This window comes from Ptychodera flava, chromosome 18 (assembly GCF_041260155.1).
Source record: "Ptychodera flava strain L36383 chromosome 18, AS_Pfla_20210202, whole genome shotgun sequence".
In the NCBI taxonomy this organism is placed as follows: Eukaryota; Metazoa; Hemichordata; class Enteropneusta; family Ptychoderidae; genus Ptychodera; species Ptychodera flava.
The window spans coordinates 6,575,051-6,647,139 of record NC_091945.1 but is presented as its reverse complement, the minus strand read 5'-3'; the positions used below and the strand labels follow the sequence as shown (position 1 = coordinate 6,647,139).

Genomic DNA, 72,089 nt, shown 5'->3' with positions numbered 1-72,089 from the left:
GTATGATTATTCGCGTTATTATTTCTATATAATACTTATATTAATTATTAATATAATTGCGTGAGTGGGGAACGCCACATACCTTCTGCGTAGGGACAGACCATTAGATCTTGGGAGGGGGTGGTCAAAAACAGAAGAAAACATTTCAGAGCAGAACGTTAGGAAAAAATCTTCAAACTAGTTTGCAAAATTAAAAAAAATAAATAAGAGTACAAATGCATAAAAAAATCTGCAAAAGTCTTTAAAATATTGAATGTTTTTTAGATTTTACCGACATGAGGCAGCTTTCCGCATTTTAAGTACATCCTCCAGGCACATTTTTAATTTTATTGTATACAATTAGAGTGACTGTATCCATTTTACTGGAAGTTGTGATCATCTTATTTTTTCAGGACTTTTGTATTCTGATCACTTGAAAATTTTAAAATTATAGAGTCTGTTTTCTACTTGTTTCATGCGTACAAACCAAGCAGGTACACTAGGTAAAACATTGACTCTATGGTATGGTTGTCAAGACAGAAAGTTATATTTGCATTTTAAGATCAAGGTGAACAGATGCAGGCCACATCAGGTTCATTTTTTTCACAGCATTTTATTGCAATGATGAATGCAAGAATGGGTAAACAAGATAAATGTACGTCTGTCGCTATGTTTTCGTTTTCAAAAAATATAATCTTATTGAAATCAGTGAACTGTAATAAAAGTTATGGAACACTGTCTCAGATTTCTTTTCCTTTGATTTTTTTATACGAAAAAAGTCTGAGAAAACACTCCCCAAGTGCCACTAAATAACACCATTTCAATCTCCGTTTTTCAAAAGCTCCAACGGCAGGTCGTCGCTTGTGGTGCTTTGCACCACTTCTTTGCCCTCTTGTAAGAAAATCCTGGGGAGAACACTGATTTCTCTATAGCAAATACTGAATGAATCTGCATGAATAATCGTTTGTGTGTAGTAAATGCTGAATGACAATTACCTGAAAAAATTAGTCCACCTCAAAGAAGAGCATGATTTAAACAAATCTTAAGGGACTTATGTAGCAAATTTCAAAGAAATTGGACAAGCCCTTTCATATGGCATAGATTGCCCTAAAAAGACAAATATTGAAATTTCACCACATCTATACACATCAAATCAATTTGGAGATGCTACTACAGAGAAATAGATGTTTTGATCAAAAAAGGGCAACATTTCGCGAAATCTGTCAGCAATATAAATCACTAGGCCATGTGCATGTTGGCGTTACAGCACGTAATCTTATTTGCGCTAGTGATATGGATGTACATTGTATCTTCAGACACCGTCGAAGTAAAAAAATCATAAAATGAAAATTTAATCATAAAAAAATTAGCACAGCTATTCTCGTTTGTAAAAAAAATACAAATTTGAAAAAAAATTAGAAATTTACAATTGTAATAAAAAAATTTCACAATTTCATTGTGACCATTCCCTCCCAAGATCTAATGGTCCGTCCCTTAGTTATACACGATTTTATGTTTTGCAACGTCCTAGTAATTTACGCTATTTTTAGTTTCTAGAAAAAAACATCAACTGAGTCTCAACGGCCCAGATTCTGTCATATTGTAAAGAAAAATTCTGTAATTTTGCGAGGGAAAAATTATATAACAAAACGATTATATACTGAAGACGTGAAAGAAATGTTTAAAGTATATCGTAAGATCTTGACTGACAGCTTGAATCCCTAGTACGGCCAACATAGTAGCTCACAAGCAATGTTTTTAACCGGGACAAATAGCGGTGTGAGTGTTGCCAAATGATTGGACTTGGTACAAGTCTGGGATTTGTGAATGTTTGAATGGAGTGAACGAAATGATTTGTATTTTGCTTTCATGTGAAACGCGCGCGTGAGTGGAGTGGACGCGATGAGTCGGGTGAACGCTATACAGGGGAGTTTCAACCGGAATCATGCAGAAACTAACTCACTATACTGCGCAGACTCAAAGGTAACGCATTCAATCGGCGCAAAAACATGGCCTGCGCTACCAAATTCCGAATAGGTTTGTACGAAATAGGAGAGACACAAGAGAAACTATAAAATTATAAATGATTTTATTTTTTAAAAATTCACCGACTTGAACCAAGTCTACCAAATGATCAATGGGTTGCAATTAAGGTATTAAAGTATAAGTCATTTGTTCTCCTAAGAAAATTGTGTCCAGTTATTCAATTTATTTAGAGATAAAGCTTATAAAAACCTGACCCTTTAAGTAAAGGACAAAGAACCCTTGACATAAATACAGTTCTGTATTGGAAAGATATCATGAAAAAATAAATGTATGATTTTCGTGCAACCCCCTATGGTGACACATGTAACCTCCACAAATGTAATAATCTCCACAAATGTAATATCAACCACAATTGTAATAAAATCAACCACAAATGTAATAAAATAGTCAACCATAAATGTAACGACCTGCAACCACAAATGTAATAAACAAATTAACCATAAATGTAATAAAACTCAACCATAAATGTAATAAACTTGAACTTGCATATGTGATCATTTGTTTATCAATGCCCTGAGTAAATAATAACTTTAATAAGTAATGTAATTGCATACTTTCCTGAAACTATAGGTTTTCTTTCCGAAACACAGAATAGAATACTTTGAGAACGCTCTCAGAAAACGGCGAGGTACTGATCAAACCGTTAGATAATGGAAGTGGAACAGCAGTTCTAGACACTGATAATTACATAATAAGGAAGCGTCAAAATAACTCGTCAACCAGTGATACCACACAAAGTTTATGACAGATGACTCAGAACAAATAACAGAGAAATATAAAACCTTATAACAGAAACTTACGACACAAAACATGTTGACGAGAACATATATTTTAATCTAGTAAAAAACAATAAGAACAATACCTTGAACATAGTAGAACAAAATTATACATCCTGGCATCCCTAGTGAAGGAACAAACTTCAAGTGGGACAACATAGGAATACAGACAATCTATCGATTATTCCACACAATGTATCCACTGAAGACGAATTTGAGGCAATTGATTAAGAAAGTACGGCAATTTTCGAAAAAACGGCGTTAAAGGATCGTAGTGTTATACAGTCTTCCCCACTCTCATGCTGGAGTAGAGACTGCACTGACATTCATATTACAGCTGTGTCTCGCCGTGGCCAATCAGTTCTATACACAAAACAGTGAAACGTAAAATAAACTTTCAAATATACGTACAAACACACTAAAACGCAAACAATCAAGATATGAATAATGTGTGGAGTGGCTTTCCTTATTACATAGATCAATATTTAAGGGCTAATTCCTCAATTGCAACGACAAAATAGATTTATTACATTTATGGTTGATAAGTATTACATTTATGGGTGTTTTTTTTATTACATTTATGGTTACCATTTATTACATTTGTGGTAGATTTTTGTTACATTTATGGGCGATATTACATTTATGGGTGCATTTTATTACCATTGTGGTTGATATTACATTTGTGGAGATTATTACATTTGTGGAGGTTACAGCACATGTGCGCAGCCAATCCACACATGAGATTGTTTGCACTTTTGTGGAGCCGTATACTCCTTTGTAAAGTTCTAAAACCTATTCAATATTTTTGTGTCAAGCTGCTACCCCTTTTGTGCATTATAAATGCACTGGCGTACATTTTTATGTGTAAGGGAATGGATAGAATTAACAGAAGGAATGCTGCATGCTGATGCGCTTTGGGGGAGGGTTATCATTTTTCATGCAACAGTCTAAGGAGGGCGATTTCATTTTGTGCACGAATCAGAGGGAGGGTAACCTATTGTGTATAAAGAAATCGAGTAGATCAACAAATACAAAATGTTAATGAACAGACAAGGAATTTGAAGTATATGGGGGAAATTATGAAATATCCAGAAAAATGGACAGATATAGATATGGTAGTGTAGTTTTGACTATATTTGTGCTGTTAAACACATCCTCTTAAAACACAAAGTATAACACATATTTTTTAAACAAAACCGTCGAAAATAAATAGAACGATCAATCATGTATATGCAAGAGGCAATTATACTTTGTTTTGAACAAAAATAAAACTTGTTTTGAAGTTGTTACATATTGCAGTGAAGAAATATTTTGTTTGAAATGTCATATGAAAAACAATCAAAAAGGCATGTCTTAGTTTTAAAAAAATACAAGAAAGTTCTGAATCAGTTCTATCACTGCTGTGGCAATTATTAAAAAAGCTAATGATGATAAGTTCTGAATCTGTCTCAATTACACCAATCAGCGAACAAGAAAAAATAATAAATAGTACTAAATCAGTCTCTATTACACCAATCAGCGAACAAAAAATAAAATAAATAGTATTAAATAAGTCTCTATTGCACCAATCAAAAAGCGATATTAATAATTACACGCCAATTTTTATTTTGCCCTCCCTCTTTACAATTCTAGAGAAGCATGTGTACAGTAGCTTTTTTAACTTTTTGCATGTTAATCATTTGATTGTTAAGTCCTGATGTGGTTTAAGAGAACATCGGTCATGTCATACTTCTCTAATCAAACTGACGGATCACCTTCTCTCGAATATTGATTCCGGGCTCTTTAATGGGTTATTGTTTTTGGATCTACATAAAGCTGTTGAACCGGTTGATCATGATATACTTATAGATAAACTCGCTATTTATAGTATTTCTGGGTCATCTCTCCGTAGTTGTCTGGCAGACAGAACTTAGCTTGTTCAGTCGGAGGTCCTTGCAATTGTAAGTGGCGTCCCTCAAAGTCTATCCTCGGCCTCATACTTTTTTTATTTTCATCAACGACCCCCCCCCCCTTGACTTTATATGGATGAGTTAGATATGTTCGCTGACGACCAGACTTTGTGTGTTTCAGGTAATAATGTCGATCGAATTATTTGTCGTATGAACGATTATGTTGTCCTAATCTCATCGTGGGTTCTTATAATGCTATAATGAACACGATTGGAACAAATTTGGAACAATTGGATCTTTATCTTTTTCAATTTCTCAAAACTGTCAGTTGCCTTATCACTGAATGTTGCGATATTACAAATTACTCATAAAAAGTGTGTAACTTGAATGCAATGCGGATAAGCATACATTTGCAGATTAAATCGATATTACTTCACCATCCAATTATCCAAAAATACTAAAGTCTTCTAGTCGTGTTAATAGCAGTCAACACGGAAGAAACTAAAAGTACAGTCATTGCTTCTTGTAAAAAATAGACATATTACTAACAATTGAGGTCTCTATTTGTGTCACAATACACAAAACAATGATGTCTAATGTCTGTTCTCCTGTGCTCTCAGGCGTCGAAATTGATTCTACTTTAAGGTGGGATGTTCACGTTGATAACCTATGTAAGAAACTTTCTATAAGTATTGTTCCCTCACGAACTATCTTTCTGACTTAACACTGGTTGCAAAGCGACCTACGTATAGTCCACTTTACTGCGTTATTGACATTTATATCATTGACACCCCCTTAACTGACTGACGTTTTTCATCGAATTTCATCGAACACCCGCAATGCCAGTCATGGTTATTTGTATCTTCCAAAGTTCAAGACTGCCACAGGTCAAAAGTCTTTCTCTTTCCGTGCTGCCAGTACTCGGAATACAATTCCCCCTGCGATTAGAAACAGCTCGACTTTGTCGATTTTTAAAGATTAAATTGGTATTTTTTTAAAATTCCAATATGGCCGCCACACCACGTGACTGATCCATATGGGTTTTTTTCGCAAACTTTAAAGTACTTACACCAAAGATAATACAAGCGAAATTTCTAATGAAATGGTATGTTGGTTCTGGAGGAGACGATTTTTAAAGACTAAATTTGGATTTTCGCAAAATCCAATAAGGCGACCAAGATCGTATGACCGCTCAAGATTGCATATGCCGATTTCAACGACCAGACGTCATACTTGCTATACAAAAAAAATTAAAATTGACCAGACCCTTTAGTCATTAGGAGAAACCATTTTTTGAGTTTTGTAAAATTCAATATGGCCGCCAGGTAATGTGACCAATCAAAATCTGTAGGGTCAGGTGCACGACTACTCATATTGAGCATATATTCAACTCCTGCAAAAACAAAAGGGGCCCAGCCAATTTGCTTGGGACCCTAATAATAACGATGAAGAACAAGAACATAATTCGTGACAAGCGAGCTAGCTCAGACCAGCCCACCGGTGCTCATATTCTTTTCGCTGAATGTGGATTTTGACCCTGATTTTTTTATTCGAAAACGAGTTTAACATACATATAAGAGGGATTGCTATGGATATACTCTGGTAGGTCCGTCTTGCACATATTTGTTTGTTGGTTGTGTTAAAGAGGACATGTTGCGAACTTATACTAAATTCTTGCATATCTTTAACGTTACATCGATGACAGCTTTGATGAAGCTTCATAGAACCTGACAACTTCACCAACTTCGTATTAAATTATCATCCTGTGATTGAATCTCTTCCTCCTTTTCTGGTATGTCTAACTCTAGAAGTTTGTAAATTGTTGTCATGGCACCTACTGCCCGCGTTACCTGTGCCTGTATAGACACTGGCTTTGAGTCTCAGATGACCAAGTGAGTATTACAGTTTAGCTTCCCCTGCAACTCGGTAGACTGATAAAATGTAACCAGTTATGCTTATATACTTTAAAATTTCTTTACAGGATTTGTAAGGGGTGAAAGTGACATGGGCACCATTTTTATCTGTGTTAATTTCACTTTATGTTGCAACTGAGTTTAAGTGTATGTGCACGCTAAAAAATACCTGGTGCGAAATTGCTAATGTCTAGTATAGCATCGTGAAAGCCAGTGACAATATTGCGAATACTGAGGACAACATGTTGTGTGCCTAGAACAACACTGTAAATACATAGGAAAATATGTGGAATACCAAGGACAATAAATTAAATGTACAAGACAAAATGGTAATACTCAATCGGGTAATAAGTTTTTTGTTTCTACGGTGGTCGCGGGAAGACACATTGTTCAAATTTCTCTGTTCATTACGGAGAAGATAAAAAAACAAGCTTTCCTAAATGGAAAAAAAACCAATTCATATTTACGTTTCCTTACCCTAAAAAGTGGTGTTGAAGTTAATTCTGATCGTATCGTGCGTATTCAATCTTACTCACTTACCGTCTCGTCTTCTTTTGATGATAATTCTTCCGAAACGAATCTTACCCAGAAGAAGGAAGCAGGAAACAGGGACTACCATCTCAACAGCGGCCAAATAAAGTGTAGGTTGAGTAACAAAGACACAATATTCCTATAAAGGAGATATCATGTGACACTTGTTGAAATTTCCCTACTTATAGGAAGTGCAGTTCGTAATGTCAGTCAACTTGTAACTCTATAGATTGGTTCTCAAAAATCAATTTGAATCTTTTTGAACCAATCAGCTGATATTTTTCACAAAAATGTCATATGAAGGATGCTGCATTCAATGCCTATAAAACCAGTGTTTGTGTCAAGGTTTAGTAACAAGGACACAATATTCTGAAGGAGATATGATGAGACACTTGTTGGCTTTTGAAATTTCCCTACTTACAGGAAGTGCAGTTCTTAATGTGAGTTGTATCTCTAAGGATTTGTTCTCAAGAACCAATTTCGATATTTTTTTATTATATTTTTCACAACATTGTCATATGAAAGGCGCCATTAAAGTGCCATTAAAACACGTGTTTGTGTGCAGATGCGGTGACTCAAAGCCATATATGATATTTTACATCTAATGAAATCATATTCCAGGCGATAAGGCTAAACGGTTTTGGGAAGTAGCAGAATATAGAGCATATAGCTTTGGAGAATATGTGGAACACCAAGGAAATGAAGAGCCAAGTAATATTTATCTATACCTGAGCAGACCTGTTTGCTTCAGCGAAATCAACAAGCAGATTTTTACATCAGTCATAGTACATTTTAACGGTGAGTGTTTTCTCGGGTTACTGATCCACCAAAAAACCCAATTGTTGTTATTCAGTCTTTTTCAGTAGGAATTATGACTCACTGTAGGTAAACCGAGGGTTGACCTGCAATAAGTCTGCCAACTCTAGGTCTTCATGACTAAAAGCATTCATAAGTACAACCCTTTGCTCGACACTCATACAGACAGTAGAATATTCGAAGTCTAGAATTGCAGGTGTACAAGTCACATCGGATGTCAACTTAATATCATGCCTACATGAATTTTGATTTTGATGCCTTTACTTAAAATAAAATTGTCATATCTCACAATGGTGAGCCGAGGTCCTAGGTTTACTGTTCAAAATACACTGTGAATAAAATCTACGGGGATTTTGCATGACGGCGATATTGTCGTAAATCAGTTTGATGGTGTACAGACCAAGCTTTCCAGAAATTTCTTTGTACTATAACAAACAAAATAATAACTTAACATACATACATACATACATACATACATACATACATACATACATACAGACATACAGACATACATACGAGACCCATAATAGATGAGAGTGTCTTAAATGTATACAGCCTACATTTTATATTCATCTAACGTAACTTACACGTTTAACGATAAAATACTTTTCATTTGCGCGGTTCCTGAAATATATGACTGTCTGTGTTAAACGAAAACCTGTGATCCTTAACATAGGCTTTGGATTTAGTCAGAGTTTAAAGTGATCGTTAAGATATAGAAGATACTGTCTGGATAAATAGGATGAGTTATTTATGATTTGTCTAATTCTAATATTATTCCGTATCAATTTGGCTGACAATTTTTTTAGTGGAGTTTCACAAGAAATAAGAAACGAATTTTGTCTTAACGTTGAAATGCTGAACAACAAAGCAACACCGATTCGCAATTAATCAAGGAATTAAACTATATTCAATAGTTTCATAACATTCCTATTTTGGTCCTAGAGTAGCCAGTTCAGTTAAAAAGGCCAAAATGCAGATGACAGAGGAATATCTTGTTTTTATGTGAATTTCTACAGATTTGTAGGCAAATGAGACACTGTTTGTCTGTTTTACTACAGGCGGATTTTATTACACGTACATTCTGACCTGCGCAGTTGCCAAACAGTACATCCCCCATTTACAATTCCCTTTACACTGCATTGTCTAGTCACGCATTGAGGCATAGCAAGTCTAATTAACTGAACAAATATCTTTTATTAAGACTGATCGCTGGATCATATTGATATTTCAAAAGAATTTCAACGAAGAAATGGAAGAAGCTGACAAAAACATAAAAGAAATCGTGAAAGTCGCCATGTAAGTCACCAAAAGACGCATTAAGAACTCAGAAGGCGCGACAGCGCCATTCGTATTACTGCTTGATGTAGCAATTGTTATAGACGTAATGGGAAAAGTACCGCACGACAGATAGGAAAAAAGTATTTTCCTCTCAGTGGAGTTTGTGCAAATTTTGAAGATGCTCCAAAATGTCAGTGTGAATATTGCATCTATGAGACAATCACTATGTGCAAGAGCATATGCATTTCTCAATTTCATGCAATTGGCTGACGGCGATATCTATGGTGGGATGAAGATACACGTACATGCGGGAAGAGCCCCAGTCGTGCTGACAAACAAATGAGGTGGTAAAATACAGTATCTTGTCACCATGAAAGGGACGAATTGAAATCGTTCAGCTTTGGGCACGCTGAACCTACATTAATTTAAACAACATTGTTTTATTCACAATTCTCAGGCTAGCTGGGTAATTGTGTGAGTTTCAATCGTCGAATCAGGACGAGACATATTTGTGTAATTTGAAAAGTACATATACCAGTATTCTGCGCATTTTTTATGCAGTAACGGTAGATACGCAGAACGGACAGAGCGCAAATGACACGCAGATTGCCATAGAAAAGTTTACAATTTTTTCCCACATTTTATTAATTAAGGTTGGTCAATCTGTACGGCGCTCAGCTTGTCCCCGTATCTATTCATTTCGGGAAAAGCGAAGATAAATCAAAATAAACAAAAAATAATAGTAAAACATTTGGAACGCTCTGCTTAGCATCGAGCACTCTAATTTCCCACGAAGACATCTGTATACTTCGAGGATATATATATATATATAAGTTTATATAAGGAAAGATTTGGCAGTTTTAGGTTTTAGCGCAGCTCGTGTAAAAAACATGCTTTGACGTATAGGTACAGAGCTAGTTCATGAGAGACAGAGAGGTTTCTATATGGGAGATATTGTCTATATAAAAGAGAAAGAGCATATAAACGGAGGATAATATAGAAAGACAGCGTTAACTTTAGACAACATATTGGGAGAGGCTGACAAGGACACAGAGATGTAGAAATGGCCATAGCAGTGCCTTTCAAAGTTTGCAAATCCATGTTCTAGGACTTAGTGGATTTTTAACAAGATCGTGATATCTGGGGCGTGAGCTATCCTGCTGCTGTACGATGTATCATGTAAACGACTCCTATTGAAAATCTCAAATTAGCAGCCTACGGTTACCAAATGGGCTTTGGTCGTCTACTCACTATTGACATACGATCAACATTTCGGCATTATTAAAATTAGAATGTTACTCTGAGACAGACTTTTGGGTCGACTTCAATTTTTTTCCTTTACTTTTCGGGTTCGCAACTTCTGTCGACTTATTTGGAAACCCGTGTAGTAAAATATTTTTCATTTTCTTCTTTTTAATGAAAATTAAAAAAAAACTTTTGGCGATCCAGCTGAAACAGGATACAGCGGCCATTTTAATCGAAACTATCAGTAAATTTTGAGAAATTTGCGTTGAATCGAAAACCTTACATGACCCATTATTTTCATTGTAGATTATTGAAAGAAATACTGTGAACTTTCCTCGAGAAAAGTTTGAACAAAACTTAGAAAGCTTCTATTTCCAAGCGCGCATTATCTCAACCCCTCAAGCCTGAGAGTGCCAAAGTCAACTTTCGTCATCTTTATAAAATATAACATATACATTTCTTTATAAATCAAGATAATTTAGGGAGATTTTCTCTGATATTTTTATCAAAAACTTTGGGCAATAAAAAGTTGTCCATTTGGTCGAAAATAATAAAACAATGCAGAAAAATTCTTATAGAATAACAATCTATTAGGCCGTAGGCTATAGGGGCGTCTACGTGCACCTCCCCCACTGGATACCAAACCTGTATTTTTTCAGAAGCCTCGGAATCCTCAGAATAAGAAATGGAATTTTAACAGAAAAAATATGGGTACTCAATAGCTGTTACGGTCATGTTTTGTAGGGTATCGCAAAATCACGATATTGCGACCCACATGTATTTTTGTCAAATCTGTTACGTTGTAATTCATCTCCTGGGCTTAATTTTTAACATGACCAATCGTATTGGGTATCATTAGAAAGGTAATTTATTCTCCTTTAGAATGATACATTGCAATATGCACTATCTTCTATTCTTTACATGAAAGAGGACCAAAACTTACCCCATAACCCAAAGTTTTATGTCGCAAATTACTGTCGAAAATAATCTTAAATTCTACCAATTATTTACCTAGACGTAATACAAAGGAAAATGCTTTGTATTAAATTTGTTTTATTTGCTACAGTTGCATGTTAGACACTAAAATTAAACTACAGCATCCCAAAACAGTTTTCAATATATTTCCTAATAACAAACCCTGGGTGTCAAAAGACCTAAAGTCGACTCTTAACAAAAAGAAAAGATTATTTTTTCCACAGTACACCAGTTGAGAAAAAGAATGCAAACAGGAAAGATATAAATGCGAACAGACAGGGTAAGCTAAACTATAGGGGCAAAATTGAATCCAGATTCAGTTTAGGTAATCTTCGAGCAGCATGGCATGGTATTAAAAACATGGCAGCAGTCAACAGGGCCTTCGACAATAATAGGTCAAAGGTCAGTATTCAAGGTATCGATCATGATGACAGACGCGTTTAATTAAATTCTCCATTCGTTTTGAAAAGTTTGACTTCTCTTTTCGTATTACCAGCATAAAAGAGTCTTTGTCACCTGAATATTCCCTCGTCATTGCTCAAGAAATGGTTTCTAAAACCTTAAAATCGCTAAACTCCAATGAAAGCCCAGGCCCAGATGGCATTTGTGGACGCACCCTGAAGATCTGTGCTAATCAGCTTAGTGGGGTCTTTCAACACCTTTTCCAGATCTCTCTTGACACTGTTACTATTCCAACCATCTTGAAACACTCTAACCAAATCCCAGCTCCCAAGAAAACAACCCTAAATAGTTAAATGATTTTGTCCCGTTGCGTTTAGAAAACACTAGAAAAATTATAAATTCATTATTGTTTCGAAGATAGAACACAAACCCGACCCTCTTCAGTTTGCGTATCGTCCTGGAAAAGGGTAAAAAGATGCTAAGCTTTTCATTTTAAACACGTTGTATAAACATCTAGAAAAGCCAGGTGCACATGCTAGAGTACTCTTTGCAGATTTTTCAAGTGCTTTTAATACTATTCAACCGCTTATCCCCGCAGAAAAATTTCTGTTGAATTTTGACATTGGTCACCAATTTGTGCTCTGGATTATTGATTTTCTTACCAATATATCACAAACAGTGTCTGTCAATGATCGCATGTCACGTTCCAGTTGATACACACTTCAACTTGGTCTCCTCAGGGCTGTGTCCTTTCTCCTCTTCTCAATATCCTTTACATCGATGGCTGTAGATGTACGCACAAGGTTAATCATCATAATTGCGGATAAGAGTGCGCTACTTTCACTTTTAATGGAGTCCGAGTATGATCTTGGGCCCCGCTCTCAATGACTTTGTTTACTAGAGTGTGGCCAATCTTATTTGAACTTGAACATCACGAAAACAAAAGAAATGGTCATTGACTTCAGGAGATGTGGAGACAGGAGGGAGAAGACCATCATACAGAATCAAGAAGTGGAAATTGTTTTGACTTATACTTATCTTGGTTCTATTTTTGATGATAAATTAAATGTGAATATAGCACTGATGCCATAGTGAAAAGGGGTCAGCAGCACTTATACTTTCTGAGAAAACTGGATTCATTTAGAGTTGATAGAAATATTTTATCCCTCTTCTACGAAACAATCATTGAAAGTGTTCTAATTTTTTATTATATAAAAGTGACCTTACCACTCTTGTGACGGCAAATAAGGCCATTAAAAATCGTGCGACATTCCATAATGCTATGAAAAATTGTCAAGCCAGAGACAGGTAACTGTCTTGACTGCGGTATAGCCCGCTTGGTCGTTTGTCTATGTTTCAATAAAGATCAGGTACTGTCTCAGTTGTCAACCTCTCATTACGAATCACCTCTCACTTTATCTGTCACTGCTCGGGCATGCGCTAAAGTGAGTCGCTGACCAAGCTGCAGATTTCGCGATCAGCTTAAGTCCGCCAGTGTTCAGCTGTCCGCCTCTCATTGCGAATCACCTCTCACTTTATCTGTCACTGCTCGGGCATGCGCTAAAGTGAGTCGCTGACCAAGCTGCAGATTTCGCGATCAGCTTCAGTCCGCCAGTGTTCAGCTGTCCGCTAAAATTTATGAAAGAAAGAAATCGGTAAGTTTGGGACAGTAATTGTTTAATTAAAAGTGAACTTCAAACTGAAGGGTTCACATGCATGCCCTCCCTGGCGATCTAAGGGACTGGTCAGTTTCTTCGGCCGGGGGTGGATTCATGGGTGTCACCCTGTTTTTGACTTTGGTGATAGGAGGTCACTATGTTTTTCAATGCCCCATAGGGGAGTCAGTGTGTTTTTGAATTTCGACATGGGCTCATACTTGCCTCAAATGCATCGTGCCAGACACAAATCTCATCATTCAGTTGCATTTTTCGGTGTGCCCTTTGGGCGCGTAACTTTAATAATAACAAGGCAGTATTGCTAAAGGCAATGAGTACTTGGGCCGTGATAGAGTAATTTTGAGGACAATATATACTACTATTCAAATATGGTCTTGAATTTCCTCCTGTCAATTAGGCATTTGATTAACTGGTTATTAAACGAAGCAATGGCATGACAACGGCAAAATATGTCTAGCAACTTTTGTGGAGTTTGAGGCAGGGGTTCTTTATTTATAGTGGAAATTGCTTAAACTCCTTAAATATTCAAATTACAGCAGATTTCTTTTGTTCTCGATGGTAGATGTCTAATATTTAGATGGGCATATTTAGATTTCTACCCTATAGTTATCCCTAAATACCAAAAATCGGACATCCAGCATATTGGCTTGCTCAGAATTAGATATGCACATAATTAATGAGGTACAATATGTGGTGTCATAAGGTGTCCCATCATACCAAATATGAAGGGTGTAGCACTTGTGGTTACTGAGTTGTGGACAAATATATATATTTGAGGTCAAAGGTCATTGAGGTCACGTGACATTTTGTCATAATAATTGTATTGCTAAGTTATTCCTATATACCAAAAATCAGACCTCTAGCTCTATTGGCTCGCTCAAAATTAGATATGCACATAATTAATGAGGTACAATATGTGGTGTCATAAGGTGTCTTATCATACCAAATATGAAGGATGTAGCACTTGTGGTTACTGAGTTGTGGACAAATATGTATATTTGAGGTCAAAGGTCATTGAGGTCAGGTGACGTTTTGTCAAACAAATTATATTGTTAACTTATCCCTATATACCAAAAATCAGACCTCTAGCTCTATTGGCTCGCTCAAAATTAGATATGCGCATAATTAATGGAGTACAATATGTGGCGTCATAAGGTGTCCCATCATACCAAATATGAAAGGTTTAGCACTTGTGGTTACTGAGTTATGGACAATAATGTATATTTGAGGTCAAAGGTCACCAAGGTCACATGATATTTTGTCAAAATGTCTGAGATATCTGCGTGAACCGATGGACTCACTGATGGACTCACGGACGGATATGACCCAATCTATAAGCCCCCTGGACTTTATCCGTGGGGACAAAAAACTGTGTCACTGCATCCTTTAGGCAATATGAATACGATGAGAAACTAAATTTTTATTTTTCTTGGCCTTATACATGGGAGTCTATACAGAACTGCCTTATACATGGGAGTCTATGGAGGTGTAAACTAAAAAGTCCTCTAACACTGCCAAATTCGATCGCATTGTGAAACAAATCGACGTTTTTGAGTTTTGAGTGCAGACAGAAATAAGTTTTGAGGCAACATGGCTGCGACCCCATGTTGACCCCTAGCCCCGCGCGCATACGATGCTATGTGCTACAGCTAACACACAGCATCGTACGCAGGGCTAGCGAGAGAGTTGCCGACATCGACGGTTATTTACGAGAAGTGAATAAAAGACTGTCATTTTTGGAAGCGATCGAGTAGCTGAGGTAGGCTGGGATACGACTTGGGCCCAAGAACGCTGAATTTCGGCAGTAATTTGGCTTTTTACGTCAAGTCCCAAAATGGATTTGAAGTCACCGACCCTACGTACGGGTCTTTGCAGGGCTGTGGTGAGCGGGGCGATTAGCTGTAGCGGAACACACAGCATCGTACGCAGGGCTAGTTGACCCCAAGTGAAAATGTGTTTGCGATCAAATCTTCCTATTTTTTTTTTCAGAATTTTCGACAAAATCATTGCTTCTTAACGGAATACTCATTTCGCAAACTTGTGACGCAGTTGAAATTCAATACTCTAGACATCCTCCAAATTATCCAACCATTCGCGTTAGAGTTCAGCTCGCTTAGAGTATCATAACATTCTTCGGCCTTCGTTTAGATCGACCCTAATCTCTCCCATTTAGGAAATAAATACACAAGCTACCTTGACAAAACTTCGTGCACCATCCAGGACCAAACGCACTACAAATCTGTCTTGACGTCATCATCTCCTTACATGGTAATCGGCATACCGTATTTTTTTGCAAAGGAGACACAGAATACGTCGGAGTATTCAGTTTCAAACGTATTACATTGTGTGATGTTGTCAAAAAAAGGTAATGTTACTGCAGTGGTATAAATTACAAAACACAAAGTTCAAATCAGTTTATTTTGGACTGGCTTTACTCAACATTTCATATTGTTCCTTATGCCAGATTTGACCACGTGCTTACTGGCGACCCCTTTACATGCAAATTTTGTGTCAAATGGTGTGTTCTCCTGGAAAAACAACGTACGATTTCTATATGAAGGAGGCGAAATTTGCCCTCAAAACTCGAAACCACCCCTTTATGGGGTGTACCTAGCTATTTTGAACGAGCTTCTCGAATCTGCAGCTCTATTTCGAAATGATGGTCGGTTTTCTCAGCTCAAGGATAAGTGTTCTCCATCGCTGTGGGCATTACTATTCTCAACTGGGGGTACAGTTTCCAGTCGTAATGGTTTTCATTGTGTCCGGGATATAAAACCTTTCCTTTTCACAATTTTACTTTGATTAACACTAGTCCACATATTGTCAGCGATTAAACATGTTTCAAGTTTAAATGTTAAATTCTGGTCTCGAGCCCTCTTGTTCGACCAAACTGAAATTACCCCTCCCACTTTGGCTCGTCCAGTGGGTGTAGCAAGGGTCGTGCCATCGACTAGGAAACGGAGGGTGCATTAATTGTTGCATTTCGATGCACATTTTGATTATATTCAGAAGATTTTGTGGCAAAAACTCAGATAGAGAAGCATTAATATTCACATCTCACTTATTCAAGACTGGCTGAGAGCAGCACTTCCATTCAGTTAACATCATTACGCCATTTATTATGCCAAGAAAGATGAAGCCAAGACATTTTGCCCTCCCTGGTCTCAGCCAGATATGGTCATACCTTACAGTTTCCCAAGTACAATAAGACATATTTTCAGAGCCCCCTCCATATCTGTATGTTTAAAATATCAAATATCAAACATACAGGCCTTAATTTGCTGCTTATCTCCCCGTGTCGATGTCTGGTATGCACACATTGTGAAACGGGGAGGTATTAGCAGCAAAGCCCTGTATTTCAGAGCATGCCCTCCAGCCGCAAGACTTCCATATATCAGATATATATCGGAGATATTTGGATGCTTACACTTGGCGCCAGAGTTATCGGAACACCAAATTAGGTAATTACCCAGCAACTTGGCTGAGCACTTTGCTATTTGACCTGGCATTTACATTAACAAGAGTCTGTTTTATGGTCTGAAGACTGATAAGAAATCCACCAAACTCAGCAGGCAGCTCCTCCACTGAGAAAACTGAGTCTTTAGACCATAAAACAGACTCTTGTGTAGGTAAACGCCAGGTCAAATAGCAAAGTATTTAGCCAAGTTGCTTGGTAATTACCTAATTTGGTGTTCCGATAACTCATGCACACGCTGTTATATTTTTGGTGAGCCCTTTGGGTGCAGTACTTTAATATATCAGAAATATATGTCAGAAATAAATTGAAAGACTGTTTCGCAAAGTGTACTAATCATTATGAAATCTGCAATTCATATGAAAAGCATGACAAGACACCCCCTGTGTAATAGAATCCAATGTAGTTGTATACCTGTGTAAGTATATATGTTCGTCCACAATAAAAACTCGAAAACCGCAACACCTTTCATCTTAGTATTTGATGTACAGGTGCACCGAGGGATGGAGATGTGAATTTGTTCAAATAAACATGTCAGTGTCAAAATATGCAAATGAGGGTAAAAAGGAAAAATCCTGCAAATTGCTAAAACTTAACCTTAGTTAGGAGTGTTCAAATTCTGGTGAAATTTGAATATTTGCATTTTTGGAGCAATTTTTCCTGTTTTTGCTCAAACATCTTCTCTGTAAATCAGGAAATGGCTTTTTCGATTGCTTTGAAACTTGCTGTGCATGTTCCTTAGGGTGACCACAGTAAGGTTTCTTCAAATTGTGGTAAAAAATTCATATTTGTAATTTCGGGCCATTTCCCACGTTTTCGGTCAAATAATTTTCTTCTCTGTAACCACTACAGCCGCCTAGGTGGTGATGATAAAACTCCACAATAGACTTTAATCCAATCAAAGACCAAACAGTGCTTCATACATTTAGCCACCAAGCAATCGGGCATCAGCTCAAATTAGTCGGGTTCACAGATAGCAAACCATGGCACGTATGAAACTGTTCTACTCCAGTGAAATTGTAAGGTTATTGACCCTAAATGACCTCATGTAAATCCAAAGTCAAGACAATTATTGTTGTCTTGTCGTTTTTTGCCCCTGCTTATATTTAAACAAATATGGATGGAACCTTTTCGGGGATTTTTTCACCGTACTCCTGAGTGGTTTGGTTACTATGAAGATAGTCTGCCAGGTAAGTAATACCTGGGTTGGGATTTTCTGATCTGCAGCCATTCTTTTTAAACTTGAGTGAAAAATACGTGATAAAATAGTGTTATGCACCCGTGGATATGAAGAGTAAGGTGACGAGTGAGCCTCAGAAAATGTTGTACTCTACCCCTTTGTCATTCTGACTGAGTACTTCAAAAGCCCAGTTTCTCTGAAAACCGAAATTTTTTTAAAACAGTTGCGGTGTTCTCCCCGGGATTTTCTGGACGAGTGGCGGCTAAACTTCACAAGAACCCTTACAAACAACGTTTTATTGCAGGATCAAGCCATTGGACTACAAAACATCTGTCACAATTATTGACTATAATTTTAACAACCATCAAAAATGGTCTTTTTCGATATTGTGACAAAGTGTATGAAACAAGTGGGTTGAATCAAATGTGGATACTAAAAAATTCGAAGGAATTGTTGCTTGATTTAAAAGTCAAGAAAAACAAGTTCAGCTCAATCCGAACATTTGACTTTTCCACATTATACACCACAATTCCCCGCGATGAACTTAAAACAAAGCTGTCATCTCTTGTTAAACAAGCTTTCCTGCATGAAAATGGCAGTAGAAGGTACCAATACATTACCATCAAACATAGGTCAGGTTATTTTAGTAACAACATGGATGCCAAGCACAAATACACAGATGAAGAAATTATTAAAATGCTTAATTTCTTACTCGACAACTATTTGTTAAGTTTAGCGGTATGACATTTCAACAATCTATCGGCATACCAATGGGTACAAATTGTGCACCCCTTCTTGCAGACTTATTTCTGAATTCATATGAAGCAGAGTTCCTACAATCTCTCTACAAAGCAGGGTCTAAAAAACTTGCAGGGCGTTTTAACAAGACGCACAGTAGTCGATGATCTGATTAGTCTAGACAATCCAGACATATCAAATTACTTACATCATATTAACCTTTATGAGTTGGAAATCAAAGAAACAACAGAGGGTAGGAACTCTGCTTCATATCTTGATCTGTTCCTACAAGTGGGTACTAATGGGCTACACACTAAGCTGTATGACAAAAGGGATGATTTCGATTTTGAATCATAAATTATCCCCACTTGTCAAGTAATATTCCATCTGTACCTGTTTATGGTGTGTACGTGTCTCAACTTCTCAGGTATTGTAGGGCTTGTGATTCCTACGCTGATTTTCAACTGAGACACAGCTGATACGCATCAAAATTACTGAGACAAGGATACACAACAAAAAGATTTGTTAGGACTTTCAAAAAGTTCTACTGTCGATATGACGACATTGTGGCCAAATATGACACCTCGGTCACTCAAATGATTAACGACAGCATTACCGGCTTTGACTTATTACAGTGATTCACATCCTGTATCTTTTCATACAATATTTAGACAATTTTGAGACCAATCCTGACGGGTGTAGCATGCTAGCAGGGTACGCTTACCCATTCCTGACACCTGGTACCACCACTAACTATCAGTGGTTCAGGATGGTCCTACTTAAAATCACAAATGTCCCATGGACCTGGTAATATATAAACTTGAACGGATATGATTATTGGACCAGTTTAATGTCATATTACATAACAATAAATGTAATTGTTATGGTAATGAGTTTCTATTTTTAACCAAATTTTACCACTCTATAATTGCTCTGTGGAGAACACTGAATAGTGTTAGTTTAAATAATTAATTTACTTTGTTTATACCATAGTTTTTGAGAAAGGCTTTGAAGTTTTTTTAATGTACATGCAGTTTTCCGTTTGCTTCCTTTCATTTTGCAATAAATACTGTTAGTTTATCACAATGCAGTTGGGGCAAGGCAATAATGCCTTGGCCAAACAAACATGTAAAAATGTAGCCGTACTTTAAACGTTTTTACTATAAAATCAAAAAGCTGCCTCTATCATTGTATTTTCAACTATTTGATGCTATAATACTCCTACTTTGACGTAGGAGCTGAATTTTGGGGTTTTACCCGGTATGATAATATTGAAAGAATTCAACAAAAATGTTGTAAAAATGTTCTTTGTGTGGGTCAATAGACATCAAATCAGGTCCAATAATCGTTATCATTCAAGGTAACTAAGAAATTTACCAGGTCCAAGGAACAAATTGAAAATGACAAAGGCAAAGGGGTCATCTTGAACCACAGAATAGTGGTGGTACCAGGTGTCCGGAATGGGTAAGCGTACCCTGCCAGCTAGCCGCACCCGTCAAGATTGACCCAAAGCGACAAATCCATTGTTATTTGGTGAATTCACCAAATTACTTTTGTGAGTCAAAATTTACTAATTTAGGATAATTGGATGGTGATGTCGGTTTCATCTGCAAATGTAAGCTCATCTGCTTTTCTTTTCAAGTTACACACTTGTTTTTATGAGTAATTTGTGATATTGCACATTCAGCTATAGGGCATCTAATGCTTTTGAGAAATTAAAAAATATGAAAATCCAATTATCCAAAATTAGTTCCAATCGTGTTATAAGGTATTGGTTACAATTCAAATGAAAAATAAGACCTTGTTCCAGAGCTTATAAAATTAAATGAGCAAGTCAAGAACGTATATAACTTCAACATTTTGGTTTTCATCATGCAGGGTTAGCACAGACAGTTGTAAATTCTGATAATTTTTGGTCTTTATTTGTATTAAGAGTTGTTGAGGTTTCGATGAAAATGTGGCATACAAACATACGTAATACAGCATCGCTTTATAATTTTGTGACCTTAAGCATTTGTTACAACCAGAAAGGTATATTGATATTTTACCTGAAAGACACCCCATATCAGCAGTTGCCAGAATCAGATGTTCAGTAGAAAGCAAATTAGAGATTGTAAGAGGAAGAGAACTTCCATAGAAAGACATTAGGTTATGCAGGTACTGCGAGAAGAGAAAGCAAGATAACAAATATTATTTTTGATGATTTGTGATTCTACTAAATCATTAGGACAACAATGCCCACCTTTATATTACTGTGAGGATGTCTCATTTGTAAATTTTCATGAATTAACGAAAAATCGCTTGATCTCGCTGAATATATTCACCACGATGTAAATAAGAGGAAGATCTTAGAGAGACCTCAAGAGCACGTTTAAATGGAAGTATTGTGCTGTGAGTGCGTCTCTTTTTTGAGATTTTTTTTCTGTAGCTTTGTAAAGTTTACAACTGTTGTTGCCACACACTCTCGTAATTAGGGGAATATCAGTTGAGGTACCAGTCTGGATCGTAATGCTTTCAAAAACTGAAATTGACACATCAAGATGTTGATTGTAACATCACTTTAAATCTTTATTACAAGATAGCAACGTGACACACGACGTCTAAAATTCTAACAGTCTCTGTTCGTTCTCTACAATACGTTTTTAAACTTACATAACTATAAAATTATCATCACTGCACAATGTCCCGCCAGTCTTTGATTGTTTCTTAAGATTAAATAAGATCACACCACGCTCTCAATTGTTCTCATTTAAATCTCTACCAATAATTTATTAAAAATATGACGCCATCTCCTATCTCCTTCTCGCACGATCTTGAACCAACCTTCACACGCCTTAGCAACATGAGGTTCGCTTCGAGATAAAGTCTCCACAAGGGAGGGCTTAACAGTTGTAACTTTGACCCCTCGAAAGACTTTTTCTTAGGCTTGTGTAACGATAGGCTGTTGGCCTATCTTATTGAAGCAATAAATCACAATCACTAAGTGATCACCAATGACACGAATACCAGCTTAGAACATGCACCGAAAAATTACTTCATGACTATAATCGAGTCGCTGTAAATGTTAAAACAACAACTTAACAAAACAGTACATGGTAATCGGGGTGGAAGAGTAGTGTGAATTGGCAAGTCTAAATGAGGTCTTTAATGCTGTCTTGGCTTGGGCGGAGAAGGCTTGATGTCTCCTGGCCATGGCCCTCATCCTCTCCCGATCGTTGCAAAGTATTCATCCTTTGTCCATCTCTTCCTAGGGTCATCATATCTAAAATAGTCATTAGACTACATGCTATGCTCTGATAAATACTGAATTAGCATTGGTTGTGTGGGGTTGTGTGTTGCTAAAACATGTTAACAGAAGAACCTAAAAGCCTGAAAATTTTGAAACTTTTTCATTAATTCCAGATTACAACAACATTCGCGGCTAATCAACAAGAGGCTGTATTCTACCTTCAACTTAAAAAGTTGAAATTTTAAAATTGCATTCAAACACAGCTTCTAACACATTTTAATTATACGTAAAAATGACCAACATAACAAAAGCTACAGGAAAACCAAGAGGGTAAATGTTAAATTTTCATGTAGTAGTTTGGCCCTATTTTGGCCCTATTTTTATCTTGATACATACTGACAGCATAAAGAATATTGATACATTTCTACTCTCTCGAAGAATTCACAGTGAAAAGGCACACACTTAGATTGAACGTAGAGGCTCGTGATATATGAATTGCTAAATGCTAGTAAACATCCAAATATATAAGTGCTCCACTTGTTTGTTCGAAATAACAAACACTATCACTCCTATGTTGTATTGATGATGAAGTAGCTCAGCCAGACAATAAATGCGCTCCAAACAAATCCACAAGTCCTGCAACAGAGCAAAAGATATCAAAGTCAAAAATGGGCAATATCATTAATTTGGAAACGTCATAGTACGCTGAATTGTGTGATTGTCAATTTATGAAAGAAATAAATCGCCTTCTGTTAAGCCGAGTTAATTGGGAGAGGAACTATAGTGATTGAATTGAATTCACTCCGATATCAACTGGCTGAGCGATCAGCCATTGTAACTTTTATTTTTGAGAATTTTCCCTCGCATATTCCAGTAACATAAGCACAATTATATATTTAATGTACCACCTATTTTATCAGTATTTGTCAAAGTTCTTTAAGAACAAAATTAGTCTTTGCCCTTAAATTCTAACAAAAACACAGTATTTATCTAACCTGGTTGATCCAGCACTTAGGCATTTTGTTTCATCAGTTTCAAAGCAGTCGGAGCCACAATGTTCGACATATTCACATTTGTTGCCACATTTACACCATCCGCAGTTCAAAGGGTTTATCGTTGTGATGTTCGATAGACACTCACGACAATTGTCACGACCAACATTACACTTATACAGAGTCACTGTGGAAAAATGATACGGACAAAATGTCAAATATATTTGTGGTACTGTGAATTAAAATTAACATTTATTTTACTTAATTTTAACAGGATAAGTCAATGCATTTCCCACACAAATGGTGTCCTATGATCTCCCATGACGTATGACGGCTTGCATAAAAAGCTAAAAATATACACAATTATAATAAAATTGACAAGAATAACAAATAATACAAATAAAATTGACAAATCATGAAAACAATATGTACAAAGTAAACATGTTTCTTCACTAAAGATTTAAAATTACATATTTCTTTGTGGGATTTTAAATCAGAGGGTAGACATACAGATATGTTAAACGAAACTGACGAGAGGAATATTGATTTTGGTTAGCAATATTACTTGAAGTACAACCACTCCGAAAAACGTTGCTATTGGAGGAATAGAAAGCATTTCTGCTATTTCAAATTACCTGAAAAATACTTAAAACGAAATAAATGACGCAATATTTTTAGTCCTCCTTTGGTAATAATGATAAAAATATTGTTGGAATAACAAAGTTGAAGAATAACAAACAGAATCCTACCTGTGTATCCATGGATATCTTCGACGATGGTTTTACCATTATTCCACTGTAACGTTATGTTAACAGGTATCTCTTGCTGATTTGATTGATAGGTATACTGGTAAAGTGAAGATATATTTCATACATAAGAGAACATTCATCAGTAAATTAATCATTGTAAAAAGCGGTGACATCACCAAAGAATATCATGAATAAACCACTTTTGAACGATCATTTTGACGTGTCTTAGTATACCACTGAGGTGAATTAGGTAGGTAAAATCCTTATCAAACCAGTTCAGGCATTGTTCGGGTTCATCATCATCATCATCATCATCATCATCATCATCATCATCATCATCGTCATCGTCATCGTCATAGTCGTCGTCGTCGTCGTTGTCTATTCTATGAAGTGTAATTTTTTGTACAAAACTAACTATGGATTTTTCCCCAAAAAATATTGATACCTTGAATGTATTTTAAAGTCCCTTCTTTATTCAATTTCAGATTACCGCAAAAAAGAATATGACAAGTGCATATACCTTCCTCGCGTTACAGGTGACCAAATTTTCATCATTTCTCGTAGCTCCGATGCTTAGAGAAGTATTCTCTATGGTCAGAACGCACTCATACCCTCCAAGGTCCTGGTAATTACAGAAAACATGATACAAGCATCACATACCATTCACACACGTTCATGAATGAAACTAGGCAAAACGATCAGATCCACCCTAAGCACATTAAATTCTTGAAATGATGTTTACAAACATTTTACGCCCTCTTAAATATTCTAAATATAAAGTATAATTATTTGAAGAGAATTCACATAACTTAGACGCCTTGTAGCCGTCATAGAAAGTACTATTCACCTTATTGTGATGAATATTCATTGTTGAAAGTTGAATTTCTGTATCGGTGTCAACTGGTATCAACACTTTTCCGGTCTGCTCGGCAAGTTGTGGACAAAATGACCGCCCTTTGATATCAGTGTTGTTAAAAGTGTTCTTTAAGAGAAGATGAACAAAAAGAAAAAAACAACAATAATTGTTGGCTTGTTATGTTTTTGGTCCATTGATTAAACTCCAAATAAACTGTGTTTTAAGTCGCTTGAAGATAATCCCAAGCGAATCATCTGGAACATACTTTTCATGGAATGTGTATCGAAAGTGTTCAATGAACACGATTAGAACTAATTTGGGATAATTGGATCTTAACATTTTTCAAATTTCTCAAAAGTGTTAGGTGCCATACAGCTGAATGTTACAATATGATAAATTACTCATAAAAACAAGTGTGTAATAAAAAAGAAAAACAGATGAGCTTACATTTGCAGATTAAAATGACTTTACTTCACCATCCAATTATCCCAAATTAGTTCCAATCGTGTTAATGAAAGGCAAATCTCATAACAAATGCTGTTGTGCTCTTGAGCAAGGTACTTTACTCATCTGTGTTTCATTGTTTCAGCAGTGGTGGGCCCCTCAACCTTGCTACAGGACCAGCACTAAGCAAAGTTTACAAATCAACGTAATCCTAGAGCTCAAGTTGATTCACCAAGCTATGGAGGGCCCCTTCGGTATACCTAATGATTTCAATGGGCCCTGGGTTCTTCAAGAGCGCCTGAATGATAAATAAGTTTAGCAAGTATTGTCAACGTGTCTGTGTTCACTTTCGAATGGTAAGATTGCTCATTATACTCAAATGTGTATTTAGACCAACAAGGTCTATGGTTTGCTGCACCAAATGTGAAAACTATCAGACAAGATTTGCATATGTTGAGAACTGATCAAATATCGTAGTGTAATACGTGGTTTAATGATTTAAAATAAACAATTTATCGAATACCATGTCAAGAATCTGGTACAAAGGTGATGTTAAGTTTACATTTAAATTGTTATGTTATTTTGTCCAACACTAAAGATGTAAATTAACCTGTCTGAACGAGCTGCTATATAAATTCGTTAATGCAATTGTGCAAAGCCCGCTGCATTTTGCATTTCTGAAATTGCATCATTAACGTCGGAAGACTGTAAGGGAACGTACACATGAAACGTGTGGTATTAAATATAGTGTTTCATCGCACCCGGTGTATTTATCATGATAGACTGAGATTTGGGCATAGGAAAAAGTAACAAACACGTGGTTGAGGTGACTCTTGCCTGGTCGATGGTGCCAGCTAAATACACATTTGAGTATAATCTGCAACTTTTTGTGGGGTACACACTTGGGGATAGGTTCGCGTAAGAGAGAGACAGAATAGGCCGGAGACAGCTTTGTATTGTGTCTTAGTATGACCAAGTCCAAATCTTGACCTTTATTACTATCACAGGTCCATATATACAGTGTAGTATGAATAATCATAAGGATCAATGAATGACACGACTAACTAATGACACGCCCAATGCATAATCTACATAATACGTAAAGTTAAGTGTTCAAGGATAGAACACCAATTAAACGCCTTTTTGTAACACTTTTTGAACGCGTCTAGACATTCAGAAATTTAACACTACGTGTTCAAACCACTTTCAATTTTTAACACACGTGTGCAGATTTTGAACGCTACGTGTTCATCAGACATTATATTGAACACCATGGTGTTCCATATCTGAACACACGTTGCACATGAAATGTGTTCAAAACATTGAACGCATTTACGCGTTCAAAGGGCTGTAACACTTTTTGAACGCATGGACGCCGTTCAACGATAAGTGTGTTAAAGGCTAGAACACATAATGCGCGCTTGTTGAACACCTTTAATTTTGGGCGTTCAGGGGGTGTTCAAGCCTTGAAATAACATTACAGACCACTGATATTCAGTAAAATTATTTTATTCTAAAAATACACAAAGCATTTCTAGAGTAAATACAATAATTTACTGTAAAATGGGCAAATAAACATTGCCAATTTGTATGTAAAGTTTGTCAGAGGAAAATACCAACGGTGTTAACACCCTCCTATCAAAAACATAAGCAATAAAAATCCCCATGAACACTGTAGATCGTTTTAAGAAATATGACCAAAGTAATGACAAACAGGTTTTACTTAAATATTGTGGATTACGTTTTAAGGTTCATACTTGTTTAAAATGTACAAAAAATCATCTGAAAAAGCTCACAATTTGGCTTACTTATTGTGTTGAAAATACATATATGTTTGGAATGCATACTTCATTGTTGTAAGATGGTTTCTTAAAGACATTTCCTCTTGTATAGACAATTGTAAATTTTGAAGAAAAAAAGGTAGTCAAGGCTCTCTAGTGCACATGGTATATTGTTGTCCACACTAAAGTAAACACAAGATGTCAAGGTGTCAAGTGTCACAGTAAGGCACAACATGCAGAAAGTGGGGAAAATTGGTCCTTGGCAGGGTAAAACCTATTTCCTTGTCCAACAAAGTCCTTCATAAACAAAAAGGTTTGTTTGTTTGTAATATCTTTACATAAACAATGAAATAATCGGTGACATTTCAAAAATCTACTCAGAAATTAAAACCATATTGGTAAGGACCTTTCAAATTCTGGTGTACCTTGCTATTAATTTTTATACAAATGTTTTTACAAAAAATGGTAAAAATCACCCTTAAAATAAAAAAATGTAGATTTCATCATAACTTGAATATATCACATTCTGGTAATCCCTAATGTCTTAAAAATGTCTGAAATGTCTTTAATGTCTTAAAAATACAAAGTTCCAAATTTCTGCATAATTTGAACAATCTGAAAAAGGCTATCAGTAGAGATCTATGTCCTAAATATCAAAGCTGTTCAATAAGCAGTTTTGAAGAAGATTTTTAAAGATTTTTTGACCAAAAATGACTAAAATTGCCATGAAATATAAAAATTTGAATATTTCATCACAACTAGCACAAATTTGACTAGGGTCATTCTTAGGGACATGTTTACCAAATATTGAAGACGTCAGTAAAAGAGAAGAAGATTTTTGCCAAAAATAGCAATAGCCAAATAAAATTAGCATCAAAAATATAAATTTGCATAGTTCATCATAATTTGAACATATGTGATTAGGGTAATCCCTGGGGACCTGTAATCCAAATATTAAAGGATTCGTACAGGCTGTTTTGAAGAAAAACCTTGGGATGTACAAATTTGAGGGCAATGCTACACATCCACCTATTTAGCTGACGGCAAAGCTAAAAACCAGTTGCTAAGAACAAGAGACGTGTTGATCTACAATACAAAATTCTCTTAGATTTGGTAGCATGCTATGATCAACTAAATGTTAGAAGGGCATAAGCTTCCAAAGACGTGAAGTCTCCTTTATCAGATGCAAAAGGGAATGAAACATTGAAGCAGAAAGTGACAGAAAATTCAGAGTGAAAATTCAGTAATTCAGAGTGGACATTTTTACTCTGAATTTTCGGTCGCTTTCAGCTCTTATTTTTCCTTCCACCCTTGCATCTGATAAAGGAGACTACTCGTCTGTGAAATTTAGTTGATCATAGCATGCTACCAAAGCTTAGATTAATTCAGAACAAAATACATAAATTTATCAAAATTCAGTTACTGACCCTCGGAAATTTAATCTACATTAGTGATGAATTGAGGTTCTCAAGGTTGTTTCCAGACAGCTACCTGTATACTCATCTTCTTCATTATCTGTACGTACCACCAGCTTCTGTAACAACTCTTCGATTTTCAGTTATATCCAACTTTTTACATCCTGAAAATAATGCAACAATAGGTAATATGGCGAGATGAGATTTTAAATGAAAGACAAGGAGCTGATTAGGTTAAGGAAAAGGGGAGACTTTCATATACAACAGTGCCTCTTTTCAATACTGGTACAAAATATTGGCTTCTTCTTGTCATTAACTGATTAAAATAAAAAAGCCAAACTCTCCTATGCTGAAACAATACTTTGTATACTCTACAATGTTTAATTGATTTTTTACATGCGATTGTCCCTACTAAAAGACATGTGTTAGCTGTGATTACGCAGCGATACTATGCAAGGCGTATCGATCGCGCTCAGGTCAAGGGTTATTGCTACAGTTGTGTTGCAATGACCCTTGACCCGAGTGAGATCGATCGATAGGCCATGGCCAATTACCACTGCGTATTCACAGCTTGTTGTTGGTATACCAGCCACTAAAAGAAAAAGGTTTCTTCACGTAGTTAAGCTATTTCAAAGTACAATACGATTAATTTCGAAGGATATTGATATAGATGCTTCAAAATATAATACCTTTTACTATTTTGGAGAGAAAACTTACCCTTTCTGGTCTTGCTTCCGCACGATCACGACTTCAGGGTGCGCTTACAAGAAAAATGTCGCAACTTCCGTTTTGATGCATCATGGGATAGGAAAAAGCACCAAACTTGAACACCAAGTGTTTAGAAATAGAACGCCTCTTGCACGCCGATGTTAAAATTAAAACGTTCATGATGATTTTCTGATTTTCTTTTCAAATTTTCAAAATTTCAACACGTAATAAACGTATAAAATTATTTTGTATACTTTCTTTTCTAGAAAAATCATGCTTTCAGCAATTGCAGACCGGAAATATTTTTCACTTAGTGGGGAATTCGTTACACCTAAATCCGTGTACGTTTGCAGACAGCGAGGCTGTAGTAAATTTAATATAGCCATTGTAAAGTAAAAAAACCAAAAGATTGTTAATTGTTTCACAGTATTGTAAAATTTATGTGATGCTGAGTTTTTGAACACTTGAAAGAGATGGTTATTAACACTACGTGTTCAGGTTAAGAACACCATTGTTAATGATATGAACACTAGTGTTAACAATATGAACACTAGCCGTTCAAATTTGAACACCGACATGTACATTTTGAACGCGTAAAGACGCGTCTAGCGTCCGCTATTTTTACAGTGTACGTAAAGGAGTTGGTGGGCGGAGCTACACCATACACGTCATTCCCAACACTTTTCTGTCCATAAAAATTGTATCGCAGTGCTTACGAAATCCATGGCTCAAAAGGGCAAATCGATTTAAATCCACCACTTTAGTACAATATTATAGTAAGTATGAAAGACGAACTACAAACAATACCTTCTCTGCTTTTGGAAATTAGTTGACCAGCAAGTCAGATAAGATGATTGGAAATGAAGCGATTAACAGCAGTGAATCTTGACTCTACTGTGACTACGGTGAGTGCAAAGTATTGGACACAGAAGCTTTTTCGACGGAATTAAAAGGAACATAAGATGAAAGGATCTCATAAAAATTCAGATTTTGAGTTTGCGCTCAGGATAATACCTTCGCTTACGGTACATTTGAATGTTATTATGTAATTATTAAATATGATATATATTCTACAGTATTAAAACCCTCCCAGTGCATAGTCAACGTAACGATTCATGGATGAGTGTTGCGCACAGAGATAAATGGGTAGATTTATATATTCCCCGTTCAATACTTACATTTGAGCCTACCACTATTGAAGAGGTATCATCTGTCGGACAACTAGCTAGATAGTGTACACATCTGTTTTCATACACGCACCAATTACAGGCCCAATTACTCGTGGCACACCGAGAACATCTAGGGAGAGATCGAAATAGACATCGATCGAGATCTAGATATCTATCTATATAGCTATCTATCGAAAGAGAGAGAGAGAGAGAGAGAGAGAGAGAGAGAGAGAGAGAGAGAGAGAGGCAGACAGAGAGCCAGAGAGAAAGAGACAGAGACAGAGGGGGAAGGAGACAGGGAGGGCGAGAGAAGATGAGAACACACACACACATACATACATACATGTATTATATATATATATATATATATATATATATATATATATATATATATATATGTGTGTGTGTGTGTGTGTGTGTGTGTGTGTGTGTGTATGCATGTATGTGTATGTATGTATTTGTGTGTGTATGAAGAGTTGCCCACAGGACCGGCCACATTGAGCCGACTGATCCATTAATACAGTTGGCAGAGCAACCGAAATGTATCGGGGGATGTGTGTGTGTATATATATATATATATATATATATATATACAACAAATTACTTCAAGTACAAAGTATTAATATCTGTTACTTAAGTTTCATGCATCCTGCAATCTTCAGACAGAAGCGAAAGGGTTTATACACTCTCATTTATATGGCAGGGACGTCCCATTCTGTTTTTAGGTGATGTTAAAATTTGAAAAATAAATAAATTCAAATTTTAACACCACCTGGAAAAATATTACTTGTGATTAGTAAAGCGCGTCTTGAAGGTGTTATCAGTGAGGCCGATGTAAGTCTTCTTATTAACCCCCGTTGATACCTTGGCTATGTATTATGACGTCAAAACAAATTCAATAATCAAATAAACAACACCTTTGACTTGGCAATAATGTGGGCATGTGGACTTTTGCCGGTAATTATATCTATCTATCATTATTTGACCAAATGCAACTCTTTCTGAACATATACTCTGCCCCTATAGTTTAAGGAGAGAGTGTACGTTGAAAGAGAGAGTTGCATCGGGTCAAATAACGATAGTGACCTTGTAGAGATTCTTATGACATCTGCATTACGTTTGAAACAACAACAACAACTCAATAGTTATGTTCGTTGAATTGTATTGGTTACCACCAACAACAAAAACAACAACAACAACAACAAAAACAACGACAACAACACTGTCGTGAAAGTTTGATATTGTTTAGCGTTTTTGCTATGTTTTCATAAGCTGTGTATTTTGCATATTGCTATAACTTGATGTTTAAATAGGATTCTAAACTTGTTTGACATCACCGTGCGAACGTCATCGAAAACGAGGATTTGTTTCTACGGATGACATTGGAGAAATAGCCAATGACATTCATGTTTATTCTAAATTTGATACAAAGTTCTGTGCTGTCTTTCCCGCCATTTGGGGAAATGAAAGCGAGGCATATATATATATATATATAATATATATATATATATATATATATATATATATATATATATATATATATATATATATATATATATTAGTACACAGATGTCCGTCGTGGGAAATTACAGTGCTCGCTGCTAAAGCAGAGCGTCATAAATAATAACACAAAATTACTTCAAGTACAACGTAATGATATCTGTAACAGATAACAGATAACATTACTTTGTACTTGAAGTAATCTTGTGTTAATAATATATATATATATATATATATATATATATATATATATATATATATATATATGTGTGTGTGTGTGTGTGTGTGTGTGTGTGTGTGTGTGTGTATTGTAAATGTATAGTGAATGGGACGGAAATGATTCTACAAGATACATGTGTATATGTATTGTATAAGTATAGTGAAAGGGACGGAAATGATTCTTAAAGATAAATGTGTTTATGTATTGTATAGCCAATAGGACGGAAATGATTCACTTACGAGTCATGGCGAGAACAATCGTAATAGTGAAAGTCTTCGTTAGTTAAATCTGTCATTCCACTTCTAATGTGCAGAACTACAGTTGCATGATCTGAAAGTGTAATTAAGTCTTGAAGACATATTCAGGTTCCAATCGTAACTTCACAGAAAATTTTCTTTTGTCGTTTAACTCAAACTTTTTTATCAGCAATGCCTCATGAGTGAATATAGTAATCTATTTTAAGTTTTTGTTTTCACTTTGCACGCGTCAGCATCTTTTTAACTTATTCTATAGGTGCAACCTGCAAATGAAGCTTGAATGTCTGCGCTCGTGATCGTAGTTGTTTTTTGTTCAACTGTTCTCTTTTGCCGAAACACTTTGATTCTAATGATTAAAAGGATAAGGTCGGCCATTTTCATGAATTTTGTTTGATATGAGATACTACTTATATTGTTTGACATGTTGAAAGATACTGAATGAATTGGTGACCATGTAGATATTCGACCTTGGTTTTAGACAAATTAAATGAAACCATCGCAATAATGAATTCATGGTCATGACCATGAATTCATTATCGCGATGGTTTCGCTTATCGTGTTTAAAACCGGGGTCGAATATATGCATTGGTCACCCATTCATTCAGTATCTTTCAACATGTTAATTAATATAAGTAGTATCTCATATCAAACAAATTCATGAAAAATGGCCGACTTTGTCTCTTTAAGTAAGTTTGGGGGCTGTTGCCATCTTTTTAATTGTATCACCCTTGCTGTATTTTTTAAACTTTTCATAAAACATATCAGGCTAATTATTGAAAATTATTGTACAGAAACAATAAAAAATAAGTGATTCCTTGTATTCGGACAATATAATGAACGAGTACTATGTCTCACAGTTGTTGGTATGAGATTTTTGTTTTACTGTCGGAGCAAAGGTAAAGTTTGTAGGATAAGGAGAAACTTAATAATAGTAAGCGTTACCCTGACCTTCGCCTAAAGGTATGGTTGGTCGATTGCCAATCGGAGGGGTGTCACACGTCAGAGTCTGACCCTCATTAACTGCAGTAGTAACATATCCATCAAATGCACATGAATAACTCTCTCCATCACCAATGTCAGGTAGCCTCACAACATGCAAAGTAATCTAGAAAAGAAATGTAGACAGGTCCTATATCAAGACTCGTACGTGCTCCTCAAAATTTATGTAAATACATATTTGTTTGATTATATAAATCCTACCAGCTAAGTCCTATACAGATAAGCGGAGAGTGACATGTGAAAATACTTTTTATCTGTGTCCATATATTGCTACCATAAATATCAAAGCTGGCTTTTCAATCAATATTCTGAAAGATCGATTATTAGACCGTCTTTTCCTAGCTATTAAATGTTCCCTGAAAACATGTACGGTTGAGCGTACAGTTCAAAACAGTTCATATGGGATCGTTTGAGCATCCGACACTTATTATCGCATCGATTAAAGAACCGAGAATAAATGTCATTAAATTGTGGCAACGAATAGATGTTTTCGGGAAAACGTTTGATCGTAATAGTTTTATATTCTGATGAGTTTAGTGCCTACCTTGCTGGACACATCTATTGGTGTGCCATCTTCGGGTTCTATTGACTTTATAATTGCACATGTAACGTTCTCAAAGAAGCTTGGCCAATAAGGTGGGGAATCGGATCCGGACACGGTGCACCTGGCGTACGTTGAACAGCTTTAAAGAAGCAAACACATTGTCTAATTATTAGACACTGAAACTAAAGGAATATACGAATAATGTTTCTTTTCAATGTTGCTAAATATGTCATTAAAAAACCAACATCAATGTATAGCATTATTGTATATCATTTTCTCGTTTGAACTTGAGCAGAGTCCGTCCCAGGACATCCAATTTAATCGTTTTATCACAGCTTGCTTTAGTTGGTTTGCGTTCAAAAATTCGAGTTTCAATGCTTTATTTAAATATTTAGTACTTCTTGTGAAATTTTAGTGCCTACTTTGCACAACGACATGAAGTGGTGTGTGACTTTTTTTCATTATTTCGTTGACAAATACACTGCATGAAGTGTGGTGATGGAGCTGACGGTTTCCGCAGAAGAAAATTTTGCACCAGTGTACTGCACGAAAAAGTGCAAATTCATTAAACTTATACGAGGCCGTCAGAACTTTTAAGTGGAAGTAATTTCCAGAGAGTTTAATTCCGCATTCCGGACATGTCTCAAGTACTTTGGCCTATGAAATGAAGGTTTCGAGAAGGCTGTTAGTGGCGACTTCATAACAGCCATAAGAGCATCGTATATGATTTGGCCTGAGCAGGTAATTGGGAGTTAAAGCTAATGTCAACAATTACCTTTGTCCATACTCGGTAGATATACATCCCGAGGGTTGCATTCACTTTACAGTGCCAGTTTTTAAATAGCTGAAGTAATACTAACCTTCTTTTAAATGCACACCAACCGCAATACGGATCTCTTGATCCTACACAGTCGCTATGGGTGATGTACTGGCTGCATTCTTCAACCTTAACTTTACGGACCTGTTATTGAAGTCATAAAAGTCAATATTTCTTCACGCTTTACTCATGCATCTTATACTTGTTATAATAAGCCACTCCAGGGCCAGGTATACCCTTCGGTTCTGACCAGTTTACACCGTATACGCGCTCTGTCATGAAACTATTGTCACGGACCGGTACGACATCATAAGTCTACTTTAACTTTGATCTCTGTGATTGACTTGTGCAACTAAATTGTGTTATGCCACACACTCACGTCATCAATATACTGGTATGATCATAGGCCCTCGAGGGTCTCTAGTATAAAATAATATGCTACATGATTATGAGCATGAAACAAAGAAAGAACCATAGAAAGCACAGAGAACGATAAGGTAAATCATCTTGATTTGAGAGTCGGAAGAAACAGGTAGCAGAGCCGGCTTTTTTCCTTATGGTGAAAACGTTTTAAGTGCAGTTCCAGCAATCGTTTTGTACATCAGAAGAAAAACTAGGATTGCGGCTAAATTTAATTTCAACGGAGGGAAGTTTACTAAACTTTGTGACTGTCCCCTAGCATTTATCAGTTATCGGCACCACTCACTAACTTAAATGTTACAGTCAAAAGGTATGGTTCAAAAAAACCTTGATATGTCGTTGCTCTGAAGACTGAAGAGAGTCTTGTGAAGTTTGTATGGCTGTGCAAAGAACAAGTGCTGAACGTTGGGGATAAAGGGCCTCTTTTTAGCACAAAGGGGCTATCCAATCAAAGAATCACAAAGGTTAGATGGCTAAGCAATTTTCGACAAAGTCAAAGTTGGTTTCATAAGAGCCGAAAGTCTGGTTTAGGCCATGAATAAACTTTGCGAGAACAGAGCGACAGCATCTTATTCACCGTAAGTATACGGTTCAAATATGATTTATATCGAATATTCAAAATAAAATGCCTCGGTGTATACGTACTGGCAATTTAATGTGATTTTTTACAACAACTATAAAATCACAAGGAGGAGCACGAAATTCAATTCACATATCATTTTCTTGACATCTATGAGATTTTACTTTCTATAAACGATCCCCCCTTTTCCTTAACAATGTAATAGGGACTTCTGATCACCTGGCCTTACTCTGCTTTTCGGATGAATGCCTGATACAGAAATTTCGCATTAGATGTAATATTGAAACGTCATCGTATTCTTGTGCACCAAGAGTAAACGCCGAATGATATACAGGATCATTCGCACTCTTAAATCCGCATTAAATACTCACGATATCATCAGTGAATGTATAGAAATGCTTCTCATCAAGATCAAACACCATGTCTTGAAGAATCGGCTTTGTGCTGTCGTTGAACTTAATTTCTTCGTAGGTATTGGCACAAATACTGTTGATGAAATGCACCTGTAACGAAAGGATAAACTCCTTTCAACGGATAACGCCACTACTAGAAAAATGGGATAATTTCTTAAAACACATTTCGCACAATTTAAGCGTGAAATGACTGCTAATGGTAGCATGAATTATAGGCCCATACGGTGTAACCTTTGATGAATGTTTCACCGTTCCTTTTTTGTCAAACGCAAGCCCTACTTCTGCTCCCAAAAACATATTGAAAGTTAATTATTTTGCTCGCAAACGATACGTCTCTAAAATATTCTTGCCCGTGTACAAGATGATTAAAATTTCATTACACAACGGCACGTCACTGCAAGTGCAAATTGCAATAATGTGATGTTTCATTCTGTGTGTTAAAGCTCCAGTTACTGTAACTAGGCCTTTGCACTTCAGACTGTTTTGTTTGCCATTTTATGACAACACGATTGGAACTAATTTTGGATAATTTGATTTTCATATTTTTTAAATTTCTCAGAAGTGTTAGGTGCAAGATAGTTGAATATTGCAATAATACAAATTACTCATAAAACAAATGTGTAATGTAGAAAGAAAAGCAGATGAGATTACATTTGTAGATTAAATCGGCATTACTTCACCATCCAATTATCCCAAATTAGTTCCAATTGCGTTTGACGTTTATATTACTCTACATTACATTTTGTTGCATGTGTTAAGCATCATTTTTCCTATAACAATGGAAAATTAACCCAATGGTGTTTTCCTGTTTTCCTGTGTACCAAGTAAGCAATTGCTTTAAATTTTTCGCAATGTCCCCTTTTATCAATACGAACATACCTACTGAATTTTACACTGAATTACCAATGGAGCTCAATGTTAAGTAACATTTTGTATTTTCACATACAGAAGACCAGGGCATGAGAGAAACAATTAGAGTTGAATGTGTCTTAAATTGCTCGGGGACGCGATTTATTTTAGAGACATACAAACGTATGAAGATTCCTACTTTGTAGGGGACACAGGCTGCAGAATCACGATAACTACCGATACCATAATGAGTTATGATACAAAATCACATCTATAAATTTCCCATTCATCACATAGATATACATTACCATGAAAATCAAAGTCAAATAGCTAAATTCCCGTTTATTTTTAAGTTTGGTGGCACTCTTTTCTGAATAATTAGCAAGACATCAAGTATACACCTTTTTTAACAGGACAAATGAATTCTGGACAAACGGCGGGTCTTTGTTTAACAATTAGCTTGCATTTGTAATTTGCCTAAAGTGTGCGAGGAACCCTGCCATTTGCACTCTGCTGTTCAAAATGTTTGGTGAGACAAGTCTTTATAGAATCGCCAAGATACGAAATTGATAAGAAACAAATACACTTGTTTAAAACATAACGTTATGATGTATAACGAAAAATATGTAGGGAATCGACTGTATTTCCTATGATATTTTTGTCCTGTAGAAAAGATTTTGTAACTGACAAGGCACTTAAAATCAAGTGACTCCCATCCCATCTGTGCTGTGTGAAAAATGCATGATATCCCTTTTTAGTGGATTTGCATCTCTCCCACATATTATGAACACTTCCTTATGCTTGCTCCTCTGACTGATTAACATACAAAAACATCTCATGTAATGCAAAACAATAGGATATAGGACAATAACAGACATAGAATGACTTTTTATGTTTTTATTTTCATTTCACGTCATCATGTTTAAAGTTTTCTGAAATTGTGAAATGGATTTAGGAGCTGTTCTTCTGAAAGAAGACAAAATGCACGAAAATTACATATATGTCTGAAAACGGGGCTTATCTCTTGACTCCTACCGTTATTTATAGCGTGAATTTTAAGGATTTGCTTGCCAAACTTGAGTTATCTAACTTATTTCCTGTTTGTACACTGCATCAATGCACACAACGTAATAAAACTAGTGTTAGGACTGCAACAATGCGCATTAATGTACGTGATGAGAGATGCCATTGGATGATAACGATGACGTTGATGACACTTATCATGGTGATGATAGTCGTGGTGAAGGCCAAAATGAGAACACTGTGACAAGGGGGAAATTCAAGCGATACATTGTAAGAGCAATATCCTTAATTTGTTTATAAAACGTCGTATCGGGGGAAATTTAGCCGTCTTTCTTTTATGATTGTGTGTTGAGTTGTGGGCTCTTGCGTTTTAAGGTCAGTTAGACTTACCTTTAGAATAGTTCCCGTACCAGTACCCAAGAATCCAACTGTGTGTTGCTCTACAGTAGTTACAGCTATCGATGTCACCAAGGTGTGTGTATAGTCTTCTACGTCATATCCATGTTGATCATTGACTCCATTTGCATATGTGTAGTTAGTAAATGCATAGCATTCGTGAATTTCTCTTGTGAACTGAAAGTTGACATACGGGAATTAAAGAAAAACAAACACTGCAAAGCAACCTAAAATATGATTTAATAAATGAAAACGATTGCTTCAAAATCAGCTGGTGCGAACATACAAAATGAATTGAATCATGTGAAAGATCACAAGAGTTAAATACAGAAACATGATGAATCAATGAATAGAGAGTTTGCGAGTTAGTGAAGCAGCTGTTGAGGAAATATTGTTGATTTCGAATTCCGCTTGGCGAGCATGATCATGGGTAACTGCCAAGTGTGACAAAAAGTCACGGGTCGCAGTTACATTCGAATTACACCATGTTCATTAGCACGTAACAGTATGGCTGGATTTTAATTTTCGGCCGGAGGACCCAAGCTCTGTCTGGTGAATAATAAAGTAAAATGGAATCTCTGATCTACGCTTTTTCCCATGACGTCACTCACCATCATTAAAACACAAAATAAATATGTATATATGTTCTTGGTTTTTTTGCGAAGCATTTTGGAATCACATCACCATGAATCGCACAGTTGGTACTTTATCGTGAACACAATCTTATGGAGTGGACTTAACAAGTTGCAACAACAATTCAGCAATAAGCAGCGAATGTCACGATCAAGGCAAGTGCTATTGGATTGGCCGTAATTAGGCTGAAACATATTGTAGTGTGTGTGGTTTCAACACTCCAACATGTCGGACGAAGACAGTATCCAAGCAGTGATACTATTATTATTATTATCAATAAGTTCTTATATAGTGCACATATCCAAAAGTTCATGTGCTCAAGGCGCTTTAAAATTTTTATTGCCCCTAGTCACTGGACCTAATATGATACCACTCAACTTGGGAGCAAACAACAGCTCACATGTGCAGTCATAAGCGCAGCAGAGCTAAACGCACAAATTACAACGACAGTCCTACCAGGTACCCATCGCTCCTGGGTGGGGAGAAGCAATGAGGAATAAAGTGCCTTGCTCAAGGACACAACATATAGCCATGCCGGGGCTCGAACTCGCCATCCTGTGATCGTGCGTCCACTGATACCATTAGATATCAGCAAGCCTTGCCATCAACTTTTGATATAGATGTTTGTACGAGTGTAGCCTTGATACTGTCATAGTCTGTAGTGGGACCCCTGAACTTGCCCTCCTATATATCCCCTGGCAAATATGTTTCTTTTCTGTACCCGATTTTTATAATATTTTAACAAAGTGAGAGAAATCATAACGGGGAAGCGAGGTAATTTCAGACTGGTCACGGGGGTATTTCACTTTCTAAAGTATGACACTGTACCAAATATATTGAATTTGTGAAATATTAGTGCGTGTAGTTTCTTATACTGACTTCTCATAGAGAAACCAGAAAAGTATCAGGAATTTGAAATGTTTTTTATATGAACTGCGGATTTCATGATTAGTACACTTTGCAAAACAGACTTTAAATTTGCAAACATCAACTTAAAGACTCTGATATACTAAAGGACCGCTTTCAGGTGTAGTTGTTTTGACTACATCTGACCTGCTGCAAAACAATGTTTTAATTTTGGCAGAATTGATTTCTCTTTGGTCGACTGAAATTGCTGTTCAGCTGATAATTAAAAACACCTCACGGTGTTGGCAATACCTCGATTTAGACAATGTGTCTAGTTCGTCTAATGCTTCAAAGCAATTCACTGTATATATTAGAGATAATTAAAATGCCATGACAATGACACTTACGGGCAATGATCCAATACATGAAGCACCTCGCATCCAGGAAGCAGTGTACCGTTCTTGAACACTTGGTCCATCATTTATCATACATCCTTCAACAGCATCTTGAAAGGCTCTTTCAATCGCACTCATTTTGTACATACATATTGCAGACTTTGTGGTCGGTGTTGGAGGATTATTCACTCCCACAGCAAATGCAACGAACAAAACCTCTTCATCGTCATCTAATGCCAGTGATTGACTGAGATCTTGTGCAGGTCTGGTGATATATGCTGCTTGAGCAAGGTTGTATGAATTATGGCGACACCTCAATGTCACTTCAGAGTAGGAGTTGAAGTAGTATTGATCGGCCCGCTGACATACACGAACAAGTTTTGAAATATAATCAGAAGTGTCATGGGATGACCTTTGTATTGTAACAAAGTAACTGTAACCATTGTAGCTGAATCCAGCCACATACGTGACAGGAAAAGTTGTGGTGAAAGCCAGAGCGACATCAACTCTTGTGCTGCCACGGCTGTCTTCCACTACCTCAAATATCTGATCGCCTTCAATTCGTCTGCCACTCACAAACGGTATACCAGAACCATTTGATGTGCTTGTCGTCCCAACGTACAGTAGTGGTTGACCAAGGTGGTAATTTGGCGCAACAAAACCTACCGTAGATTCGTGTGTCTTATTTGAGACAACAAATACTGGATCGTTATAGCCAATTAAAGACAACAGATTAAAAATATTTCGCTTTTGGCAATCACCACGGTAACCACCACAAGTTATAAGGTCATTATTGTCATCGTTTATTGTCAATATTTTATTGAAAGTATCATGCTCTTCACCATCTCTATCATACTGCGGTCCTGTTGTGACGCTGAAAATCAAATCCAACTTTGAATTTAACCTGAAGAGTCGATTCATTCCAGCAATGTACACATTTCCCACCATATTCCGTATCATGTGGTTGAAGCAGCATGAGTCAGCATCAGTGAAGGTTGCAACTTCATGGATGTTGGCATCGGAACGTTGGTTTAACGCAGAAATGGTTAGGAGGACCATAAGGCCGATGAGTCTTAGCAAGCCTGAAGTCAAACGCATTCCACCCATTATTTGCTTCTGTAGTGACTGTCGATAAGTTGATCTATATTGTTAATGCATAAGGAGAGCGGCGAATGTTAAATCAAGGCAGCTGTGTAATTGGCGTTGCTGTGGAGAGACTGTGCTATGGGTAATCACAAGCTAAATATGATATGTGCGATTAAACAGTAACGAGGAGTCGATCATCAAACGAGTGTTGTAATTTGTGGTACAATAAGCAGATACATGGAGGTCATTTGATCTAGTATCTGTGACTCTCACTCTGCTGTGATAAGACATACAAAGAGACGAGATTGAAATGTTTTCCTTTGTCTTTATTTAGGGCCTGGTCAGAATTAACAGGCGGGAGGCCGGTGCGATTGGGGGAGGGTTACTGTTTTTAATGCAACGCTTTTATGGAGGGCCACTTCACTTTGAGCATGAGTCAGGGGGAGGGTCATCAATTTTTGTGCAAGGATGACACGGAAAATTTTCATAATTTGAAATGTTACGGAGAAATCCTGAAAAAGAGACTTGCGTTCATATAGGGCACTCATGTATTGATGTATTGATATCAGTTGTACTGCAAAATACATCACTCACAACTGTAAAACATACACATGTACCAGTATGTGATCTTGAATATAAATAAAAATCTTTAATCCTTTTATAAATACTCTTGAACAGAACAAAGACACTCATAAAAATAACTTATGTAACAAGAGTAGTTTTCGTAAAAATAACTTACGTAAACGAATATACATTTTTTGTTAAACTGCAACACAAGTATTTATAATAAATACTAGTATGCTGTCACTGATACTGCTATGATAGCAAAGAATATAAAGGAAAATGAGGGCAACTCCACACATTGGCTCTACCAAGATTGTTTAATATTTCGATATGGTGAATAAAAGGATCATTGCATTTATTTTGTGTGGAATACATGGCGAGACACCGGTGAATCGATAGTGCTTTGACCCTAGTCATGTGATCTGGGTCCCTGGTAAACCAGTTTGTTGATTGAGTGATTTGTCTTAACGGTGTTTCGGAACCAAAAATGCGCTTGGTCGTCAGATGAAGTCATCTTCGAACTCGACGAGAAGCCAGATTCGTTATTGAGAGAGTTAGCCATTATTGACTGACTCTATAGTGAGCGATCCGGTGTGTGGTGTCATATTATAATTAACATGACCCAGCATCGACGGGAGTTTCTTGACGCTTATAAGAATTTTTGTTTTAGGGCATAATTTGAGCGTTGCTAGTGCTCGTTATGTTAACAGTAAATGTTGTACTATTCTGACAACGATTAGTTTGTTTTAGGCATTTTAATCGATTATCCGAACTTTTGGTTGTGTGTCAATTTTTTTAACATGGACTTTGTAATAGATTTCGGGTCGATATTGGTGCCTGCTTTCCGGTGTTTGAAAAGCATGTTGTGAAAGGCTGTTTCGAGAAATAAATCTTATTTCTCTGTGTTTAGCCATTCCCAGGTTTCATGGTTTCGTTAACAATATTTGCTGTAAACGGCCTTTGAAATTGGTTTGGTCTGAGGAGAGTATTGGTTTATTTAATTCATGCCGCCAACTTTGATTACTTATATGGGAGCTATCTCAGTTTTTGATTTTCTTTGTCAGATGACGTTTTCTGTATTGCCCAGCAATCTTTTCAGTTTGGTCGATTATAGTACCAATTCGATGACAGATTGCATCTTGGTTTTATACGATAAGTTGTGACATAAAATGGAGACCCAAAAAAAATCAGATTCCCCGTTGTTAAAACCGCTATCATGAAACGTTTTAACTGTTTGAGCGATGTTGGCAAAGTGTGTTTGAATTAACTCACCGGACTTTTCGGTTGTCGTTCCGGATATCAACGGAATGCTTCCTCCTTCACATGTTGGTCAAAGTTACATAACGAGCTATGATTTTGTAAGAAGCAATTTTTTTTAGATGCTCGTTTTATAGACCATGAGGAGTGTCGTTAGAAAACGACTCGAGGGTTGATCCCAGAAGTAAGCTCTGCTGCAGTGATTTTCAGTTCACTCTCCTGTGTTGATAGAGTCCTCCCTTATGCGCTCAGTTTAAGCGAGCAGGCCGTAGATACGGAGACATCGCTATCTGTGCTCATCTCAGACTGGTTTGATGAGACTTTGAGCTTATTCTATTTGTAGCAAGGCAGGATGTGATTACTGGTTTGAGTATATTTACATTACGTCAACGTCAAAGTGGACCGTTATCTGATAGGTGAATTGGTTTCAGGCCCTAAACTTTGATGAAGTTTATTTTGTCCCAATGGTTTCCGTGTAAGAGCCATGGTTAAAATATGTATATATTTTTTACACAAAGATAATGGTTGAAATGATCCATGTTTTTGCTGGTTTTTTTACTGCATTACATATTAGGTAGTCGATGGATACCCCAGAGGGTATTCTCGTGTTTGCTAGCCCTCGACTTAGATCACAAACGGCCTTTTCATAAAATGGAGTGTCCGTGCTTGTAAAGTGACCTAAGAAAGCAATCAGTGTAAAGAAAAATGAGGGCAACTCCACCCATCGGCTCTACCAAGATTGTTTAATATTACGATATGATAAGACTCATTAATGCCAGTATTGCAGTCTTTTTTGCATGGAGATGAAACTAGTTTTGTGACAAGAGATGAAAATCCAGCTAATAATGATGAAGAGCCAGCTGAGAATGATGAAGAGTCAGATGGGGAGAAAGACTCACAGACGCATGATGATACTGATTCCGATATCGATAGTGACAAAGAAGATACCATGGTGCTAGCTGAAATTGGAGATTCCTCAGACAGTGACATTAATGATACCGGTATTTCAGAAGACATAGAACAAACTGAACAACCCGTGCTGCTTAGTCGATATGGAAGGAGGACAACGGCCTACTGGACAAGACAGTTTTCTTGGGACTGAAGAAAGCAAACAGGGAAAGGGAGGGTCACTTGATTTTGCGCAAGGAGACGGGGGAGGGTCAGCATTTTTTGCGAAAGAAATCGGGGGAGGGTCAGTATTTTTCATGCATCCAGGTTTTGAATCGCACCGGCCTCCCCCCCCCTGTTAATTCTGACCAGGCCTTTAGCGAACACTAAGCGTAGGAAAATACAAGAGGCGAAGTAACAGTACAATAAACGGATACATGGAGGTCATTTGATCTGGTATCTGTGACTCTTACTCTGCTGTGATAAGACATACAAAGAGACCAGATTGAAATGTTTTCCTTTAAGTTTGTCTTTATTTAGCGAACATTAAGCGTAGGAAAATACAAGAGGCGAAGTAACAGTAACTAAGAGTCGAAAACGATTTTTGACACGGCAATAATGTCACGAGTATTTTCAATGCTGAACGAAAAAAATATTAAGGAATAATTTACTGATTACATGCATACTCAGGCCAGTACGTTTGATGCTTAAAGCTATTACTATTATTATTATTATTATTATTATTATTATTATTATTATTGCGTGAGTGAGGAACGCCACATACCTTCTGCGTAGTTATACACGATTTCATATTTAGCAACGTCTTAGTAATTTACGCTATTTTACGCTACTTTGAAGAAAAAACATCAACTGAGTCTCAAAAGCCCAAATTCGGTCATATTGTAAAGTAAATTTCTGTAATTCTGCGATGGAAATATTATATAGTGAAACGATTGTATACTGAAGACGTGACAGAAATTCTTCCATGTTATAAGTATATCGTAAGATCTTGACTGACAGCTTTAATCCCCCAATAAGGCCAACATAGTAGCTCACCAAGCAGTGTTTATAACCGGGGGAAAAAACAAACAGCGGCGTCACTGTTGCCAAATGATCAGTGGGTTGCAATTTAGGTATTAAAGTCTAAGTCATTTGTTCTCCTTAGACATTTGTGTCCAGTTATTCAATTTATTTAGAGATAAAGCTTATAAAAAACCTGATCCTTCAAGTAAAGGACGAGGAACCCTTGATATTAATACAGTTCTGTATCTCTGTATCTGAAATATCAAAGATATCAAAAAAATACATGCATTTCTTGATTTTCGTGCAACTCCCTGTGGTGGTACATGTGCGCAGTCAATCCACACATGAGATTGTCTGCAGTTTTAAAAGTTGTAAAAACCTATTCAACATTTTTCTGTTGAGCTTTTACCCCCTTTTTGTGCTTTATAAATTCACTGGCGTGCATTTTTATGTGTAAGGGAATGGATAGAATTAACAGAGGGAATGCTGCATACTGATGCGCTTTGGGGGAGGGGTCATATTTTTCATGCAGCAGTCTGAGGAGGGCCATTTCATTTTGTGTACGAATCAGGAGGAAGGGTAACCTATTGTGTATAAAGATATCGAGTAGATCAACAAATACTTTACAAAGCTACACTGAAAATCTTAATGAACAAACAAGGAATTTGAAGTGTATGGGGGAAATTATGAAATATCCAGAAGAATGGATAGATAGGGTAGTGTAGTTTTGAGTATATTTGTCCTGTCAAATACATCCTTTCAAAACACATGCAACATTTCCATGACGTTCAAAGTATAATACATCTTTTTCAAACAAAACCGTCAGAAATAAATAGAATGATCAAGAGTCAATTATACTTTGTTTTGAACAAAAAAACAAACTTGTTTTGAAGTTGTTACATATTGCACTGAAGAAATATTTTGTTTGAAATGGCATATGAAAAACAATCAAAGGACTTGTCTTAGTCACCAAATTACAAGAAAAAACTTAATCAGTTCTATCACTGCTATGACAATTATTAAAAAAGCAAATGATGATAAGTTCTGAATCAGTCTCAATTACACCAATTAGCGAACAAAAAAATAAAATAAATAGTACTAAATCAGTCTCTATTACACCAACCAGCGAACAAAAGAATAAAATAAACAGTATTAAACCAGTCTCTATTGCACCAATAAGCAAACAAAACAATAAAATAAATAGTACTAAATGAGTCTCTATTACACCAATCAGCGAACAAAGCAATAAAATAAATAGTACTATATCAGTCTCTATTACACCAATCAGCGAACAAAACAATAAAATAAATAGTACTAAATCAGTCTCTATTACACCAATTAGTGAACAAAACAATAAAATAAATAGTACTAAATCAGTCTCCATCAACTTCCTATTCATCCTCTCAATCCTCCTTCTCCCCCTTCTCTTTCCTCTCCTCTGTCTCCTTTCTCTCCATCCTCCTCCTCCTCATCATCATCATAATCATCTACACTACTACTACTACCACTACTACCATCATCATTACCACAACCACCACCACCACTTCCACCATCATCATCATCAGCAGCAGCAGGAGCATCAGCAGCAGCATTATCATCATCATCAACATCATCATCATCATCCACTCACATTCGTGTAACACTTACATTGATCAGTAGATGTATAGTGTAACATTTTTGTATTTTACTTTGTGTTCTTGGTGTGAATCGCACACACTGCATGTTTTGATCATTGTTTTAGTATTTCTGTCATGACAAATATACTAGAATCTCTTATGCCCATACGATATTACGTTGCCTATTAGTTGGATAATAGTCAACATATCAGATCACAGGGCATCGAGAGGTCTGGTTGTTGTTGTTGTTGTTGTTTTGTTTTCGTATTGTTATTTAAGTGTGTTCGTCGTGTTGTTGTTGTTTTTGTTGTTGACCAATAAAATTCAACGAACATAAATGTGTTGTGTTGCCGTTGTTGCAAGCGTAATGTAGATGTCATTAGGAAGCTACAAGGACACTATCATTATTTGACCCGATGCAAGTCTCTGACAACGTACATTCTCTTCATATATAGAGTATAATGATAGTGTCCTTGAAGCGTTTCTTGTCAGAATGACATCTCACCATCTGCCTCAGTCACTGAAATCCACCAATCAGAGAGCTCATCATGAGAATCTTGTCACGATTGTATCTGCTAATGATGACTTCAGGCCAACAACACAACGAACTGGCTGTATTGCTGTCTTCTGAACTGTGTATAGGTTGCAGACAACGCATCGCAGATCACTGACTTGGTTACCGAAAATGATTATGATTTGGTATTACTGACTGAAACATGGTTAACAGAAAATGAAAGTGACCACTTTGCGATAGACGAGATTACACTAAAAGACTGAAGTGTAAAGGCAGTGCTGTGGCGGTGTTACACAAGGCCAAGTCTCGAAGGTTCCATAAAAACAGTGTTTCAAGTCTATTGACTACATGGAAGCCACTCTTAAGTCTCCGTCAGATGTTTGCAGACTTATATCATTTTATATCGCCTTCCACCTTCGAGCAAAAATTAATCAACTACCACGTTTCTTTCCTGGATAAATTCACTGATTTTCTTGCTACGTAATGTATATCTGCTGGTAAACTTCTGATCAATGGTGATTTTAACATTCATCTAGACAATGACCACGGCAGGGATACTTGCCATTTCGAAGATTTATTGGATTCATCAAATATGATTCAACATACAAAAGATTCAACCCATCAATAAGAGCCCATGTTAGACTTGAAGAGAGTGCCGTTAAAACTCCAGACGTGGCAATCTCCGATAAACTTTGACATCCTTCTATGAACGCTAACCCTTTTTATGATCTCAGTATTATTCAAAGGCCTACGCCTTGGTCACTGGAACATTCAACATATTGCGAACAAGATTGATCAGTTAGGATGTTGGTTTTGCTACTCCAAGAATATGTTTGATATGTCAATTATCACCGGAATTTTACTCAATGACTTGCATCCTTACTCTGACTTTCTGATCAGTAAAGATTGAAGAGCAACAGGTGTAGAGGTGGGCTTCTTGCACTTGATGAGTCACACATTCTGTTCAAACGCAGGACAGATTTTGAGTCTAATACAGTAGAGATGAGTGTCGTCGGACTTGAAATGAGGAGTATACTCCAACTGATTGTTGTTGGAGTTTAAAGGCCATTTGCGTCCTCAATCTTAGTAGACAAAGAAATTGTATCAGTTATTAAAACTCTTTATCTTCAAGATAAAAAAATTGTCGTCTTGGGAGATTCAAATGTAGCTTATTATCTCAACATGGTAAGAATCTCTACACTTTTAATTGTATGGAGTCACTGGATTTTACACAGATGGTCTCGGTTTTCACTAGACCAGTGTCAGTGATTCTCCTTGATCATGTCTATCTTAGTTGCTTAAAGAATGTTTTACGTGTCGATGTTCCCGAAGTTGGCCTATCTAGCCATCATCCTGTTTGTGTTGTAAGACGCTTGAATGCAAACTCTGATACCACTGGTTACCGTATCGTGATTAAGTAATACAGTTTCGTAATTGTACTCCCGAGAATTGTTTGGGATTTAGAATCTACCTCTTGGCCAGCTGTCCTCCTGTCTGATGATTTTAATACCACTTTGAATGAGTGGACCAACTCCTTCAGTCGTATTTGTAACGCACATGCTGGATCTCATTTGTGTCAGAGAATACAATCTTGTGAAAGCCACTATGTCCAAAAAAATCCTAACGACTGGCTTGTGTATCGTTCTTTACGGAGCAGGGTTGTTAATGTAACTACCTGTGCAAAGCATTAAGTCATCATTGTAATGTCTTCACAAACAACCCTAACGCTTCTTTTCTTTGGCTCCGTTAATGATATTTTGTCCCATAGTGACAGTCGGTCACTCAGCTCAACGTTCTACCATGAAGGTGACTGAGAGGTTGAAAACCCACGGGTATATCGCCAAGGCTTTCAATATTCATTTTACTAGCATTATTGATAAGTTTCGTCAGCATTTTGACAACACTCTTGATCTCAGCCTTACCAAAGCTTTTCTTAACTCGCGCCACCCAGTTTTCAAATTCATCCTGTCACTGTTGACTTTGTCTGAGCCAACTTTCTTAGCTCGATGACAAAGAATTCTGCTGGTAATGATGCACTTCCCTCAAAATTTCTGACGATACGTGCGCCGTGTATTGCCGACTCTGTTACTAGTACTTTTAATATGTCAATAACAAATGGGTCTTCCTACTTACAAATGTGCCCGTGTTTTTCCCATTCTCAAGGGGGGGCGGGGGGTTTCAAAAAGCGATATTAATAATTACAGGCCAATTTTTATTTTGCCCTCCCTCTTTACAATTCTAGAGAAGCATGTGTAAAGTAGCTTTTTAACTGTTTGCATGTGAATCAATTGATTGTTGAGTCCTAATGTGGTTTCAGAGAACATCAGTCATTTCACACTATTCTGATCAAACTGACGGATCACCTTCTCTCAAATATTGATTCCGGTCTCTTTAATGGTTTATTGTTTTTGGATCGACATAAAGCTGTTGAGCCGGTTGATCATAATATACTTATAGATAAACTCGCTATTTATGGTAATTCAGGGGTCATCTCTCCTAGGTTGCCTGGCAGACATAATTCAGCTTGTTCACTTTCTTGCATGTGAGTCGGAGGTCCTGCCAATTGTAAGTGGCGTCCCTCAAAGTCTATTCTCGGCCTCCTACTTTTTTTATTTTCATCAACGACCTCCCCCTTTGACTTTATATTGGTGAGTTAGATATGATCGCTGACGAACAAACTTTGTATGTTTCAGGTAATACTGTCGATCAAATTATTTCCCGTATGAACGATAATGTTGTCCTTATCTCATAGTGGGTTCTAATAATGCTATAATGAACACGATTGGAACTAATTTGGGACAATTGGATCTTTATATTTTTCAATTTCTCAAAACTGGCAGTTGTTTTATCACTAAATGTTGCAATATTACAAATTACTCAGCGTGTAACTTAAAAGAAAGGCACATAAGCTTACATTTGCAGATTAAATCGATAATACTTCAGCATCCAATTATCCCAAATTACTTCTAATCGTGTTAATAGCAGTCAACACGGAAGAAACTAAAAGTACAGTCATTGCTTCTTGTCCAAAATTAGACATATTACTAACATTGAGGTCTTTATCTGTGTCACAATACACAAAACAATGATCTCTTATGTTTTTTCTCATGTGCTCTCAGGCGTCGAAATTGATTCTACTTTAGGTTGGGATGTTCACGTTGATAACCTATATAAGAAACTTTCTATCAGCATTGTTCCTTCACGAACTATCTTTCTGACTTTACACTGGTTGCAGAGCGACCTACGTATAGTCCATTTTACTGCGTTATTGACATTTAAATCATTGACACCCCCTTAATTGACTGACGTTTTTCATCGAATTTCATCGAACACTCGCAATGCCAGTCATGGTTATTTGTATCTTCCAAAATTCAAGACTGCCACAGGTCAAAAGTATTTCTCTTTCCGTGATGCCAGTACTCGGAAAACAATTCCCCCTGCAATTAGAAACAGCTCGACTTTGTCGAGTTTTAAAGATTATCCAATATTACCGCCAAACCACGTGACTGATCCATATGGTTTTTTTTCGCAAACTGTGAAGTACTTACACTAAAGATGATACCAGTAAAATTTCAAATGAAATGGTATGTTGGTTCTGGAGGAGACGATTTTTAAAGATTAAATTTGGATTTTCGCAAAATCCAGTAAGGCGACCAAGATCGTGTGACCGCTCAAGATTGTATATGCCAATTTCAACGACCAGACGTCATACTTGCTATACAAAAAAATTCAAATTGACCAGACCCTTTAGTCATAAGGAGAAACCATTTTTTGATTTTTAGAAAAGTCTAACGCTAGCAGTTTGTAAATTGTTGTCATGGCACCTACTGCTGGCGTTACCTGTGCCCGTATAGACATTGGCGTTGAGTCTCAGATGAGCAAGTGAGTATTACAGTTTAGCTTCCCCTGCAACTCGGTAGACTTAATAAAATGTTATCAGTCATGCTTTAACTTTAAAGTTCCTTTACAGGATTTGTCAGGGGTAAAAGTGACATAAGAACCATTTTTATCTGTGTTAATTTCACTTTTACGTTGCAACTGAGTTTAAGTGTATGTGCATGCTCAAAAATACCTAGTGCAAAATTGCTAATGCCTAGGATAGCATCGTGAAAGCCGGTGACAATATTGCAAAAATACGGAGGACAACATGTTGCGTGCCTAGAACAACACTGTAAATACGTAGAAAAACATGTAGAATACCAAGGACAATATGTTAAATGTACAAGACAAAATGGTAATACTCAATCGGGTAATAAGTTTTTTGTTTCTACGGTGGTCGCAGGAAGACACATTGTTCAAATTTCTCTGTTCATTAGGGCGGAGATAAAAAAGAAAAGCTTTCTTAAATAAAAAAAACCCATTCATATTTACGTTTCGTTACCCTAAAAAATGGTGTTGAAGTTAATTCTGATCGTATCGTGCGTATTCAATCTTAACCACTTACCGTCTCGTCCTCTTGTGATGATAATTCTTCCGAATCGAATCTTACCCAGAAGAAGGAAGCAGGAAATAGGGGACTACCATCTCGACAGTGGCCAAATAAACTAGATTCAGTAACAAAGACAATATTCTTATAAAGGAGATATCATATGACACTTGTTGGCTTTTGAAATTTCCCTACTTATAAGAAGTGCAGTTCGTAATGTTAATTGTAACTCTATAGATTAGTTCTCAAAAATCAATTTGAAACTTTTTGCACCAATCAGCTAATTTTTTTCACAAAAATGTCACATGAAAGACGCCGCATTCAATGTCTTTAAAACCAGTGTTTGTGTTCAGGTTGAGTAACAAAGACAATATTCCGAAGGAGATATGATGAGACACTTGTTGGCTTTTGAAATTTCCCTACTTATAAGAAGTGCAGTTCGTAATGTTAATTGTAACTCTATAGATTAGTTCTAAAAATCAATTTGAAACTTTTTGCACCAATCAGCTAATTTTTTCACAAAAATGTCACATGAAAGACGCCGCATTCAATGTCTTTAAAACCAGTGTTTGTGTTCAGGTTGAGTAACAAAGACAATATTCTGAAGGAGATATGATGAGACACTTGTTGGCTTTTGAAATTTCCCTACTTATAAGAAGTGCAGTTCGTAATGTTAATTGTAACTCTATAGATTAGTTCTCAAAAATCAATTTAAGACTTTTTGCACCGATCAGCTATTTTTTTTTTCACAAAAATGTCGCATGAAAGACGCCGCATTCAATGTCTTTAAAACCATCGTTGTGTTCAGGTTGAGTAACAAAGACAATATTTTGAAGGAGATATAATGAGACACTTGTGGGCTTTTGAAATTTCCCTACTTACAGGAAGTGCAGCTCTTAATGTGAGTTGTATCTCTATGGATTTGTTCTCAAGAACCAATTTGGGTAATTTTTATAATATTTTTTCACAATATTTTCACATGAAAGGTGCCGCATTCAATGCCATTAAAACAAGTGTTTGTGTGCAGATGCGGTGACTCAAAGCCATATATGATACTTTACTTCTAATGAAATCATATTCCAGGCTTTTGGGAACTAGCAGAATATAGAGCATATAGGTTGGGAGAATATGTGGAACACCAAGGAAATTAAGAGCCTAGTAATATTTGTCTATACCTGAGCAGACATGTTTGTCTCAGTGAAATCAACAAGCAGATTTTTACATGTAGGTTCAGCGTGCCCAAAGCTGAACAGTTTCAATTGTCCCTTTCATGGCGACAAGATACTGTATTTTACCACGTCATTTGTTCATCAGCACGACTGGGGCTCTCGCATGTAGGTGTATCTTCATCCCACCATAGATATCGCCGTCAGCCAATTGCATAAATTGAGAAATGCATATACTTTTGCGCACAGAGATTGTCTCAAAGATGCAATATTCACACTGACATTTTGGAGCCTCTTCGAAATTTGCAAAACCTCCACTGAGAAGAAAATACTTTTTTCCTATGTGTTGTGCAGTACTTTTCCCATTACTTCTACATCCATTGCTGCATCAAGCAGAAATAACGAATGGCGCTGTCGCGCCTTTTGAGTTCTTAATGCGTCTTTTGGTGACTTACATGGCGACTTTCACGATTTCTTTTATATTTTTGTCAGCTTCTTCCATTTGTTCGTTGAAATTCTTTTGAAATATCAATATGATTCAGCGATCAGTCTTAATAAAAGATATTTGTTCAGTTAATTAGTGAATGCTATGCCTCAATGCGTGACTATACAATGCAGTGTAAAGGGGAATTGTAAACGGGGGATGTACTGTGTTGCAACTGCGCAGGTCAGAATGTACGTGTAATAAAATCCACCTGTAGTAAAACAGACAAACAGTGTCTCATTGCCTAAAAATCTGTAGAAATTCGCATAAAAACAAAGATATTAATCTGTCATCTGCATTTTGGCCTTTCTACCTGAACTGGTAACTTTAGGACCAAAATAGAAATGTTATGAAACTATCGAATATTGTTTAATTCCTTAATTAATTGCAAATCGGTGTTGCTTTGTTGTTAAGCATTTCAACGTTATATTAAGACCAAATTCGTTTCTTATTTCTTGTGAAACTCCACTGAAAAAGTTGTGAGCCAAATTGATACAGAATAAAATTAGAATTAGACAAATCATGAATAATTCGTCCTATTTATCCAGACCGTATCTTCTATATCTTAGCGATCACTTTAAACTCTGACTAAATCCAAAGCCTATGTTAAGGCGGAGCCTCCCTTTAAAAGGACGCCAAGCTATGGCGGCGTTCATTGTGTAGGTGGACACCAAACAGGCAAAACGCGGGCACACGCTCCAGAAAATGGCACATTTTAGTTTTCCCCGGCCGCAAAAACACAGACAGACTGCCAAGCGGTCAGCGTGAAATTGCTGCCGATCGAACCCTGTGGTTATATTCAAAGTCTAAGGCGACTGAAAGACAATTTTTTTAGGAAATTCGAGCGTTTGTGGTGGGGAATCAGTGACCATTGGCGATTTGAACCGACCGTCAATCAAAAGCTTGCATAAACTCTAGCTTGCAGGATTAGCAAAATGTGACAAAAGGTTGAGACATAGACCCTCGAGAAAAACGTTTTTTCTCGAGGGTCTATGGTTGAGATCAGTTTTGTGTAATTAATGTTATAGAAATCAAACATCATACTGGCCATGTGTTTGACTGGGAAGAGAACTCCACTAATGCGTGAACCTGGGATTGAAAAGTGCGGCTTTAAGGATCACAGGATTTCGCTTAATACAGACATTAATTATGTGCATATCTAATTTTGAGCGAGCCAATAGAGCTATAGGTCTGATTTTGGTATATAGGGATAACTTAGCAGTACAATTTTTTTGACAGATTGTCACCTGACCTTGATGACCTTTGACCTAAAATATACATATTTGCCCATTACTCAGTAACCACAATTGTTACACCCATCATGTATGGTATGATGGGACACCTTATGACGCCACATATTGTACCTTATAAATTATGCGCATATCTAATTTTGAGCGAGCCAATAGAGCTAGAGGTCTGATTTTTGGTATATAGGGATAACTTAGCAATACAATTTTTTTGACAAAATGTCACGTGACTTTAATGACCTTTGACCTGAAATATACATATTTGTCCATTACTCAGTAACCACAAGTGCTACACCCTTCATGTATGGTATGATGGGACACCTTATGACGCCACATATTGTACCTCATTAATTATGCGCATATCTAATTTTGAGCGAGCCAATAGAGCTAGAGGTCTGATTTTTGGTATATAGAGATAACTTAGCAATACAATTTTTTTGACAAAATGTCACGTGACCTTGATGACCTTTGACCTGAAATATACATATTTGTCCATCACTCAGTAACCACAAGTGCTACACCCTTCATAAATGGTATGATGGGACACCTTATGAAACCACATATTGTACCTAATTAATTATGCGCATATCTCTGCGCATATCATGCTGGGTAATTACCTAATTTAGTGTTCCGATAACTCATGCACACGCTGTTATATGTTTTTGTGAGCCCTTTGGGTGCAGCACTTTACTATATCAGAGATATGGCAGAAATATCTTGCTGTCTGTAAATTGAAAGACTGTTTTGCAAAGTGTACTTATCATTATGAAATATGCAGTTCATATGAAAAGCTTTACAAGTTCCTGATACTTTTCTGTTTTCTCTATAAGAATTCAGTATTAGAAAGCAACATGCACTAATATTTCATATTCACATTTTTCTTACAACAGTTCTGGATATTTGGTTATGCATAAAAAGTGGAATACATTCACATCTCATTCAAAATACTGTACTAAAACTTTATAACTGACACTTTTAAGTTTCTATCTTCAACTGACATAATGACAACAATTTCATTAAAATACAGAATGATTATATATATATATATATATATATATATATAATATATATATATATATTATATATATATATTATATATATATATATATATATATATATATATATACACGCTGAATGATTGAATTTATATTCCACCTTTTGTTTTACCTTTGTCGCACGCACGGGGGTCACCCTGTTTTCGAAAGTTGGAATAGGAGGTCGGCCACTTTTTGACGTAGGCAAAAAAAATAATCCACCCCCAAGCCGAAGAAACTGACCAGTCCCTAAGTTACACAAACCCATTGCCTTACCATTTTCCAGTACGGCGCACATCCACATGGAGAAAAGAAAGCATGGGTGGCCTAAAGTAGGACCATCACGGTCGTCCAATTCAGTCTTAGTTGGCATAGCAATAACGCCTCGCTCGTTTGCACTTTAACACCACATGCACGTGAGCAATTGTCTTAAAATCGAAGACTTTGCGATCTGTGTACGAGGCGCCAAATGTAAAAAAATAATTTATACAACCACGCTTATTTCAGAGATAGAACAGATGTAAACTGTACATAATCTTGTCATCAAATTATCTGTTGAGATGACCACAAATGAAGAATAACAGGTGTGTACGAAAATTTGAGTGTGGCTAGCCTTGCCGAAAACCCGTAATTTTTAGTCACCCGATTGTAAGCAATCATGACATTTTGGTTAATCGATATGATCAATTGAGAAGGCGATACAGTCCTACTTCATGCTACTGTGAAACCTTACAGACAAAGAAGACTTGTCTTATATAATATCGAAGAAAATACAAAGAAACTTACAAGTTGTTGATGCTGCTACTGATGAGTTACCAAAGAAAATATCAAGAAACCAAAGTCTCTATAAACTTGCCATACAAGTGTTATTTGAACACTGGAGATCTTACAGTAACTTTTATGGTCGTTGGGGGCGCACGATGCTCGCCATCACTACTAATCAAAAATCTCTATTAGCACTAATGTTCAGGTTTGATCATAAATGTAGCGTTTCTTGCATGTTTTTGGTGTGTCTTTGATGTTTGGGAGTAATTTGGAATCCATTAAATCAAGTTGTTGTTGTTTGTATTGTTGTTTATGTTTATTAGTCGTGTTGTTATTGTTGTTGTTATTGACCAATACAATTCAACGAAGATAATTGTTGTGTTGTGGTTGTTTCAAACGTAATGTTGATGTCATAAGAAAGGCTACAAGGACAGTATCATTCTTTGACCCGATTTTACTCTATGCCAAAAGAGCGCTTGGGTTTATTATTTCAAAGTTCAAAATTCTATAAATATGAGTTTTAGCACATATACAAAGCTTTACAATTCATGTGTAGCCCCAATACTGGACTATGGTTCAGCTATTTGGGGTTACGGTAAATATCCAAAGTGTGACTCGGTTCAAAATCATGCTTTACGGTTCTTTTAGGAGTTCATAGATTTACACCTATTGATGCTGTATCTGGTGACACAGGTTGGAATTCATGTCAGGTGCGAAGATACACTTGGATACTCAGATATTGGATCATCTTGTTAACCTTGATGGAAGCAGATTAACAAAGAAAGTATTTCTCTGGGACTATGCTCTTTAGCAGTCCAATTGGTCTTCTGATGTATGTCATATTTTTGATGACCTGAATTTTGATACAGATGGGCTACTTCATGTAAACTTAAGTCTAGCCTCAAGTCGTTTGCGACTTGAACATTCAACTGCTTGGTGTGAAAGTGTAAACCGAAAACCAAAACTAAGAACATATGTGCTCTTTAAAACTGATTATAATGTAGAATACTATGTATCGATGTGTCTCTCTCGTAGACAGCGATCTTTATTGGCTCAATTTAGAACCGGTGTTTTGCCTTTACTAATAGAAACTGGAAGATATAGGGGAGAAGCTGTTGACAATAGAATCTGTACTTTCTGTAATCAAAATGCTGTAGAAAATGAGACGCACTTTCTTTTTCATTGTAATCTATATGACGATTTGAGGGAAATGTATTTAAATTCAAATATTGATTATCAAAGTTTGACATCAGATACTGAGAAATGTAAATTTTTGATGTCTAGAAAGTTAGGGGAATATCAAAGTTTATTGAACATGCATTTACAAGGAGAAAAGAGCGTTTATATGTGAATGTTTGAAAGCGTATTGTTTTCCGCTTACAATGCCCTCGTGACCTATATTTTGAGTTGTCTTAAAAGTGACATATAAGCCCATTCGGCTGGGAGGTGTTAACCTTATGCTGAGTTGTATTCTTTTGAACCACTAATATCTCATGTCACTATAATAAACTTAACTAACTAACTAACTAACTATGCCATTGTACACTCTCTTAAGTCTATAAAAGTTTTGAATGCTGTTAATAGGGTAAACCCTAGTAATGACACTGGTATCCAAACTTGGTATGATTATTTTAGTACTTTGTACAAAGATTGTTACGATGTTAATTCAGGTGATATTGAATTTTTAGTTCAATAGAAGATGAAATTAAGCAATTTTCCTCGAGCGATGACTCTGAAGTTGGTATCAGCAATAAAATTAATGATCCTATTTCAGAGAGTGAAGTATTGTCTTGTCTAAAAAGACTTAAATCTGGTAAAGCTCACGGGCCAGACGAGATACATTATGGATTTTATAGCTGCTCTACAGAAATAATTTTACCTGTACCTGTAGAATTATTTAACTTCATTTTTGACTCTGGAATTGTTCCTACTGAATGGTTAAGCGCAATTGTACTATTCAACGTCAACAACTACAGGGGACTTCCCTCCTTAATACACTGGGGAGATTTTCACATCAATTTTAAATGAGCGGCTTGTCAAATGGTCTGATATTTCAAACATCCTCTCAGATTGTCAAGCCGATTTCCGTAAAAAACACAGCACTACGGATAATATATTTGTTCTTCACTCCATTGTACAGAAATATTTGAGCATAAGATGAGGAAAACTGTACTGCACTTTTGTCAATTTTTCGAAGGCGTTTAAGTTGATCAAGTAAACCACAGTATGTTATTGTATAAGGTTAAGAATGCTGGGAGTCAAAGGTAAAATGTATTGTATTTTATATTCAATGTACAGTGACATCAAATGATGTGTCAGAGCAGGCAATATCACATCAGAGTACTTTGACTGCCCAGCTGGTGTCAGACAAGGGTGCATTTTAAGTCCGTTATTGTTTAATTTTTGCATTGGTGAATTGAATTCTATGCTTATGTCATCTGGTCAACTCGGTGTTCAATTTACACAAGATTTGTATGACTTTTCGCCCTACGTTATGCTGACGATGTAGCAGTCCTCTCAGTGTTGTTTCATATTACAAATACCTGGGTTTATTTTTTTCATCCCTTAACAACTGGTCCTAAGCCATCCACAATCTAGCAAACCAAGCCAGCAAATTGCTGAATCTGTTTTCAATTGCTAGATGGAAGCTAGGTCATTGTGATTTGTATTCTCATTTTAAAGTTTTCGATATTGCCTATTTTATGTTATGGTTCTGAAATCTGGGGTTTTAGTTATTATGATGTGTTAGAAAAGGTACACAGAAAATTGTGTAGAAAGTCTTTAGGTGTACCGGGCGATACTACAAATAAAGCTATGTTGGGGGAATGTGACTGATGTTCCTGTACACTTTTACTCTAGAAAGCGTCGCATTTGCTATTGGGTTAAATTACTTGAGCTGCCTAATATCAAGACCGACTTCCAATACATGCGTACACCATGTTATATAATCTTGTTAGCTTTGGTCGGCATACGTGGGCAACCTCTATAAAGAATGTTCTATTTTCATATGGTTTCGGTAACGCCTGGCTTGCCCAGGATATAGGCAATATACAGCAGGTTCCGTCACTTCTGATGCGAGACTTTCAGATGTTTTCAGACAACTTTGGAATCGTAAACTTTCTTTGAAGCCAAAACTCCGTACATACATGCAATTTAAAAGTTTGCTAAAACCTGAGAAATACCTCAAGTTACCATGTACCCGTAGCTTTATACAATTGTTTGCTTGTTTTCGCTGCTCTACCCTTCCTCTGGCAATAGAGGAAGGGGGAAGGTACAATATGGATGTGACTTTAAAATTTTGTAAATTATGAGAGATGTAGAAGATGAATACCATTTCCTTCTGGAATGCCCGGTTTACTCAGATCTTAGGACAGGGCAATCACGTGCTTATTTTGAGCGACCAAACTTTCATAAATGTGTTCAACTTATGAGCACATCTAAAACTGATGAGCTTCTGAATCTTTGTATTCTTGTAAAAAGCTTTTAAGCAGAGAACGACAGCTCTCTCTCATCTAGTAATTCATGATTGAAATATTACTATTGTACTGTATTTATGTATTGTCCACTTTTTTGTATGTGATTTTAAGATATTTATTTTGTTATCTCATGCATTTAAAACTTCTGTAACCCCCTTGCATATGGGCCGGAGGCTTTGAAACGCAATACAAGAATCCGAATCCAATCCAAAAATGTTAAAAAGAAATCGGAGGTATTATGCAGCCATTAATGCATCAATAGTGCCAAACCAGCATTGTTAGGAATAAAAAAAGGAAGGGAAAAAAGGAAAATAAAGAAACCGCGTCGCCGCATCACTTTTGCAAAGTCCACATTTTGACAGTTGTGAAGCAGAACAATTTCGATACTCTTGACAAGAGTTCAAGAAATATACTGATTAATCTGTGTATATGATGTGTTACGTTGGCGAGGTCATGAAAGTATTCGTACCCCTTCAAGAGTGGTCAAATTAAGGAAACCTGTTTAAAATATCAACTGCAGAAACTGCAGAGTAACAATAAAGAGATCCAAGATGGCAACCATGGAGGCGAGATCCAAGATCATGTAACCATGGAGGCGAGCAAAATCAGATTTCATGGCGACGTTTCCATCTTATCTGCTGTTCTTGTTAGCTGATAGTCGTAATCTCTAAATCTGATTTTAATCAGATATGAGGGGAGATTCGGGATGAAAATATCCGTTTAAGATCATTGTACGCTGTGATAGGCCTAATTAACATTTAAACAGATAAACCTGCCCGTTTCTTGATTGAGTGACAGGACAATTTATCATAAATACCATTTTATGTTGTTGATTTTTTGAATTCAAATTATTCTGTATTGTTGCTTTTAAATATATTTGTATTATTCTCAATTCAAAAGTCTTTCCAGCCTTAGTGACAATCGTGAGGACAATGTATATCCTTTCCAGGACATCATGTTTGCTTTTTAATTTTTTTTCCAGTGACAAATGGAAAATGGTGAAGCTCATTGAGTACGGAGTACATGTATTAAGGAACTGAGATCAAAAACTGTGAAAATATAAAAAAGGAACTTGGAAAGTTGGTTGAACTTTTTCAGAAATATACTTTATACTTTTGCCAAATGTCAAAGACGGAAACATGTTTGTTTTGTTTTGTTTTTGTTTACTTTTTCCCTAAGAATAGATGAACACTTTTCAAGAACAGTCAAATGATCTAGCAACTATGATATAGAAAAGAAATAGATTGCGCTGACTGAAACCGAGAGTAGGCGTGGTCAGGTCATATACTGCAGAGACAAATGAGAAAAATGTCATAATTTCAGGCATTTCAGCAGGGCTCCTCAGAAGGTCCGTAAAGAGTTTTAGGCATTGTAATTGCTTCCCTGTGCGCGTAGGATTTTTGAGGGTTTTCATAAAATCACGGTATATTTCAATAGGGCTAAACCACTTAGGTTTTCTGCCTACAAGTAGGTTTAGTTACGTTCGTAAAATATACTTAAACACTCCTGCATGCTTGCAGAATGTAATGTTGTAGTGTAAAATTATTAAGGTGAAAATGAGCATTCTGCTGTGGTTCTTAAAACGGCACTTATATATGGAATCAATCCTGTTAGCATAAACCTTTGCGAACTTTTCTGTAGACTGTGTGTGTTTACCGGCTAATATCACAATTTTAGTTGACGCAAAACAAATAATTTAAGAATTTACTTTGCTCTAACTCAACAAATTTTGCAATACGAGACAATTCAGTGATTTGGTTCTCAATATATTTATATTATGGTGACCGCTCTGTCGTATTAAACATTGTTTAATGTAGCATTTGCGGTGGTTTTGCCGATAATGCACCAGTTATCGATGTCATATTATTATGCAGATCACAATATTGACAAGAAATGAGACTGGGACTGGCTTGTCTAAATCAAATTGTTCTGATCACAATCTACCGAAATTCTCTATCGGAAATTTCTGAAAAACATACTTTCAGTACTTTATACACTAGGCTGGCCTCACACTCATCGTGAGTATATGCTGTTCCAATATATTGTTCCGATTGCTGTTTGTCGTCAGCATAGAGGGCGCAGTCCACGACCTACCACCATTTTGCCCGATATTTTCATTCTTAGTTGAGCGATTTTTTGAATGTGCGAGTAATGACCTAACTCTGATTTGTTTGCATAGTGCCGAAACTTGAAGGTGTAGATCCCAGGGAACGTTTTGCCTACTGTCGGTCGCGTCAAAAGTTCTCTAAATATCAATAAAGAAAACTTATTTTTCTGGTCATGAACTGACAAGTACAACAGTCGACGAATTCGCGCACATTTACGAATTTTCTCACAAACTTCAAAGGTAGCCATGTGTTCCCCGCTTCGATTGCATTTACATTAAGTGGTCGAACATACAAGTAAAGAATTCTCGGACTATAGCATTTTAGCCATCGTCCGATCCAACAACTTTCAAATTCGGTATGTCAAACATATCTCCGGTTTAATGACGCTATTTTCAATCAAACCAAACTTTTTTTGTTTTTACACTCTTTTGCAATTAAATGAAATTTCTTAGCAATATCGCTATCGTGGCGCAGGTAACTTTTCACAAATCTTTTGCATCAATAATAATGTACTACAGTCAGTATAGAAGCGCTTGGTGGTATTCTTTCCTTTTCGAATTTAAAACGCTGATGCAACATTTTATTGAACCGACTTTCATTATTCCTTATTGTTTGCGTTGAATTTTTCAGCGACAAACGCTCATTTCAATTGCAATTATCTCTTTATTGACCAATCGTTAGACATTCATCAACGTTTAAAATCAATCAATCAACGTTAAAAACTATTAATTTTTTCTGACATTTCCTATCCTCATGTTAACTTTAATATAATCTAAACGGCGTTCATAATATATAAAGAAACAAGCATTTTGATTGCATAACATTTGAAACTTTAAAAGACAATATCGACTGTTTTCGTGGTTTTTAAATTAATATAAACAATAAAATCATTAAGCTGGTAAACGGTAATGAAAGTAAAACACAAATGTATGAAGTGCAAGCTGTAAACATTGAAATATTGTTGTAATGACATCTTCACTTTAGAAGAAAATCTGATATCTTGAAATGTACTCAAGATCAGTCGAAAAAAACGTGATATTGAAACGATCGTGCTAAGCAAACAAACAACAACTTTAATGGAGCCTTCTTCGGTGACAGATAACAGTGAGGATATCATATCACAGTCCCTCCACCACTAGGGACTTTGATGATATCAATGACATTTCGCTGCGCTTTAAAACTGCTGCCTTGAAGCACACGATTGATCACAAATGGACATAAATGAAAATTAAAGCATTTATTCACAGACAAGATTTGTAACATGACGTTTCTTGGTTGGCAATTTTCCCAACCTGGTGTCTATTTTTCTGTTAATCTTAGCGCAAATATTTCAAAGTTGTAATCGCCCTCAGTCCGATTAAACTTGTACACTTTTTGTAAACATTGCAAACACATAAGGGTTCAGTAAAATTTTCCAATTGGATTAAACCTTTCAGCCTGTTTTACATACAGTGAACCACGCAAAGAAATCAGGGATCAACTGAACTCGGCTAAACGAGAGAACACTGTACAAAACTTTGGGAAAACCACAGATATAAATTCTTCCTGAAACTCTTCAAAGGGCCATGGCGTAATATTGTGCTCTCTTTGATTGACATGCCATTGTTATTCAGTGAAAGCGGTAAGTGTGAATGCATGTGTTAATGACTTGCTAATACTGTTATTTTTTTCACAAAGGACGACCTGAGAAACTTTACAATCCGTTGAAATCTAGTTGTTTGTTATTCCAGTTTTTCCTATTTTCACTCTCATCGTAGGTGAAGTTTATGAGTTAGGAGTGATCCATATAAAGGCATAAAATCGGTAAGTTAAATTACAGCGTTGTCTTACCTGGCCATCCCTCCCCCTGAGATACGTGATTTTGTTTCGTTTTTTTTTGTTTTGTTTTTTATCATAAAAACAAGAGAATTATTTCGACAGGGGCTTTTGAGGGTGTCATCCCCTAAGAGGCCAACGCACATGTGCAGTAATCAGCTAGTACATACAGGAGTCTCCAGCTGATACAGTAGTGGCACGCTTGCCCACATTGCCAGTGATACATCTACGATCTTGCTCCAGGGTTTTAAACCAAAGGAAAAAAGTTGTTGGTCGCCGTAGTACTACGTTTTGGAGATTTTTAGCTGTTTGTTATTTCACCACAGTTGTTATAACTAGTTTTGAAACATTAGATCCTACACGGTCCCTGTAGGGACCGTGGATACAAGTGAATGTGCTGAGCAGAAAGACAGGCCCCTGTAGCTGCAAAATTGTAGCGCTACGGTGAGACAGGCGGTCGGTGATTTTTGGTTTTTGCAACTTGTCACCAGTAGCGCTACAATGCCAATGGCCCTGTAGAGGTCAAAATAAGCGCATCCCACTGGACCAGGCGTGTTGATGTGAAATGCTACATATTTACTGCATTTGGTCTGCATCGTACCGATTCATCACTACTGAAGACTAAACACTATGCTGCACTAACCTCTTCGTTTATGGGGTCTGGAATTTGTTCAAACACGACGATCGCGCTCCGAAAACATTTCTTGGAGCAGCTATTATCAACTTCCGGTAATGGCGGCTCCCAGAAACACGGATGCCCAACGCTCAATATTTATGGAAAGTTTTTGTTTTGCTGTCAATTTTTCCTCTCAGCAGTAGCTGCTCATATTACAGAAAACGCCACATCAGGAAAACAAACTGAAAAGTTACAGGATGAACAATGGTGTGCTGCCAATAATGGTGTCCCTTAGACTGAAGAAGGTAGGTTCTTATTAATTTTGTTTTTTCTTGTTCACAGTACTGAATAAATATTGTCAGTAACTGAACTGAATTATGAGAATTTTGTGAACAATATTGTACGAATTACAACAATATTGTCCGAAAGCTCCATGTTAGGCATTTCCCAGACATGTCTTGACTGGTTTATGTTCAATACTGTTGTTTTTTTGGTTTTTTTTTAATCTTTTCTCAATTAGGCCAAGCTCTGTCTTCTAAAGGTTTCTGTTGTTTTTGTTTTGCTGTCAATTTTTCCTCCCAGCAGCTGCTGCTCATGTTACAGAAGATACCACATCAGGAAAACAATGTGAAAAGTCTGAGGATGAACAATTGTCTGCTGCCAATAATGGTGTCCCAGAGGATGAAGAAGGTAGGTTCTTGTTAATTGCTGTTGCTTGTACAAAGCATTGAATTTATGAACTTGGTGGGCAGAAATGCAAATGTCATGTGGATAGGTGTTATGTGTGGTGGCATCTGCAAATATGCAAATAAAGTAAAAAGGGAAAAACCAGAAAATTTCTATCACTCTGAAACCACAGGCCTCATTTGGTTGAAACCTGGTATGCAGTTTTTTTATTGTGACTTTAAATTTGTTCAAATTTTTGTTGAAATTGTCTTGTTTGTATTTTGGGTCATTTTGTCTCCCTTTTGGGCAAAAACTCATTTCTTCTGAAATCACCTGTCCAATTGCTTTGAAACTTTGTATGCATGTTCCTAGGGGTAAACTTTGTTGCATATACTGACTGTGGCCTGCCACATTGAACCAAGTGTGAGCCAAGTGTTATTGAAGCTATTTTAGATTTAAAAATTCAGATTTAAAAGCTGTATTGACATGATTCATCCATGACAGCCTGGGCATATGGTTGTTATACAAACGTAGGATTGCAGGTAATTTGTACTGTTTTTTGCAACTGTACCTAATTAGACCAAGGTCTTTCTTCAAAATGATTTTTCATTAATTTATTGCTTTAGATGTATCTGTTATAGAAGAGTCCAACACTGAAAATGTTGAAACTGACGAAAGAGATGCTGCTGCCCAAGATCATGAAGTCTATGAGGCTGAATATGGTTATGCTCTAATGTATTCTGTTTTGCTGCATATTAAACATCAGTGAATTAATACATGTTTTAATTTGCTTGGGAAATGCTTTGCACTGTTATTAAAAATCCAAATAAGCCTAACATTTTGCCTGAATACTGACACTCATTCCATAATCAAAACAATTCAGCACACACTTGTACTGCATACTTTGAGGGTTTCCAAAAATAATTTTTTAATACCCAGGGAATTGTCACCACGAGGCAGCAATGGAGTAAAAACAAGAAACTGGTTGCCAAACATTATAGCTAATTTCCTTATTATATGTTAAAGTTTATCGTATGAAGAATTGTTGTTATCTGAATATTATACACCAAAAGATCACAGTTGGAGTACCATAAGTCATGGTAGCGTTCACAGTCGAGTAGCAACATGTACTTCTTGTATTTAGTGAACAACACAAACATTTTTATTATTGTAACATTATACATGCCTGCTTGCTCATTTGGTATACAATTTATTGCCTAGTGTGCAGGGAGTGTGCAACTCAAAGAATACGTACATCATCCCTAAGAAAAAAATACTAACGAGAATTGCTCCACCAGAGTTCATGAGTAAAAATGGTCTATGCCACTTCTTTCCGGTATGAAAGTCTATTCAACTTCTTGTTTTAGCTCCACTAGTGACACAGAATTTATCAGAAGAGCTAATTGTTGATATTTGTCCATCCACGGTCTGTCAACAATGGACTTCTTCTCTGTCTGTCTGTCTGTATGCATGCATGCATGTATGCATGTATGTATGTATGTATGTATGTATGTATGTATGTATGTATGTATGTATGTCCATTTATGAGGATGTCCATCCACTCATATCTATTGAGAACCACAACTAGTACTTATAGATTTAATATTTCTTGTGTGTGTGTGGGGTGGGGTTTCGATATTTACTTAATTCAGATAACAATTTTCTACTCTGAAACTGTTTGTCTGATAGTTTTGAAATTTGCAATGGTCTTATTTTTAATTAAGGACAAATATCATCTAAACATTCTTCACATATATTTACCATATGGCAGATTGTCATGTCAAATATAACACTGGGGAGCTCAAGTCGCTAGTTCACGAGTTGTTATAGATATTAATCTTCTTTCTCCCAGGGGTCATCGGCACTAAATTTCAGGAACTTAAATTGGAGGAAAAGGATTAACTTAATGATTAAAGAGAAGAATTCTTTCTTGATTGGATAATTATCATCAATTATCTACCTACTATGAGTAAATTGTTAATTTACTTGAATGATGCTTTCCTGCTATGAGGTGGAAGACTTGGTTAGCAATTTTACTACCGTAATTTTCTTTTTGAAGAGGAGATAGATCTCATGTGGAATTGGTTCGAGTATTGGTTTAACAGACTGGTTTGTGTCACACATCAGTCAAATGCATGATCACCTGCCTACAGGTACATAGTCCCTTGTTTGGGCTACAACAAACATCTACCACCTTGTCATGAGGGCTATATCACCCGTTTATTCCCCTGAGGGGCCGTGCATTACCAGAAACACATCGCTATTCCCCAATGCTGAGGGGTTTGGCAATGTGTTTCTGGTAAGACACTGTCGCAACACCCATTATTTTTATGTGTGAAAGAGTTTATTTGAAACCAAGTCCTCCAGTGACATTGCTTAGCATAGCAAAAACAAACATATTATTGGAACTGTTCGGTATTTTGTGCAATTGCTGTATCTCTGTTGAAGTATGTTACAGAAGGACAACAAACCACAAAATAAAGGAATAAACTACTATAAAGGGCTTGTTCCAGAGCATCCTGAAACGTAATGACATTGTCTTAACTTACATAATTTTTGCATTTATTCTTTCGAAATTTGAAATTCTCAGAATTATTCTTGAAGAAGGGATGCCCTTTTATTCACCCCAATCAACATGGATTAATTGAAGTCTTTCACTTTTTTCTTTTCACAAATTCGAGGTTATTTTAGCTAACGTAAGTGGGATGGCTGACACAAGACTATCTAAACTTATACATACCTTTAGTGACCATATCTTAGTATCAGTGATCTCTTACCTGATAAAATTAGCAGAGAAATAGGATCAGAAGCATAGTCATACCTAGGAACTTACTAAGGTTTATGTGTCAATAGCAGTGCCCTGCCAAGGCAACACCCTTGAGTCAGTCCCTCATAAAAATTAAAGAATAGTACACATTGCAGTACATTTTTTCATATATCATTGATTTTGTATGTACCCCTCTTTTCCTTAACTGGCCCCCATATTTTCAGACCCTATGGGCCCTATTTTTACATCAACTTGGCTGAACACTGCAGTGTTGCTCACGGTTACTCTACCCATAGCTATGAAAGCTGTCATTCAAAGGTGTCAAATGGAGAATTACACTTGTGTTGCGAACCCAAAGCCTATGATATCATAGCATGCACTCAGGCATAGTGTATGGTTCATTTATCCACTGATCTTGATGCCAAGAGAATAAGTTATTATTCATATTTGAAGGATATTGATGTTCTTGAAACCATAATTGATGTAGGAACATTGGTACCTATAGAATTAGTGGTCTCCATCATAGGCATGTTGGCACATATTTGTACTTGTTGTGTTTGGCGGTAGCCCTGTTAACCACTGTATCATCATTGCAGTGGATGTAATTTGAATGTGTTCAAATGTCAATGCCAAGTTTTGAAAATGTCCATGGTAAAATTATACCAGAGTCGGCTTTGTGTCTGTTTTGATCACTTTCTATACAAATGGGATGACTTCTAGCTCACATTTGCTATACCAACGTGAGGTTATGGTGTAAGCTGAAGTCGGTATGTATGTATGTATGTATGTATGTATGTATGTATGTATGTATGTATGTATGTATGAGTGTATGTATAGTATGTCTGTCAACATCAAAAACTCACAAATTGCTGCATTTTTTTAGCTTGGTATTTGGTGTGTGGATGTATCCTGGGCTATAGATGGGATTTTGTTCTAATGAAATTTGCATTGCCCAAATTATGTAAATGACCTTAAAACTGCTTTGAAAATTAGTGTATAAGTACCTTAGGTGGACCTTATACAATTGTATCTTATGTATATCATGAATCTTGAATTTTGTATTTTTTGCTGAATTTTTTTGATTATTTTCATCATTTTAAGTAAAAATTATTCTTCTCTGAAACCCCCAGCCCATTGTACTCAAATTTGGGTTGGATATTTGTTTAACCCTTCTAATTTGTTGAAATTATAACAGAATTGGCAAAATTACCGTTTTGGGGCAGTTTTTGTCATTTTTGATCAAAAAATCTTAAATCATCTTATTTTCTTAAAAAGTGCTGGAGAGACAACTTTTATATTTGGTGTACAGATGCTCAGGGATGACAATAGTTGGATACGTTTGAAATTGTCATGAAATGTGCAAATTTGTATTTTCAAGATATTTTTGTTATTTTTCAGTCAAGAAAACTTGTTTTTAAGACAGTTTTGTCATCTTTTGTTGTGAAAGCTTGTTCTCAAAAACTACTTGTCAATGTCTAAAGCTTTGTAAGTTGGTTTTAAAGTCTTGAAGGATGTTATTAGTTAGACAAATCTTCTGCTCAAAGTGTTGGCAAACACCCAATTTGTATAATTTAGGTTTTTTCTCAGTCTGTGACCTTAAATGACCTATACCAACCCAGGATATGTTGTAAAAACAGTGGTTAAGGCTGTGTGCAACTTAAAGAAATCCTATATCATCCCTAAGAAAGAAATACTAAGGAGGATTGCTCCACCAGAGTTCATGAGTAAAAATGGTCTATGCAGCTTCTTTCAGGTATGAAAGTCTATTCAACTTCTTGTTTTAGCTCCACTAGTGACACAGAATTTATCAGAAGAGTTAATTGTCGATATTGTCCATCCACGGTCTGTCAACATGGACTTCTCTCTGACACTACTGGTCCAATGGGTTGACACTTAGTAAGCACGTTCCTTTTGGTGACCTCTGTGAGGTTTCTTCAATTATTGTAAAATTGGCAAATTTATATTTTTAGCTACTATAGTCTAGAGAAGCTATTGGGATGGGTATGTGTCCGCCAGCATCAGTCTGTCTGTCTGTCTGTATGTATGTCCCTTTATGAGGATGTCCCTCCCCTCAAATATCTTGAGAACCGCAGTACTTACAGATTTAATATTTCTTGTGTGTGTGTGTGTATGTGTAGGGGGGGGGGGAAAGAGTTTATTTAAATCATGTCCTCCAATGACATTGCTTAGCATAGCCAAAACAAACATATTATTGGACCTGTTTGGTTATTTTGTACAAATTGCTGTATCTCTGTTGAAGTATGTTACAGAAGGACATCAAACCACAAATAAAGGAATAAACTAACTATATAGGTGTGTGCTTGTTCCAGCGCATCCTGAAACGTAATGACATTGTGTTAACTTACATCATTTTTGCATTTATTCTTTCGAAATTTGAAATTCTCAGAATTATTCTTGAAGAAGGGATGCCCTTTTATTCACCCCAATCAACATGGATTAATTGAAGTCTTTCACTTTTTTCTTTTCAGAAAAAATCTCGAGGTTATTTTAGCTAACGTAAGTGGGATGGCTGACACAAGACTATCTAAACTTATACATACCTTTAGTGACCATATCTTAGTGTTAGTGATCTCTTATCTGATAAATTAGCAGAGAAATAGGATCAGAAGCATAGTCATACCTAGTAACTTATTAAGGTTTATGTGTCAATAGCAGTGCCCTGTCGAGTAGCACCCTTGAGTCAGGCCCTCATAAAATTAAAGAATAGTACACATTGCAGTACATTTTTTCATATATCATTGATTTTGTATTTACCCCTCTTTTCCTTAAATGGCCCCCATATTTTCAGACCCTATGGGCCCTATTTTTACACCAACTTGGCTGAACACTGCGGTGTTGCTCACGGCTACTCTACCCATAGTAATGAAAGCTGTATCATTCAAAGTGTCAAATGGAGAATTACATTTGTGTTGCAAACCCAAAGCCTATGATATCATAGCATGCACTCAGGCATAGTGTATGGTTCATTTTTCCACTGACCTTGATGCCAAGAGAATAATTTATTATTCATATATGAAGGATATTGATGTTCTCCAAACCATAATTGATGTCCGAACAATGGTACCTGTAGAATTAGTGGTCTCCATCAAAGGCATGTTGGCATACCGGTATATTGGTACTTGTTGTGTTTGGCAGTCGCCCTGGTAACCATTGTATCATCATTGCAGTGGATTAATTTGAATGTGTTCAAATGTCAATGCCAAGTTTTGAAAATGTCCATGGTAAAATTATACCAGAGTCGGCTTTGTGTCTGTTTTGATCACTTTCTATGCAAATGGGATGAATTCTAGCTCACATTTGCTATACCGACGTGAGGTTATGGTGTAAGCTGAAGTCAGTGTGTATGTATGTATGTATGTATGTATGTATGTATGTATGTATGTATGTATGTATGTGTGTATGTATAGTATGTCTGTCAACATCAAAAACTCACAATTGCTGCATTTTTTATTGCTGCATATTTTTATTAGCTTGGTATTTGGTGTGTGGATGTATCCTGGGCTATAGATGGGATTTTGTTCTAATGAAATTTGCATTGCCCAAATTATGTAAATGACCTTAAAAAGGTGTAACTGGTCAAAAATTAATATCTCAAGAATCGCTGTTTTGATTGCTTTGAAAATTAGTGTGCAAGTACCTTAGGTGGACCTTATACAATTGAATGTTATGTTTATCATGCCTTTTGAATTTTGTATTTTTGCTGCTTTTTTTTGTTATTTTCATCATTTTAAGTAACAATTCTTCTTCTCTGAAACCGCCAGCCCGATTGTACTCAAATTTGGGTTCGATATATGCAAGATTGTTACCCTTCTAATTTGTTGTAATTATAACAAATTTGGCAAAATTACCGTTTTTGGGTAATTTTTGTCATTTTGATCAAAAAATCTAAAATCTTTTTTCTTAAAAAGTGCTGGAGAGACAACTTTTATATTTGTTGTACAGACGCCCTGGGATGACAATAGTCGTATACGTGAAAATTGTCGTGAAATGTGCAAATTTGTATTTTTAAGACAATTTTGATATTTTCAGTCAAGAAAACTTATTTTTAAGACGGTTTTGTCATCTTTTGTTGTGAAAACTTGTTCTCAAAATTTACTTGTCAATGTCTAATAGCTTTGTACTTTGGTATTAAAGTCTTGAAGGATGTAATTAGACAAATCTTCTGCTCAAAGTGTTGGGAAACACCCAAATTTGTATAAATTAGCTTTTTCCTCAGTCTGTGACCTTAAATGACCTATACCAACCCAGGATATGTTGTGAGACAGTGGTTAAGACTGTGAACATAAGTTTGTCATATTTGGTATCAATGTGTAGTGAAATTTAATCCAAAAAACAAAGCTTTTCTGCAACTTTTCCATGTAAGACACACAAGAACTGATAAAAATTGTGGATC

At 36.4% G+C, this 72,089-nt stretch overlaps 1 protein-coding gene across 1 annotated transcript; it reads right to left on the bottom strand.

The window, feature by feature from the left end:
• Positions 1 to 21,471: 21,471 nt before the first annotated feature.
• Positions 21,472 to 51,635, bottom strand: LOC139117776 (plexin-B-like). Its single transcript, XM_070681035.1, has 14 exons — positions 51,550 to 51,635; positions 40,170 to 41,298; positions 38,278 to 38,460; positions 35,974 to 36,105; positions 34,646 to 34,746; positions 33,786 to 33,924; positions 33,191 to 33,347; positions 32,225 to 32,315; positions 30,275 to 30,395; positions 24,740 to 24,874; positions 24,413 to 24,514; positions 23,893 to 23,989; positions 23,147 to 23,330; positions 21,472 to 22,787 (listed from the first exon to the last, which is right to left on the bottom strand). The coding sequence occupies exons 2-14, from the start codon at positions 41,262 to 41,264 to the stop codon at positions 22,721 to 22,723; spliced, it is 2,604 nt and encodes an 867-aa protein (XP_070537136.1). The 5' UTR covers positions 41,265 to 41,298; positions 51,550 to 51,635; the 3' UTR covers positions 21,472 to 22,720.
• Positions 51,636 to 72,089: the final 20,454 nt, after the last annotated feature.

What these genes read in the sequence shown, in the direction of transcription:
- LOC139117776 (XM_070681035.1), bottom strand. Translation starts at nt 41,264, where the DNA reads ATGGGTGGAATGCGTTTGACTTCAGGCTTGCTAAGACTCATCGGCCTT. An exon ending in CAATAGATGTGTCCAGCAAG is followed by an intron (nt 33,348 to 33,785) that starts GTAGGCACTAAA and finishes TTTCTTTTCTAG; the next exon opens with ATTACTTTGCATGTTGTGAG. An exon ending in CTAAGTGCTGGATCAACCAG is followed by an intron (nt 22,788 to 23,146) that starts GTTAGATAAATA and finishes GCTCTGTTGCAG; the next exon opens with GACTTGTGGATTTGTTTGGA.